Source organism: Pseudorca crassidens, chromosome 5, assembly GCF_039906515.1.
Source record: "Pseudorca crassidens isolate mPseCra1 chromosome 5, mPseCra1.hap1, whole genome shotgun sequence".
In the NCBI taxonomy this organism is placed as follows: Eukaryota; Metazoa; Chordata; class Mammalia; order Artiodactyla; family Delphinidae; genus Pseudorca; species Pseudorca crassidens.
This window is the reverse complement of record NC_090300.1, coordinates 23441641-23502588: the sequence shown is the minus strand read 5'-3', so window position 1 is coordinate 23502588 and position 60948 is coordinate 23441641. Positions and strand designations below refer to the sequence as shown.

Below are 60948 nucleotides of genomic sequence, written 5' to 3'. Positions count from 1 at the left end.
TAGGGGTTCCCCCTGAGGACAGAGGGAGGGAAAAGGGAAAGGAGTGGGGAGTGAGTAATTTAGCCATTTCTGTAATGTTTACTTCTTTACCAAGAGAGGTACCGAGAAACGATGGCAAAAGTATAAAATCTAGACAGTGAACATATCAATGTTTTCCAGATTACTTACAGTACTTTTAGTATATTCAAAATAATTTGTAATCAAAAGTTCTTATTTTAACAATTTACAACGTAGCTTCAAAAACATCTGTTTTAGAGGGGTGGGAGAGGGAGGGGGGTGGGAGGGAGACACAAGAGGGAAGAGATATGGGGATATATGTATACATATAGCTGATTCACTTTGTTATAAAGCAGAAACTAACACACCATTGTAAAGCAATTATACTCCAACAAAGATGTTAAAAAAAAAAGTTTTGCTATTAAGGACCACCCATCAGGGTTCTGTGGCCAGATACCCAAATTCATCTCGGGTTCCAAGTGCAAATTTAAACTGATTCCTTCCATCCTTCAATTCAAGCATATGGTAGAGTAGTATTTTAGAACAAAGAACTGGGTTCAAATCTCATCATACTAGCTCTGCTTCCTTGGGCAAGTTATTTGCTAAACAAGGAATTTGCCTCTCATCTCATCTGTAAAATGGGTATTCCCAACTGTAAAAGGTATATGAGTAGCATGGAATTCACCTGTCACCAAATGGGCATTTAGTATTAGTGTTGCCACCCTACTCCCCTCCCCAACTAGAAAATATGGTGGGGGGGGGCATTTTGTCCACCAGAACCCTAAGAGGAAATGAGCTGTTCCTCCAGATAAGAGCTGAGGCATAAAACTGGCAGAGGGGCTTGGGACAGACAAAGAAGAACCATGAGGTTCATCCTGCCTCTGGTTTGACCGCTATCACCCTTGCAATTGCTCCTGTCCGCTTTGACAGGTGAATCTTGCCACCCTGTGTTCCAGACTCCATGTGGGAAGAGGATTATGAAACGTTTCTTCACAGTTTACATGTTTCATCTTTTGTATTCTTAAAGGGAGAAGGTGTTACATGTGAAGCCCAGGATGAAAAACAAGCAAACATCATAAAGGACTTGGCCAAAACCAACCAGGTAAAGCAAATAGAGGGGTTTTTTAAATCTTTTCTTTCTGTTCCCTAAAACCTGCTTCTTTTGTCTTTTATTTTCAATGCCCACGGAGCTACCAAAGACAAAGATGGGGGAAGGGGGGCTTCCCTGGTGGCGCAGTGGTTGAGAGTCTGCCTGCCAATGCAGGGGAAACGGGTTCGAGCCCTGGTCTGGGAGGATCCCACATGTCGCGGAGCAACTGGGCCCGTGAGCCACAACTACTGAGCCTGCGTGTCTGGAGCCTGTGGTCCGCGACAAGAGAGGCCGCGACAATGAGAGGCCCGCGCACCGCGATGAAGAGTGGCCCCCGCTCGCTACAACTAGAGAAAGCCCGCGCACAGAAACGAAGACCCAACACAGCCATAAATAAATAAATAAATTAATTAATTAAAAAAAAAAAAGATGGGGGAAGGGACAGGAGCTACTTGGATAATTGAGCCAGTTGCCAGTACTTCCCTTTGTTTTTATTTATTTTTCCCCAAATTACCACTTCTGTTTTCCCACCCAAAAGCTTTGCAAACAACAGCTTTTTCTAGGTGAAAGTGTGAAATAGGGAGATGTTCCTGACACCTTTATCACGGCCTCTTCTTCCTCCCTGCTGATAGCGCCTTGCCTGCTCCATTCTCCTCACTCCCACACTGATCTGTACCACTGGCCTAATGTCTGTCAAAATTATGATAACATCAAGGTACTGGTTACCTGATAACAGCAATGCACTGGTTGATAATATCAAGATGTGACCCTTTCCAAGAGCAGGTCCATGGTGAAAGAAAACTCTTAAAGTTAGGTCAGTCTTTTAAAATCCAGTAGGCTAAAGTTATCATTTTCTCAGTTATTCAGCTGCTCCTATGCACAAGACACACTGTGCCAGCCACCTTACATACATCGTTTCAAATTCTCCATCAGACTTTCAATGTCAGTGTCAAAATGTAACTTGTTGAAAACAATAACTTAAGTTCAAAGACAGTAAATTAAATGACCAAGTTGACATATCAAATTTAAAGCCAGAATGGAATCTGAGATCTAGTCAGATACCCCCTTATCTCCACATCAAATCAATCAAAAGTTCTGCCTGTACTCATTCCCAAATGGTTTTCAAATCCATACTCTCCTCTTCCTTCCTCTGTCCCTGCCAAATTCACATCTGCCCTACCTTTTACAGGGACAATTTCAATAGACAATTACAATTTGTCTCGTGTTCCGGGCCCTGCCTCCCACAAAGCCAAGTCCGCACAGCAAGTTGCTCTCTCTAAAGCCGGACAACTGCATTCCTCCACTTGAAGCTTTTTAGTGAGAGGCAGCCTCGTCTGGAAAGAGCATGGTCTTCAGAGGTTCAAACCCCAGCTCTACCCTAGCTCTGTGTCCTTATACAAGTTACTTAACCTCTCTGGGACTCAAATGCCTCCTCTGTAAAGTGGGGATAACAGTCACACCTACTTTCTAACGTTGTTGTAAAGACTAAATTAGCTAATATTTGGGTAATGCTCGGAAGTGGGCCTGGCCATACTAAGCACCATAGAAGCATCTTCTGTTGGGATCAGGGTGCTGTTCCAAGCACTTCATAATCTCCAACCTCTGCACTCCACCCTCTTTCTCACCCTTCAAGCACCATAAACACCAAAAACTCGCCCACTTTGGCCCTACACACCTTTTCTCAGGAGGAATGCACTTCCCTCTTTACTTGGCTCACTGCTATTTATTCTTCAAGACCCAGCTCAGGCAGTACCTCCTGGAGGAAGTCCTTCTCTGTTCATCAACTCTCATGACCCAGTTCGGGTTGCCTGTCGTGCTCCTAGAACACTTGTGCTTGCCTCTGGCATTGGTCAGCATGTTGGAAGTGCATACACGGCTCTGTCTCCCACACTGAACTTCTTGCTTCTCTTGTATTAACCTCTACAACCCTGGCACCCAGCTCTGGGCCTGGTGCTTAGTAAATGCTCATGATGGTTCACTGAGCCCTAACTCTTGTACTACATTACCCTGTTGGAACAGAGAGATTGCTATTGTGATTAGATGGCCCTACCATTACATCACACGTTACATCTCTCATGTGTCTAATTCAGGCTGTAGCTTCCTGATCCAAATAAGCCAATAGATATTGGTTGGTTCACTGCAGCCCCCTATTGGCGCATAACTGACTGACCTAGAGGTAGACAGGAAGTCAATCACAAAACAGCCAGGTAGATTTAGACACGCCTGCAAGCTTAGCATGTTGGGTAGAAAGTGAGCACTTTCTCTACACTTCCAAGGTTGGGAAATTATACTTCGTTGGGTTTCACAACTGAGTACGATTTTGAAGAACACGAATTGGAATCTTCTTAAATTACTTTAATCTGAATGCTATCTTTATAGTCCCATTCACCAAATTTCTGAAAGTCTCAGCTAGAGGAAGATAAAGAGAAGGGAATCAGGACTTGCTAAATGCCTGCATGGCCCACATGTCACAGCTGTTTCACAATCTTCACAACACTCCCAATGGAGGACTGTTAGCCCCTTTTTTAGGCGCGAGGACTGAAACTCAAAGAGTTTTAGTAATTTGCCCAAGGACATACTGCTAGAAAAATGACATGGCTAGAGATTATGCTTTCATTGGACACAAACCTTCCAGGAATTCCAGAGTTTACTGGGACATGTGGTTCTGAGGCCTGACTCAGGAGCAGGGGCAGGGGAGGGTGATGCCATATATTAGTCCATATTCCCAATTAGAGACAGATGCTGTGGCTAAATCAATTGTGAAACAACTCCAACTGGCCCCAAGATGGTAGAAGCAAATGGATTACCCAAAAGCTGCTCATTCTTTTTGCAACTCTATATATTATGTCCTAAAAAAGTGATCAGTACAATAGTTTTTTTCCCACTCCCTAATATTCAACAATTCTTAAATACATTTGCAAAAATCTCATAGGTTTATTAAGAGTCCATACTTCAGTCACGTTGAACCTCAAATTCCTTTCATTGTGTATGACACATAGTCATTTCTTAATAAATATGTGTCGGGTGAGCAAATAAACAACTGCGACTAACACTGAACTCATCTGCACAGCTTGACTTCTGGCATCCAGACATCACCCACCATGTAGCTGCTAACATGACAGTGGATTTCCGAATTAGTGAAAAGGAATTCCAGTCCATTCAGGCTGCCTTCGATCAAAATAGAATGCACTATGAGTAAGTCCTAGGCAAATATTCAAATGTGCTAGAGACTCAAAGTCTTAGAGTCTTGAAATTGAAAGGCAAGTGTAATTTTTAAATTGGGTGCCCCAAAATGAAAGCTCTATCTATGAGATAAAATTTATAGTTACTTCCAAACAGACTAGGGAGGCCTGCTTATAAAAGTGATGAGCTCAAAGTTGGCCACTCAACTTCTATCTTATGTTTGCTATGATCTGCAAGAACAACAATTACGATATCTGCCATCTCTAAAACTCAGCCCCTGGTAAGGACACAGTGCACGTGATCAGGCATGGACGGTTTGGTCACACTCGGCACCCCTGCCGGGTAATCAACCCAGAGCTCAGCACTACTAATGACTACCAGCACCACATTCTTGTATTTGAATTCTCCTGATACATAAAAGGAGACCCTAACAATGTTCATCCTTGAGTCAGAGATGTAGGAATGTAAAATACATAATAAATAAATAATTCTTTACGCAAGAAATTCTTCCCCAGAGAAAGCAAAAACAATGCAGTAAAATAAGACAAATCTAAGAGGAGAGAATTCTCGAATGGCCAAAGATGCAGAAATGAGTCGCTGTGGTCCCACAGAGAAATAAAAGGAAATTGGAACTTAGCACTAACCATGGGTCATGCAGTCTAGGCCCTGGGGCAACAAATAAGAAGGGAGCCCAGAGATGAATATCACAAATCAATATACAGCATAGAAAACAAAATGTCTTTTTATACTTTAAAGTATTTAGCAATTTGATGTACTGAGGGATCCTGTACTCCCCCAGCCCTTGTCATTCCAGTATTCCCCTTTATTAAGAACCCCACCACTCAAAACTGCTAAACACCAGTTCTTTCTTTTTGACTTGCTATTTCATGCCTCTGCTACCTAACTTAGTGCTGTAACTCAAAAGGCCTTCTACTTCTGGCTCAGACAAAGATCCTATAATGTCATATGACAGAGCAGGATTTGATTGTATTTATTATATTGCTTCAATATTCCTAGTAAATATAAATACTACTGAAATGAAGGAAACACATACATAGACAAGTAAACAAAAAATATTCCTGTCTGTGGCTTAATGGCTTAAAGTCACAGGCTATTATGTGTGATTGTTTTTATCACTGTCTTTGTTTTTGTTGTTGTTTCAAGAGGGCTGTAAAACAAATGTAGTAGTTAATATATGGGGAGAACATATTCAAAATTAATTTATACCAGCATTTAAACCTTTTTAATTAATATACTGATATATGTTTTTCTATGATTTTATAAATTGTACCATTAAAATTAGAAGTAGACAGTTTATAAATATACCTTCAAATCACAGAAATTAGTAGTATGTTATGGACTGTATGCGTTTGCTGAGGTCGATATGACGTCTTGTTTCTTTCATCTAAAAGAAATCACCCCTCTACCCTATATACTCCCTGGTGACCGTGTCTCTTGAATCACTTCACAGCCAGACTTCTCAAATGTGTGCCTCAATTATTACAATCTTCACTTTACTTCATTAATATAAACCTGACCCAGATTCCTATGATCAACTAATTCTTACAAAGTATCTAGCCCAAGCTAAAATATATTTTAGTTGGCAAACTGTATAATTTGGTTTGAACAGCAGGGTAAAAATGAAGCAGTATGTTTCCTTAATATCCTGGTAATGTAGACAAGCAGCTAGTTGCTCAACACTGAGTGTCCACAGTGGAATAAATCACTGTCACAGAAGACACCCAGGCAGGGGGCTGCCATCTTTCCATTTTATCAAATAACTCACATCAGCCCTTTCTCCTCTTTGGTCCTCTCCTAGCCTGGAACAATTCTGACTCAAACAGAGGTCTAAATCCAGATCCTCGCGAGTACTGTGAAACGTTTTCACTTTGCCTTATGCCAAATACTTCCTTGCTGTCTACATCAAGAACCAAAGTGTTAAACTACCTATAAAAACTAGTTTTATCGGGGCTTCCCTGGTGGCGCAGTGGTTGAGAGTCTGCCTGCCGATGCAGGGGTGACAGGTTCGTGCCCGGTCCAGGAGGATCCCACGTGCCACGGAGCAGCTAGGCCCGTGAGCCATGGCAGCTGAGCCTGCGCGTCCGGAGCCTGTACTCCACAACGGGAGAGGCCACAGCAGTGAGAGGCCCACGTACCGCCAAAAAAAAAAAAAAAAAACTAGTTTTATCTAATTAGAAGATGATTTCTAGAAATTGGTCCAAATTAGCCACAGTTGTGAGAAAGCCACATAATTAGATAGTTACCTTCCTCAGAAATATAAATATGTAAAGTGATCTGTGCAGACAAGAACTATTTAAAAGCTTGTCTCCAAGTACTAATTATATAGATAATTTTATCTGCATATTAATTACATGTGTTACGTGGTGTCAGTCAGTAACAGAAGAAGGTTCTAAGAACAGAAACATCTGGTTGGACCCAGACACCAGTCAGAATAAAACCACAATAAGAGGCTGGCTTGACACAATGATTTACTAAGACACCCTTCATTAGACAGTGCATATAAACCACTACTTAGTTTAAAGCAATCTGTGTGATATTTTTTTTAATTTTCAGAAAATTAAATTACCAAGACAGATTTTATTTTAAAGCAGCATATTTGCTCCCTTTCTTTCCCTTTACATTCTTACAAAATCACAAAAGGCCAAGCCTAAAAATCAAATAATATGTATATACTAACAAACCTGAACAGACTGGTTCAATAATATCTAAAAGAATGCACATCCCTTGAACTGAGCCTTAAAGGACAGACACCATATTTAGAATCAGCAGTTGAAAACCCTAGTGTTTTTATTAATTTTTCTACATTTTAGATATTCGTATTTTAGATACATTTTAGATTATCTCTTCTTTGATCAAAAGTTAAAATTAGAAAATAAAGAGTTGTTAATGAAAGGTAATTCAGGAAACAACAACTAATATAATAGTAAAACTCAAATGATACAATTAAGTAAAATCTTATTAAGACCCACATAAGATTATGTGAGAAATGTGGAAGAGATCTATACCAAACTGATCATCAACACTTCATATTAATGTCTAATTACCTAATAATGTTCAGTCAGATAAAAATCCATATTCCAAGTATATGCATGGTTCTATCAAATAAGTATTTCAATCAAATAAATCATTCTAGTGTTTCATCCTATTCATTTTTCCTTCTGCTCCACATTTTTATATATTCCTTACCCAAGAATAAAATGGGTATTGTTAATACCTGATACAAATGTCAAAGAGATGTTGGTCATGGTGGAAAGCAGAAGAGTGTGGTAGATAAGAATGTAGATTCTGGAGTGAAGGTGTCTGAATCTAGTCCCATTTAAGCCATGCATTAGGTATTCAACATTGACAGTGCATTTAACTTCTCTCCATCTCATTTTCTTCATCTTTAAAATGATGTTTCATAGGGGTTTCATGAAGATTGGCTGGGACCATATAATGTTCTTTGGCTGGTTCCTTTACTACTTTTATTAATGCAAGTGGAGGAAAGACCACTTATACATGTGCTTACATGAGCATGTGCACACACATGCGCACACACTGTGCAACAGGGGATAACTAGAGACTATCATCAGCTGCACCTTTTCCCTCCTACTGAATAAATTAGTGTCTTAAAGTTTATTACCCAACACAGAGGTATGCCTCAAATGCTGGGGGAAATCCATGTTGATAAGTGCCAAGTATGACACAAAGTAACCCAATTAGGGAGTTACTGGAGACAAATGAGATCCTGTAGAAACCTGAAATCATGCTTTTTGAGTAGACCCTATCCTGCAGGAATGTGGGCATGGGGGAAACGCAGTCCAGACCGGCTTATAAGACACCATAACAATGACTCTGCCTCCCTGAAACATCCTTCCCCACTACAGTTACACACACACACACATACCCCGAAGCTCATGGCAGTCACATATACTGGCACACAGTTCTCCATTCCTTCCTTTTTGTTATGGAAGTACACTTGAGTACAATATTATATTTGTTTCAGGTGGATACCATAGTGATTCAGTATTTTTACAGAAGACACTCCATTAAAAGTTACTATAAAATAATGGTTATAATTCCCTGTTCTGTACAATATATTCTTGCTGCTTATCTATTCTTATGTATAGTAGTTTGCATCTCTTAATCCTATACCCCTATCTTTTCCCTCTCTACATCCCTCTCCCCACTATTTTGTTTTCTAAATCTGTGAGTCTGTTTCTGTTTTGCTATATATATATATTTGCTTGCATTATTTTTTTAGATTCCACAAATAAGTGATATCATACAGTATTTCTCTTTCTCTGTTTGACTTATTTCACTAAGCATAATATTCTCTAGGTCCATCCATGTTGTTGCAAATGGCGGAATTTCATTCTTTTTTATGGCTGAGTAATATTCCATTGTATATGTATGTGTGTGTGTGTGTGTACACACACACACACACACCACGTATTCTTTATCCATCTGTCTGTTGATGGACACCTGGGTTGCTTCCATATCTTGGCTATTGTAAATAGTGTTGCTATGAACATTCAGGTGCATGTATCTTTTCAAATTAGTGTTTTTGTTTTTTCTGGATATATACCCAGGAGTGGAATTGCTGGATCATATGGTAGTTTTATTTTCAGTTTTTTGAGGAACCTCCATACTGTTTTCCATAGTGGGGCTGCACCAATTTACATTCCCATCAACAGTGTAGGAGGGTTTCCTTTCCTCCACATTCTCGCCAACATTTGTTATTTGTAGACTTTCTGATGATGGCCATTCTGACAAGTGTGAGGTGATTTGCATTTCTCGTTGTTGTGATTTGCATTTCTCTAATAACTAGCAATGTTGAGCATCTTTTTCATGTGCCTGTTAGCCATCCATATTTCTTCTCTGAAAAAATGTCTTTTCAGGTCTTCTGTCCAATTTCTGATTGGGTTGTTTTTTTTTTTATAATTGAGTTGTATGAGCTGTTTATACATTTTGGGTATTAACCCCCTGTCGGTCATATAATTTGCAAATATTTTCTCCCATTCAGTAGGTTGTCTTTTTGTTTTCTCGATGGTTTCCTTTGCTGTGCAAAAGTTTTTAAGTTTAATTAGGTCCCATTTGTTTATTTTTGCTTCTTTTACCTAAGGAGACAGATCCAAAAAAATATTGCTACAATTTATGTCAACGACTGTTCTTCCTATGTTCTCTTGTAGGAGTTTTATGGTTTCAGGTCTTATATTTAGATCATTAATCTATTTTGAGTTTATTTTTGTATATAGAGTGAGGAAATGTTCTAATCTCACTATTTTAGATGTATCTGTCCTGTTTTCCCAGCACCACTTACTGAAGAGATGAGAATGTCTCTTCAATATATTCTTCCCTCCTTTCATATATTCTTCCCTCCTTTGTCACAGATTAATGACCATAGGTACATATATTTATTCCTGGGGTCTCTATTCTGTTCTATTGATCTATGTGTCTGTTTTTGTGCCAGTACTCTACTGTTTTGATTACTGTAGCTTTGTAGTATAGTCTGAAGTCAGAGAGAGTGATACCTCCAGCTAACTGAATCCAACAATATATATAAAGGATCATACACCATGATCAAGTGGGATTTATTCCAGAGATGCAAGGATGGTTCAATATTCACAAATCAATCAATATGATATACCACATTAACAAAAGGAAGAATAAAAAATCACATGATCATCTCAATAGATGCAGAAAAAGCATCTGACAAAATTCAACATCCATTCATGATAAAACCTCTCATCAAAGTAGGTATAAAGGGAATATATCTCAACATAAAAGCCATTTATTACAAATCCAAGCTTGGGTTCAAGCTAGGTGAAAAGCTGAAAGCCCTTCCTCTAAATTTAGGAACAAGACACAGATGTCCACTCTTGCCACTTCTATTTAACATAGTATTGGAAGTCCTAGCCACAGCAATCAGACAAGAGTAAGAAATAAAAGTCATCCAAAGTGGAAGGGAAGAGGTAAAATTATCACTATTTGCAGATGACAAGATACTTTACATAGAAAACCCTAAAGTCTCTATCCAAAAACTATTAGAACTAATAAATGAATTCAACAAAGTTGCAGGATACAAGATTAACATGTAAAAATCTGTTGCTTTTCTATACACTAATAATGAACTATCAGAAAGAGAAAGTAAAAAAAAAAATTCTGTTTAAAATCTCATCAAAAAGAATAAAATACCAGAGAATAAACTTAACCAAGGAGGTGAAAAACCTATATTATGAAAACTATAAAACACTGATGAAGGAAATTGAAGATGATACAAATCCCATGCTCTTGGATTAGAAGAATTAATATTGTTAAAATGGCCATACTACTCAAATCAACCTACATATTTAATGCAATCCCTATCAAAACACCCATGACATTTTTCACAGAACCTGAACAAATAATCCTAAAATTTATATGTACCCACAAAAGACCACATATTGCCAAAGCAATCTTGATTCCTTCTTTTTTACTCTCTAAAAGCGGCAGAAGGAGGGAGTCTTGAAATTGTCAACATAGGATTCATTTTGCCTCTTCTCTGAACTTACCAGCTCTCTGATCTTGGGACTCAGGCTTCCTGGAGAGCTGGTCAACTGGGCAAACCTTGCACAAGCCTCAGTAGACTAAGAAGACTATAGATCTGACAGCAATACCCAGGGATTTCACTCCTTGTGATGGAGGCACTGCTGTATGTGGTTTAGCTAGAGTACTGAAGTCATACATCTCTAAGCTCAAATCCCAACTTCTGTATTTTAGTTATATCCATGTTGGAAATCTACCTAACCTCTATAAAAATGGGAGTTATAATGGTACCCAATTAAGAGTGTTGATGTAAAGATTAAGTGAAAAATGTAAATAACATGCTGAACAGAGTGCCCGGTACATAAGAAAGACTCAGTAAACAGCCATTTCTATCATTAAATCCTCAGGGATAATTATTTATCCTTTCACCTATATTTAGGAACAATTTTTAACAAATTAAGCAAATCTTGGAGAGCTAAAATAATATCTGAGAGAAAGTAATTTGGTTTCATCTACTTCAACCTGGCTGCTGGTTAGTGGAAGGGCTCGTGAAAATAACATCTGGCCATAGTTCTTAATTTCCAGCCTTAGGCCTAATTTCTAGTCTTTATCAGCAACAATCTGTTACCATTCTGATGTCTTCATGCAGCTGCGTTTGTGGAAAGGTCTCACATGATTTTCTTTTGCTGCTGTTATCACAAGAGCTAAATTGATATGTGTAAGTCTAAAAATATTCTTAGATACAAGCTTCCTGTGACTAATTAATACTGCCGTATGCTACAAATCAACCTCTGAGACCATAAAATCTCTCTTTTCCCTGGTTCCTCTACTTCTATTAATGCAGGTGGAGCAAAAGCCACATACCCTCTTTAGAGCTTAAGACACTTAATTTTGTCTGTAGAGACAACCCAGAATATAACTTCCAAACTTCTCAGACTTCATGTGAGTTTTAGTGCAACATGCCCCACCTGATTCCAAATTTGTTGTCATAATTTTTTTCAAAGAAATCCCAGATTCATCCTAGGTCAAAAGCCAAGCATACAGTGAGTTAGATATAATATGCATAATAATGTGCTTGTCAGTGATGTTAATGGGAATCAATATTCATGAGCAGTACTTGGTCTCATGTGCTAAATAAACTCAAATTAAGAGTATACCTCATTTATGTTCTTCCTCTACACTCAATCAGTCAATCAGCAAGAACAGCACAACTCTAGATAAATGGGAAGATTGGAAGCCAGACACATGACAGATCTAAAAGACACGGTTAAAGAATAAAGAAGAAACAAGGTAAACTTGATCTAAGATAGAGATGAAGGAAGAGAAAATTTCTGCGAATGAAAGATAACTGTTTTTCTTTCTCCAGTAAATGTGTATTTTATCATTCCCCCTGTCAAACAGAATCTTGATTCACGATGTACAAGAAGAGGTTGAGAAACAGTTTAATGTCAAAGAAGACATCCCAGGCAGGCACAGCTATGCAAAATACAATAACTGGGACAAGGTATAGTATAAAATGCCTGCACTTCCAAAAAGAAAAACGTCACCCTCAACATTTGTTGTCTTTTAGTTTTCTTTTATTCTAATCTCTCAAAATTGTTTTTGTTCTTAAGATTGTTGCTTGGACTGAAAAAATGGTACATAAGCATCCTAAAATGGTCTCTCGTATTAAAATTGGAACCACTGTTGAAGATAATCCACTGTATGTTCTCAAGGTAAAAGTAATTTAAGAACTACAGATTCTTACTATTGTTGAAAAATATGAATGTAAGAGTTACTTTGTGACACAACTAGCTAATTTTTAGACAATAAAAAGTCTTATTTCTTTGAAGAACATATAAGCTCTAGACATCCATTCAAGATTAGAAGTGCCAGGTGGTTTTACGTAGAACAAGAAAGTTCCTGGATAAACCACCTGGCAGACACAGTGGACAAAACCAGACAAGTTTCTTATCCCATATCTTTATAACAAGAGTTTATGATGTCCCTGGTGTATAAAACAGTTTTCCATCCATTAAAATTCAGTGAAACTGTTGACTAAATGTCAGGAAGAAAATAAACTGAAGAATCATATAATCATAGGATCCCAGTACAGTAAGTGAGGCATTTCAACTCTGTGTTGATAGGGAATTCCCTTCTATGACCGAGTTGACAATTGCCATTCAGCTGCTACTGGATTTCTGTACATCCAAAGACATTGCTCCCTAAAGCATCCCCTTAATAACTGAGAAGCCCTTCCTTACCCTGATTTCCCATCCATTCATGCTCTCCAATCACTCAAAACAAATCTAAATTCTCTAAAATGACAGTTCTTCAAATATGCAGCCACTAACCCTCCTCCCCACTGCAAACACAACTACAAAATCTTTTCCACTCCAGGCTAAACATCATGTTTATGAAGTATGAAAAACAAAAGGAAATGGCAGAAACAGAAGCAACTTTAATCTTTTTCTCAGGCCAAACGATGTTAGCAATAAAATAACAATAGATTGTGATTTTTTTAAACCCTAAAAGCAACTCTGACACTAAGAAAATTTTTTGAAAAATATACTATGAAATAGATTATGAATTATGCATTTTAAGGATACATGCCATGGTCCTCCCTAAGAAAAATATGTGCATACACAGTTACTCATTCAACAGAAGACAGGTGAAAGAATCGCTCTGATACTATGAATGAGTATTTGGACAACAAGAGATCAGTGTGTAAGTTCATGTAAAATAATATATCAAATTTATTTTTTAAAAGATTGGGGAAAAGGATGAAAGAAGAAAGGCTATTTTTATGGATTGTGGCATTCATGCACAAGAATGGATCTCCCCAGCATTCTGCCAGTGGTTTGTCTATCAGGTAAATCAATTGGAACAGTCACACAATTCTCCTTTGATTGTCAAGTCTCCATCACTTCACTGAGTGGCAACACCCCTTTACAAATGAGTGCAGTTCCTCTTAACAAGAAGAGCCCACATTTGGTGCTGTCAGGAAATAAACGCTCTGGATCTTACTCATCATTGAGGTTTTTATAAAATTGACACCTTCCTTTAAACTTCTTGAACTCCAGCTGACAGTTTATAAAACTAAAAAAACAATTTTTGGCTACAATATGGTTTTTCCTATAGTTAAGTATGGGAAATCTGAAACTATCTTTATATTACAACCTACAAACTTGGCCTTTTTTCAGTGAGTTCAAAGCACAGAACGTTAGTTCCTGTTGAGATATTGAATTGGCTATGCACACATTTGGAATTTTCATGCTTAAATTTCCTTTCCAAGTGAAAAATGACTCATTTTTAAAAAAAAGTAAATCCACTTTATAAGTTTGTTGTTCTTCTCATTCTATTCCTATTGTATTCTGACTCCTACTATCTTTTAAACTTCTCTTCTCTGCCAGCTTTTGCACACATCATGCTGCTGGAATATGACATCACAACTGCTTTCAGGGCAAGGATACTTTTCACTAGGAATGAATCTGCCAGTAGAACTCATTTATCCCTGCAGTTGTTTTAGTTCTTCCAGCTGAGGGCCGAGAGCTCAGCTTCCTTAAGTAATAAGCTCGCTTACGTAAGCCATAAAGGAACACACAAGATAGGGCTACAAGAAATGTCTTGGCTCCAGTACAGATATACCTGGAAGAGATTTTCCAAGAATAATGAGAGATTTTAGGTAGCCATAGAAAGTCCAGATAATTAGAGAAATTTCCATCTGATGTGAGAAAACAAGTTGATTGGTCAATCTAAATGCTCTAATTTTTTTATTAACAAGGTGTTTTTCCTTTAATCCTACTTATAATTAATTCATGAATCCTCCCCAATATCTACATATTCTTATGCTTACAAATTCAATATATATTTACCGAAAGATGTGAGGAAAAGAATCTATTTGAAACAAGTTGCATTGCTAATTTTTCACTTGGCCTCTCTTCTTTCCATAAAACATATCTTGCATGCTACATTTGGAATGCTACAAGTCTTGATAATTAAATGATCCTTCAAAGAATATTTAGTTCAATTAATTTCACTAGTCTGAATAAGTGTCATTTTTTTCTGTCATATATATGGGTTATTTATCTTTATGCAGTTTAGGGGAAATACGTTTTAAATCATGTGACAGGCAAATGAACTTAAGGAGTGGTAGTCATTACAATTATAACCACAGCTTTCCACACGGTAGCTAAACTTTGTACCAATAGCTTAATTTTTTCCTACCCCTACAGGCAACCAAAACTTATGGTAAAAACAAAATTATGACCAAACTCCTGGACCGAATGAATTTTTATGTTCTTCCTGTGTTCAATGTTGATGGATATATTTGGTCATGGAGACAGGTACTGCTCTGTAGTCTCTTGTTTGCATTTAGGTAATATATTATTTACCGACTTTCATGCACATTGAGTGTTACGCATTAAGTTTAAGGTTTGGTTAATCAATTCCAGTTCAGAAAAGTATATTTTTAAAAACTCAGTTTCAACTAAGGAAAGCATGATTTCCTGGTTACTCAGGAGTTCTTAAAATAATATGAAATTTCCGCTGCTGAAGCTAGTAATGCAGAAAAATGAAATAAAGCACTAATTATAAAGGAAATGTATATTATACAATATGGCAAAAGTATTTCTAGCTAAGAGTAAAAGTCATTTAGAGACATTCTGAACATAATGATTTCAAAACAAAATCATTGTATTCCATCAATTTGGGACAGAATCTGCAGTGGAATAATTGTATCAAAAAATAAATAAAAGAGTGACACAGATACCTGTCTTTTAAGAGAATTCTTTATACCCTGCTGTTGCTAAATAAGATTTTGAGATTTCAGACAGATACTATCACAAAAAGTTATTTTCTGAAAATTATGCTCCAACAATCACAATTTGGCCTGTATTATATCTGAATCTATAAATGGTGAAAGATGTAACGAAGGGTAAATTCAAATTATAGGTAATTTCAGAACAAAATTGATCATTTTTTAATACTCAGAACTAATCAACAGTTTTTAAAACTAACTGAATTTTTTATCAAGGCCTTAAACTATTAATATAAAAAACATTTCTGAAAATATTACAAGTTATAAGAAAATTTTTTTTTTTCTTTATATAATGGGTCTCAGGTTAACTAGATAAATTTCAAATAAAGCTGTAGACACCTGCAGGGAGAATCTGAAATGATCAAATTGAAAAATGCTAACTGAGCTTGTGTAAACACTTTCATCATTCAATACTGCAGGACCGCATGTGGAGAAAAAATCGTTCCAAGAACCAACGTTCCAAATGCATTGGAACTGACCTCAATAGGAACTTTAATGTCTCATGGAACTGTGAGTAGCAGACAAGATCTCAAGGGAAATAGCTCTAAAGAGTGTTTAGACATCGAATTTAGTTAAACTACCTACTTATTCAGTTAAGATAGGTATTCCCTAAGTGTTAATTTTCTAATCTAAAAAATGAAAGATAATCATCACTACCATAGAAGTATTATGAATGTTTTGTTGAATGGGTGGAAGTAGGAGGTAGGGCTGTTTATCAAACAATCTCTTACTCAATATATCTAGCTTGCTAAAAATCAGGCACAATCCAGAAATTCTGATAATCTGAACAGAGATCTCAGGTCCCTCCTCTTCCTGATCTGATAAAATTTGAGAAATACCAGTGGTTAGAACCAACATATAGGTAGTTCTTCAGATGTGTAGTGAAAAGAAACATCTGGGGCAAAGAAAGTGAAAACGTTGCAGGAAAAAGCAATGATAAGCAGAGGCCTGCTACATCAGATGATGCTGCAGCTGCTACACAACTATTACTTTATCATTACATACATTCAAAGAGAAATTGCCACTATCCCAATTCATAAATTTCTTCTTCATCTAACTTTGTTGAAAATACCACCTCAGCATCTAATTCTATTCTGCCATAATGAATATGATAATAGCACGTATCCCTAAGTGAAAGCTGCCTACTGAAACAGGTTAAAGAAACTCAGGCTCAGGGAAGGTAACGTACAGCAGTCTCCAATGAGTTAGAGCTGAGGCTGAATTGGAACTGACTCCAGGCCCTGGGCTGCTTCTGATGCGTTATTCCTGTGACCCTGGGAAACGGAGGGAAAATAAACAAGGCTAAGAATAAGAATATTCAAGTGGGCTAACTCTGTTATACTCTTGAGTTATGCGTACAGAGTTAGTCTGCAGGGACACTGAGGCAGCCCTGTAAACCTGGGAGACTAAAATGTTAAAAACATTTTGTGAATCCCTGTCAAACGAAGTAAGGGCTGTACTGATGGGGAGCGGATTCTGATCTCATCCCTCCATGTCCTCTGCAGCTTTCCCTCACACCAAGGACCCATGTCGGGAGATCTATGGGGCCCTGCACCAGAGTCTGAGAAAGATACCAAAGCTGTCACTGACTTCATTCGAAGCCACCGAAAATCAATCAAGGCTTACCTTACCTTCCATTCCTACTCCCAGATGCTATTGTTTCCCTACGGATATACATCAGAACTGCCACCTAACCACGAGGAACTGGTATGTAGGAAAAGCCTGTGGTTTATGCACTGACACCACCATTGACTTTCAGTCTGTTCATCATTAACAACTTGGGTTATCTTGAAAAAATTTCACATTTGAATACCAAAGAAGAGAACTAATGAAGTCTACCTTAGAGTTAAAACCATAACCTTAGGTTAATTTTTTCATGTGATAAAAGTACATAGGTAATAGAATCTTTTGATATGATTCTAAGATAAAGCCAGTACGAAGAAAGGTCTAGGCTACCAGAGTAGAATTCCATTACTACACAGATGTTGCCTAGTTAAATATTTACCATGGGTCATAACATAAAACCATACACAGCAAAAGCCTAAGACAATAGCAAAAACATCTGCTATTCCTGTCACCGAGACACCAGATTTAAGGAGAGCAATTGTATTTTTATTCTCCTGATCAACTTAGAAATTACATTCTTTTATTAACCAAGGAAAGAAATTTTGAATGATTGTGAAGCTTCTGCACTAAAAACATACTCTCTCCAAAACTATGATCCACTAAGCATTCTTTTCCTTTCTGTGAAAACTATTTGATCATGTTAGCTTTAAAAAAAAAAAATTCTGCGTATGAGGGATAAATTTTTTAATTGCTCTAGAAAAAATAAAAGCTGTGATTCAAATACTGCCTCACAAAATTTTTTTTAATTTTTTAGAGGTTACAATTGCCTTTCTGACTTGAGTCAATTGTTTTCAGCATTCAATTCTGAGTGGGAGCAAAGATTTGAACCAGTCATTAAAACCTTCTGTTTATATACAACAAATATACAAGCAATATGTGGCCCAAAGAGCCATTTATTTAATCTATCTAGTTGAGAATCTGAACCCATGAGTTTTATTAATTTAATGCAAAGGTACAGCAATGCAATTCAATCTACCCTTAGGAAAATGGTATTATAGATTAAAAAAATACAAATATACAAAACAAAGCATTCTGAGTAAAGTTAAGTGTTCTTACACAGCAACGAAATTGATTAAGAAAAAAACTTACTTTTTGGTTATATACATTATACATGTAGACTAAACAAAATCTTCACTAGAGTACAAAAATGTTAGTGACTATATTCCATTAAAATGAATTCCAATAATCATTCCCATAGCACAAAACACTATTGTGTATTAAAGGTCATAAGCTGCCACTCAAGAAGAAAAACTCTAGTTTAAACAGAAGTACTTTAAAAAGGAGTCAAGCACCTTTCTTCCCTTGGCATACTAAAATCATATGTGGAGAAAGACATATGGTGGTACGGAACCTATGAAGACCGAGGACGGAGGAACATGGGAGAAACTGACTTTGAGAGAGACAAATATCTGAAGCCAAAAAAAAATCTGAGAGGAAAAAGAAAGAATATGTTTTTTTAGAAGGAAGGTCAGAAGTCATAAGGAAGAAAAGGAGGGAGGGAGAGAGGAAAGAAGAGTGAGTATGAAGAAAGGATAGAAACACGAGCTATGATATTACTGTACATAACTGATTTCACATTTAGAAGGCCTCACAATGACAATACGTATATCTTACTGAAAATAAATTTCTCACTCATTTATTTTATTTTGATCTTCAAATGCCAAATAACCAGTAAAATCAACTTTTTTTAATCTCCAGTGAATTAACAGCATTCACATGGTATCCAGTTATCCCACTCCTACTTCCCTTTCTCTCCAGGCCAAAGTTGCAAAGATTGGCACTGATGTCCTATCAACTCAGTATGAACCCACTCCACACCTGTGGTCCAACAGCATCGACCATTTGTACATTTTTCCTATTATTTATTGCGTCACTTCCCCTAATTCTCTTTTAAAGACATTAAAGAAAGTTATACAATTTGTAAGTTAGGATTAAAACATCTTGGAACTGCTAATTTAAACTTTGGTTTTAACAGAAGATTCTGAATTATACGTGAATCTAGGAGACAGATTCCACCCTTTTGGGGGGGATAAGATTTTTCTAGAAACAAGTTATACTGAACTTTTACAAGGCTACAAGGTCGACAGAAGTAATTACTACAACAAGACAAATTTACAGTTTAATTCCTTCATCATCCTATTCTCTACCACCACTACCACCACCATTTTATCCTCACAGGAACTAACAAGAATTAACTGGGGCAGAGTCAATTCTTTTTTTTTTAACCATTTAACTCTGACTGGACTCTTTCTTCCTTGGCCTTGTCCCTATGCAAGCACAGTCTTTTCCCTAGCTCCTAGGGGTAAAACGAGTAGGCCCACAGTTTCAGCCACTCTGCTCGCGTAAAGCCAGTCTCCTGTCCCTCTCACCAGCCCCTTCCTACTGTGTTCAACCGAAATCTACATGGTGGATTAAGAAAGGAGGTCACAAGGTCCTAGTTCTGCTGCTTTTGCTTTAGTGTCTGAGCACCACTTCTTAATCTTCACTATTTTTAAACTTTCTTTGTCTTTGCATTTTTTAATTATTGACATAGATTTCTTACAAGTCAGGCACTGTGCTCAGCCCTTGATTTTCACAATCTCAGTTACTCCTCACAATGTTCGATGAGGTGTGCGGTACTTGCAACTAGCTTAACTGGGATTCAATCCCAGGTTTTAACAAAACCGAGTCCGTGATCTTGACCACTGCACATACTGCTTTCCCATTTGGTTTTTGCAGCTTAAATAACTAGGGATTTCTGTTTTCAAGCAATAGAAATAAATTCATTTAGTTTTCACCAAAGACCATTAATTCAGACCCTGGGAAGTGAGACTATTTCTCCTCAGATCCCACTGATCTTAGTTTGGAAATTCTTTAGTAAAACTCGCCTTTTCTCCAAACTGTTTCCAAGTTTAAATTCTTAGTGCCAAACTTTACAGGAAATTCCAATGAAACTGCTCACAAAACCTTAACTTCCTAACAAAATTTAATTCCTCAAAAGCAAGGATTACACTTCGGATCTCCTCTCAGATCATACAATATCTAGTATGGGGCAGGGAACAATAACAGAATTAATTCTCATAAACTTGGCCAAAGAAAATGGTGTCCTGACTTGTCAAAAAGGTGTGAATGTGTATTGAAACCACAACAAAATTAGACTTGATTTAGCCTATATCACTCTCTAGAGCCAAGATATCCAACATTTTTAGCATGAAGACTGCTGTTTAACTTTTAAACATTTCATGGAACAACTCACCACCACCAAATACAACTGATTATTTCCACGATACTTTTAGAATGTGTGGATTGAAAAAATAAATAGGTGCATCTGTGGATTCCACTCAATAACTCTACCTGGCCATACCTCATAAACCACTTCCCTAATCCAAGCTGAAAAAATAAACTGTAACTAGAAGTCTACACCCTCAACAATTGCTATGGAATTTGAAAATGCTTTAGTCATCACAAACAACTTCTAGAGCCTATTTACTGGAGGTTCCTTTGGTGGAATTAGAAAAATGACTTAAACAGACAAGTGGGCTTCCCTGGTGGTGCAGTAGTTGGGAGTCCGCCTGCCGATGCAGGGGACACGGGTTCGTGCCCCAGTGCGGGAAGATTCCACATGCCGCGGAGCGGCTGGGCCTGTGAGCCATGGCCGCTGAGCCTGCGCACCCAGAGCCTGTGCTCCGCAATGGGAGAGGCCACAGCAGTGAGAGGCCCGCGTACCGCAAAAAAAAAAAAAAAATCCATTCGCAGAGAACATTCATCAGCAATCACATATCAACCAGTTGTGTGCTTTAAAGGGCAGAAGAGAAAGTACAGTGACACAGCCGATCACCAGCATCCAGATAGATCTGCTGCAACATAGCCAGGCCAGGGATTCATTCCACATACAAGTGGATGACAAGATTTCAAAACAGATGATATACCCAGCTACATAAGTGGACAAAAGTAAGCAAAGTAAAGGACCAAAGGACAGACTAGGACACCAGTTTAAAATGGCGGCCTACTTAGTGGATACTGAGAAATAGCAGGGCCAGATAAGCCACCCAGATATGATGTAAAAGGAATTCCTACATCATAAGGAGGAAAAACATACAGATTTTCTTGGCAGCAAAGAACAAAGGGTTCCAAACAGGAGAAAACTTTGCAAATGGCAGCTAGGGCATCAAATGATTATTACTCTCACTTTCTATATATATATATATATATATATACACACACACACACACACACACACACACACACACACGCACATGTATATATATGATGTATATTTGCATATATATGCAAATTATGAGCATATTAGAGCTATGCATTTGCACTGAATCAATCATTTAATAAGCAAGAATTTATGGAGCACCCACCTAATAGCCCAGCACTTGGAGCTTTGAGAGATAGGTGAAAAGACTGAAGACACAATGACTACTTTCAAAGAGTTACATTCTAACTGGGAGCAGGAGATCATTAAAGATAACATAGTTCCATGCTATCATGTGTCACTTTCAATATGGGAGGATAAAGAGGAATTACTATTCTATACAACTGTGTAGTAGTATTTTTAACTCTTTTATTTTATTTTATTTTGTTTTATTATAAGTTTTTTTAAGCAATTCAGATTTAGAAAGAATTGTCTCTTCCACATGGGGCTACAGCAGCTTGATAGATGTTCAAAACTTTTAGGAGTGACTGCTTTAATAAAGCACCTGATTAAATGTTAATCAAACATTCACAAGAAGCAGGCAGTAACAAAGCACTTGGTAAGAAAAGAAAATAGGAGCACCCCACAATTAAAGTTTAGTCATTCCAATATCCTAATTGTCATTTAACAAGTTCCAGGATTTGGGGGACGCATCTAACATTTACCAGTATTTTTCTCTCTTTGATTTGATGGAGACAGAAGAAAAGGACTGAGGGAGCATTTTTAAAACCCAAATTGTGGAGAGATCTCTGACCTCCAGAAAAATATGTTTGCACTTTGAACCAAATAAAAAATAAGTTAAAACCATAAAACTTGAAACCAGGAGGAAACCTAGGAAATTATCTAATTCATGGTTCTCAAGCCTGACTTCCAATTAGCATTATCTGAGGAGCTTTTAAAATATGCAGATGATCAGGTCTTATACCCAGAGATTCAGATTCCATTAGTCCCTGGTGGGGCCCAGGCACTTGAATTTTTTTAAGTGGTCAAAGTGATTCTAAGATGAAACGAGGGTTGAGAACCACTGATATAAGCTAAATCCCTCATTTACAGACTATGAAATTGAGATACAGAAAGATTTCATCACTTAGGGGCAGAATAGGGTCAAAAATCAGCATTCCAGACCAGAGCCAAATTGTATACCAACTATTTTGCCACAAAGCAGCAATATTTAGATGGCACAAAAATTGATATTGAAAGATTGTGAAATACTTATATTTGCATATTGACAGCATAGCCAATCCTTTACCATCTTAGAAATAACTGAAGATAGTTCCCAGTTAGCAAGAATAGTTCACTGAATTGATAGGAATCAAGTAGCTTGTATCATTAATATCATCCATCTATGAGTCACGGAGCTGGAGGAATTAGGCTCCCTGACTTCAGACTATACTACAAAGCTACAGTAATCAAGACAGTATAGTACTGGCACAAAAACAGAAAGATAGATCAATGGAACAGGATAGAAAGCCCAGAGATAAACCCACGTACATATGGTCACCTTATCTTTGATAAAGGAGGCAGGAATGTACAGTGGAGAAAGGACAGCCTCTTCAATAAGTGGTGCTGGGAAAACTGGACAGGTACATGTAAAAGTATGATATTAGATCACTCCCTAACACCATACACAAAAATAAGCTCAAAATGGACTAAAGACCTAAATGTAAGGCCAGAAACTATCAAACTCTTAGAGGAAAACATAGGCAGAACACTCTATGACATAAATCACAGCAAGATCCTTTTTGACCCACCTCCTAGAGAAATGGAAATAAAAACAAAAATAAACAAATGGGACCTAATGAAACTTCAAAGCTTTGCCACAGCAAAGGAAACCATAAACAAGACCAAAAGACAACCCTCAGAATGGGAGAAAATATTTGCAAATGAAGCAACTGACAAAGGATTAATCTCCGAAATTTACAAGCAGCTCATGCAGCTCAATAACAAAAAAACAAAGAACCCAATCCAAAAATGGGCAGAAGACCTAAATAGACATTTCTCCAAAGAAGATATACAGATTGCCAACAAACACATGAAAGAATGCTCAACATCATCAATCATTAGAGAAATGTAAATCAAAACTACAATGAGGTATCATCTCACACGGGTCAGAATGGCCATCATCAAAAAACCTAGAAACGATAAATGCTGGAGAGGGTGTGGAGAAAAGGGAACACTCTTGCACTGCTGGTGGGAATGTGAATTGGTACAGCCACTATGGAGAACAGTATGGAGGTTCCTTAAAAAACTACAAATAGAACTACCATATGACCCAGCAATCCCACTACTGGGCATACACCCTGAGAAAACCATAATTCAAAAAGAGTCATGTACCAAAATATTTATTGCAGCTCTATTTACAATAGCCAGGAAATGGAAACAACCTAAATGTGCATCATCGGATGAATGGATAAAAAAGATGTGGCACGTATATACAATGGAATATTACTCAGCCATAAAAAGAAATGAAATTGAACTATTTGTAATGAGGTGAATAGACCCAGAGTCTGTCATACAGAGTGAAGTAAGTCAGAAAGAGAAAGACAAATACCGTATGCTAACACATATATATGGAATTTAAGAAAAGAAAATGTCATGAAGAACTTAGGGGTAAGACAGGAATAAAGACACAGACCTACTAGAGAATGGACTTGAGGATATGGGGAGGGGGAAGGGTAAGCTGTGACAAAGTGAGAGAGTGGCATGGACATATATACACTACCAAACGTAAAACAGATAGCTAGTGGGAAGCAGCCGCATAGCACAGTGATATCAGCTCGGTGCTTTGTGACCACCTGGAGGGGTGGGATAGGGAGGGTGGGAGGGAGGGAGACGCAAGAGGGAAGAGATATGGGAACATATGTATATGTATAACTGATTCACTTTGTTATAAAGCAGAAACTAACACACCATTGTAAAGCAATTATACTCCAATAAAGCTGTAAAAAAAAAAAAGTTAATTTCAAAGTGCCTTTCTTGTTGCCTTCCCCACACATCAAAATCGCTAGAGCTGCTCTTGTTTCTCAACTCTGTACTGTTTTCTATACTCTTTACTACTCTACATTTTGAAAAGGAGAAAATCAAGACCCCGAATTTGTAGCTCAACACCCACTATCTATCCACTAAGACATTCAAGCTGAAATTATACTAAGGGCAAGAGAAGTGCAAAGTAAATATTTCAGTTCATGCCCATGCATCTCTAGCTTCAGCTCTTGCTCCAAATAGAATTTCCACTCTTATTGACATAAAAGTGCATGTTATTATGTTCAATGCCTATCAATAATATTTTTTAAAAAACATAGAAGTTAAGTCACCAGTGTCACTTTACGTGGATTTCTTTGGGATGAAACAAGAGTGTTAGCTCAGTTCGGTTTTATCTTGACCTGTTTTGACTGTATTACAGTCAGTTCCTTGCACTTAATGTACCTTGAAAGGAGTAGGAAATTTTTTTCTTATTGTCAACATTTTAAGAAAATGTTAACAACAAAAAAAATTATCTTGTAGAACTCAATTAAGACTTTTTATTGAGAGGACTATAGATTGACATATATGGTAGGTAGTACAGTACAATGGTTAGTCACGCAAACTCTGAAGACATGCAGCTTGGGTTTGATTCCTGACTCAACCACTTACTAGTTATGTATCTTTTTTTTTTAATTGATGTGTAGTTGATTTACAATATTATATTAGTTTCAAGTGTACAACATAGTGATTCGGTATTTTTGCAGATTATAGTTTATTTTAGGTTATTATAAGATAATGGCTACAATTCCCTGTGCTACACAGTATATCCTTGTCACCTATCTATTTTACACATCTAGCTATGTTGTCTTTGAGTAAATTGCTTCATCTCTCTGTGCCAAGATTTCCTCTTCTGTAAAACAGCAATCGGTACTTAAATCATAAGGTTGTGATAAGAATTAATGAAATGAGTTAGCGTACATAAAGCACTTAGAAGGGTGCCTGGTATTTAGCAAGTGATTGTTATTATATTCTATAAATATATACACATATTTTAGTGGGTATAGATGGAGATAAATAAAAGGCTAAGCAGCATGTTCAACAAATTAAGTTGTATAATAATATATTCTTACAAGTAAAAGTCTTTCAATGTTGTATTTATTTTATGTTTTAATATAGTTTTTGTTTGCAAATTTAAGGCTTCGAATATACAGAAAGTGGTATCATAAAAGAAAATGTATTATACCCAATAACATCACACAATTATGAAAAATCACAAATTACATAAATTCTCAATCACCACTATTAATCTTAATGAGAAATTTCTCATAAAGTAAATTTTTCAAAATGAAATATCAATATTCTTTAACTCTTTGAAATTACAGCAGTTTACTTAACTGCAAATGGAGGGCTGGTACAGCTAGAAACTGGCCACATTTATTGAAATGTCTAGCACACTCCAAACCATCATGCAAGACACAATTCCTATGTATCCTACCTCCATTGCTACAGACCTCTTATGTTCTTTTTTACTAATGAACTTAAACTCAACTCTTGCTAAAAATGGCAGCCTTCTTGATCACTGAAGCCAGAATATTTATCTCAGCTCACATGCTCCACAAACTCCCTGCAACATTGGCCCTTGTTGATATACCTTCTTCTTGCCATTCCCTTGGCTTCCTTGACACCAAACTCACCTGGTTTGCCTCCTCCTCCTTCTTTTCCACTTCGTCTCTGCTGACTGCCTCTAAAAGCAGATATTTTCCCAAAAATAGGTATCACGCAGATATTCCACAAGGTTGTCTCTTCAGGCCCCTCCTCTTCCTTCTGCTGCTTTCCTCATCAGGGAAGTACTCTCTATCCTCACAGGCTGGAGCCTGCATTTGCCACCTAGAGGCGCCGGGGTGGCCCAGCTAGGAAATCACCTTTCACCCATGCAGCAGTTACCTGCAGGGATCAGTGGGAGCCCAGCAGCACCACGGGAACCAACTAGACGAAAACAGCAATGCAAAGGCTCTGAAAACTACATTGACACTGGAACCAGAAGTCACTAAAGAAGACCAGGGCCTGCATGCTAAACCTGAACAGGGTGACTGCCTGCTAAAGTAGACTTCCGTTAAAATTTAAGGTTTAACATAATAGCCAAAGTGTCTAGGATATAATCAAAAATCACTTATGCCAAAAGTAAAGAAAGGCACAGCTCGAATGAGAAAAGACACTGACAGATGCCAACACTGAGATGATTTAGGTGTTGGAATTATCTGACAAGAATTCTAAAATCGTCATCATAAGAATGCTTCAACAAGCAATTACAGATAGGCTTGAAACAAATGATAATACAGAAAATCTCATCAAAGAAATGCAAGGTATCGGGCTTCCCTGGTGGCGCAGTGGTTGAGAGTCCGCCTGCCGATGCAGAGGACACAGGTTCATGCCCCGGTCCGGGAGGATCCCACATGCCGCAGAGCGGCTGGGCCCGTGAGCCATGGCTGCTGAGACTGCGCGTCCGGAGCCTGTGCTCCGCAACGGGAGAGGCCACAACAGTGAGAGGCCCGCGTACCGCCAAAAAAAAAAAAAAAAAAAAAAGAAATGCAAGGTATCAAAAGGAAGCAAATGGAAATTATAGAACTGAAAAACACAGTAACTTAAATTTTAAAAACTCACTGGAGAGGACCAATAGCAGAATGAATATGATGGAGGGAAGAATCAGTTAACTTGAAGATAGAACTTATCCAGTCTGAAGAGAGAAAACAAATTGAAAAAATATATAAACAAAGCCTAAGGGACCTGTGGCATAATAACAAATGATCAAACATTCATATCATCAAAGTCTCAGAAGGAGAGGAGAAAGAGAATAGTGCTGGAAAAAAAATTTGAAGAAATAAAGACTGAAATTTCCCAAATTTCCTAAAAACATAAACCAATATATTCAAGAAACCAAGTGAACCACAAACAGAATAAGTTCAAAGAAACTCACATCAAGCCACACCATAATTAAAGTTCTGAAAACTAAAGACAAAGTAAAAACTCTTGAAAGCAATGAGAGAGAAACAATCTAGAAGGGGCAAAACAATTCAAATGACAGCAGATTTCTCATTTGAAAACGTGGAAGGCCAAAAGGAAGGGATAACATTTTTCAAGGGCTAAAAGAACTATCAATCATTAATTCTATATTCAGCAAAAAATATCCTTCAGAAATGAAGAGGAAATAAAGATATTCTCAGACAAAGGAAAACTAAGAGAATCTGTCACCTACAGACCTACCCTTTAAAGATGGATAAGGAAAGCTCTCCAAATAAGAAAGAAATGGTAACAGAGGCTTGAAACTCTGGAAAGGAAGGAAAAACAATAGATTAGGGAATGAATGAATGAATAATGAATGGATGGGTGGATGAATGAAGGATAAATAGACTATCTTTCTCCTCATGATGATTGAATCAAAAAGTATAATTCCATCTGATGTGATGTTTAATATATGTAGAGAAGTAATCAAGACAACTGTATTTTAAAAGTGGGAAGGGGGGGCTTCCCTGGTGGCGCAGTGGTTGAGAGTCCGCCTGCCGATGCAGGGAACACGGGTTCGTGCCCAGTCCTGGAAGATCCCACATGCCGCGGAGCGGCTGGGCCCGTGAGCCATGGTCGCTGGGCCTGCGCATCCGGAGCCTGTGCTCCGCAACGGGAGCGGCCACGGCAGTGAGAGGCTCGCGTACTGCAAAAAAAAAAAAAAAAGTGGGAAGGGGAAAAAAATCTAAATGCAAGTAAGATCTCTATATCTTACTTGACATGATAAAACACTGATACCAGTAGATTGTGATAAGTCATGTATGTATATTGTAATACATAGAGCAACCACTAAGAAAACTAAACAAACTGATATACTCAAAAACATTATTATAAATAAATCAAAATGGAATCCTAAAAATGTTCATGTAACCAACAATAAGGCAATAAAAGAGAAATGGAGGAATGAAAAACAGAGGGAACAAACAAAAATCAAATAGTAAGATGGCAGATTTAAGGTATATCAATAATTTACTTAAATATATTAATTAAAAGACAGATATTGGCAGAGTGGATTAAGAAAAATATGATTCAACAATACACTGGCTACAAGAAACTCACTTCATATATAACACAGGTTGAAACTGAAAGGCTGGGAAAAAGATACACCATGCAAATATTAATCAAAGTAGGAGTGGCTATATTAAACATCAGATAAAGTAAATTTCAGAACAAAGAAACTTACCAGAAACAAACAGGAACATTAATGATAAAAGGATCAATCCACCGAGAAGACATAATAATCCTGAATGTGTGCAAGGCAGTTTCACCTATGATGCTTCTGCCAATAATTTTCAAATCCATTTTCCCAGGCTACTTCCTCCACAGCGTAGTAAATCAGAGAAAGGTGGCAGCGACCCCTGGCTTTTACCAGCCTCCCCACCTCCAAACTCACGTTTCAATGCAGTACCCAGGCTTCACATATCCTTCTGCGCCAAACACTATGTATTTGGTAGGTGCTGTGCACAGGACTGAGGGGAAAAGGCACACAGAGACCAACTATTGCCTCAAGGACCCTGCACAAGCCCCACCCATGGGGTCCCCCCGCCTTCTATCCCAGGGCTGGACATGACTCTTCCATTTTGCCAAGGCTGGACATCTGACCGTACTCATCTGACTGCTCCAGCCCAAACAGCTCTGCAATGTTCTGCCGCCAGTCCCCAGATCCCTAGCAGGAAGCACCCATCCCTTGCCTGAATGATGCTAAACATCTTTTTTCTTCCTTCCTTTACCCTTTCTTTTCCCCATCACTACTCTCTCTGAGTTCCTGTTTCTGTTAGTAACATGTGGATTTTTTCCAACTACCCAGATTGAAATCTCAATCATTTTCATCAAATTCTGTGACTCTTCCATTCCAACGTTTCTTACATAGAGTCCCACCTATTCTCTCCCCGGTGTGGTGACTCTACACTAGTTCAGGCTTTCACTTCACAATACCTCCTAACTGGTCTCTCTCCTGTGCTGCCAAACAAAACATCTTTCCTTTTTTAGTAGGTTTTCTGAGCTTTGCCCACGAACTCTTACTGCCCCATTTTCCAGTCCAACTATATCTCACTGGTCCCTAAAAATGCCTCCATGCTTTCCATGCTTGTATTTCACTGGCCAGAATGCTTTTCTTCAATCTCCATCTGGAAAAATACTAGCCTTTCTTCAAGGCTCTCCCCAAATACAACCTCCATCATGAAGGTGGTATCTGAGCAGGTATTTAGCATGAACGCCATCCTCTTCACCAAGCATAATTGCTTTCTTCCTTTAAATCTTCACAAGATACTGTACCTTTCCTATGGTACTTTTATATTCTGCCCCATCTCTGTTGATTTGCATAGTTGACTTCTCTCCCAGCTGTAAGTTCCAAAGACACCAGTAGCATCTTCTTCATCTTTGTACCCTTGCACCACCCACCCTCCACAGTGCCAAGTAAAGTGCACTGCACATATGAAAGGTTTTAATAAATATTTGTTGAATAATTTGAAAGCCAACCCTGTCTCTCTCTACCAAAATATTCCTTCTCTCTTTCTTCATCACAGCTTTGAATTTTTATCTTTCAAATCTAAAATGTTTGTATCAAACTCATTACTTTTCCTAAAACATAAGTAATTTTATGTACAAAAAAATTAGTTTTTCAATTATGTAGATCAAAATATACATAAATGCTTTTACAGTATTTACATACACTGTATGTAAGGCATGTTGTATAAACCTTATATGTATATAACCTCTAGATGTTTATATTCTCAGTCTTTTTAACAAATAACATTCTTAGTAAAATTTCACAAAAGTTGACATGGAAAAGTTGGATTAGGGGATTAAATATATCCTTAAAATAATTGATTTAAACTTTCTTGGTCTTTTAACTATAAAATAGTTTATCCTAGCAACATGAATAGAAAGAGACCTGAACTACTAGAAAGAATGTAACTTTGCATAGCTTGTTTGTGTAGTTTTCCTTGGTGGGTTTTCAGTGGCCAGTGACCCCTTCTCAGGTGGTCTCCTCAACTGCTTGCATTTGCTCAGACCACCTCCATCTACAACAATGTGCACCCAGAAGACAAACTCAACTTAGACTCAAAATGATCCAAGCAAAATGTAATTTTGAAAATGCAGCACATATTTAAAACGTGTGATGGATTCCAAAGCCATGATTATTTTTTACTTGACACTATACTATGCAGACCACTACTCCCATTCATTACTGCAATTAACTGTACATGAAATTATTTTTATTGCTAATTTTACCCCAGTGAATTTCCATTTCAAGAAAAACATTAACATTTGTTTCTAATTAAATATTTATTGCTTATGTTTTACAGACCCGACATCAGGTTCTTCTTTAGACTGGGCTTACAACCTGGGCATCAAACACACATTTGCCTTTGAGCTCCGAGACAAAGGCAAATTTAGTTTTCTCCTTCCAGAATCTCAGATAAAGTCAACTTGTAAAGAGACCATGCTAGCTGTCGAATTTATTGTCAAGTATATCCTCAAGCATACTTCCTAAAGAACTGCCTTCTGTTTGGAATAAGCCAGTTAATTCTTCCCGTGCCTTTCACTAGAAAGTCAATCTTTGCTTATCCCTAAATGTGGTTCCCACATCACCTGAATAGGTCCTCTCTTGTTCACTTAAGTCCTATGTTATTTCTTTTTGCTTTTATTTACTCTCAACAGTATCTTAACAAATAGCCTTAGGTGAAAGTTTAACCAAGTTAAGTTAGAACCCAGCACAAAGTATTATTTTGAGTATTTTGAAAGGTGATATACAGTGGGTCACGGGAAGGAAATGAGAACCTTCACTTTCTCCAGAACCAGACTTTCACCATGTGGCTTCATCATTTCATGTGCCAATATAATAAAAATAAAACATATTCCAAAGTGCACCTTCTGTTTTTTATAAATTATGTTCTCTACATTCCTCTATTAGCATTAATAATCATGCATTAATGCTTCTTATGCATTCTGTTAATAAGAAAGAACACCTTCAATTTTTCAAAACATATTTTGCCTACATATTTTTTTTAATACAAGTTGATAATGTTTATATCTTCACACTAGCAAAAGGATGTTCTAGCAGGAAATAAAGTGGTTTATTTAGAGATGAATCTCAGTGCCTTAAACAACCAATCCAGTTCTCATCAACATAATGTACATAAAATTCAAAATAGTTTAAACTGCCATAATCGGAGGAAATTACCTGCCAAAACACATCTGGTCAGCTGTGAGCCCTGCCTAATAATGGATAGACAAAAAGCCTGGAAATAAAGTTGAAAAGGAAAAGAGAAAGTCATGTCGACCAAGGGCAATTGGAGTAACTTATTACCTTTATACTGTCTATAATAGTATCGCTTAAGATAGTGTTATAAAATACCTTTTCCCTAACTTTATTCTTCAATATTGCATCATGTGACAACAGTGGCATCTACACTGTAAAAATCCAGAACACAGATGCCTGACCAGAATTTGAGGGACAAGTAGAGAGTTCCTTGACTTCCTATAAACTTACTTCTCGGAACAATCTGGATAAAATTTTTGAGGATCTTAGAAGATCCTGAGAAACCAGGTTAACAAATAATCTGAGACATTCCTCACGACTCCTTTAAGGGCCCATAAAAGAAAGAGTGCCATCAAATCTACGAGGTGATGGTATTTCTGATAGTTACAAGGCAGGTAAAAGTTCCCCGTGCAGAGCTGTCTAGGGCAAACCAATATAAACTAACAAAAGTGCTTTACAGGTGGAGGAGGGAAAGGCGACAATGGCAAGAAAGTAAAACATAAAACTCTGATTATGAGGTGAAACTGTCCCTTATAAAAAATATAATATCTATACCTAAATATTTAGCATTTAAAATTGGCTCCGAACCCAGGAACGCAAATGTGTTCCATTAAACGTGCCATATGGGAATTATACACTCATTCACACTTACTCAACTGATAAAGGACTGAAAGAAACTGTAATCTTAACATTTACATAAATATTTCTAATTCCATTAGGGCTTTAGGTGGCAGAGGTAAAAGAGATAATCCCAATTATTGAATATCATCCAGTGCTCACCTAGTTTATAAAAGACACAGAAGTTCTACTCACCATTTTATTTGAGCCTTTATGTACCTTAATATTTCTTTTATTAAGAGAGAGAAAGCAGTTGAGTGACTAAAAATCAAAAATCCTAACAAGATCATTCCTTATCTTAACTGAATACCTTTTGCATGACATCTCAGGGTATTTCGCTTGACTTCATATGAATTGTGAAAATAAACATGTGAAGAAAAATATCTATCACTATATTAAAATTTAAAAACTATAAAGCTTCATTTTATTTATGGAAAAGTTTAAGTAGTCAGTGCTTGATTCTTCCCTTGTCATATTTCTCATTTATCAGTAAAATGACTTGGTGCCCAAGTTACAAGTAGTGCTGTCTCTTAAAATATTCTTGACAATGTCTCACAAAAAAAATCTTCTAAGTCATCATTCCTCTTCTAGTTTTCATACCACCAAATTCACTCAAGAAACATTGCTGCATATTTTGAAAATTTTTATGGCCATGACCTAGTAGCTGAGACACAGACCTCCATTATATGAGAAAATGAAACATCTTACTGATTATTTTTAGCAATGCAAATAAATTTGAGTTTCCAATGGGTATTATGACTCCAAACTGATTTTAAAATGTCACATCAGAAGTACCCTCCCCATACCCTACACATTGGATACGTTCTATAACTACATAAGTGCTCACTGCCTAAGTAAACATTAGGCTTATTGACAAGAGTTTCCCTTTCTCATTTGAAACAAACATTTATGCCTCATTTTCTTTAGATGAAAAAACAAACAAGTAATTCCCAGAGAAACGTGCAAGAAATCACTGAAAATACTCAAGTTCTCTCTATTCTCAGGTTCTACCAACTTGTTCTCACAAAGTGTTTAAGTTATTTTGGTCATTTCAAATGTTGGGCTTTTGTGGACATGGGAAAAGATCAAAGACAGAGAACTTCTAACCTTTTACCTTTAACATACAAAATGTAAATGGGAGTTTTTCTAAAAGAGAACGTGCATTGGTTCCAAAATCTACAATGAAATATGGTAGTATTAAACTGATGTTGATTTCCCAGGATACAAATTATAAGAAGCAGTAGCAGAAAGCAATCTGAGTTGAACACTCATTTATATGAAGCAATGGCACCTAGAAACTGTGCCCAAGCTTATAAACTGCTAGTTGTCCCCTAAAATTTATTCTCCCCTCTTCCCTAGTAATAGGCCTCCCAATTTTGAAATGAGCACATGGCTACTCAAAGGCTCAATTTCCAAACTTCCCTTTCAAACAGAGTGGCTCTTGGACTGCTCTGGCCAGTGAGTTGCAAGAGGAAACACCATGTGGCAAAGTCTAGAAAGCTAACTTCATAGACCTCTGGCATATACACTTTGGTCCTTCCTTTCTGTTCTTTTCTCTTTCTTTTGGCTGGAATACAACTGTGATGACTGAGGCTGAGCAATGAGCTTGGACCATAAAATGTTCTTGAGAACTGAAGCTAAAAATACGATAGTAGGAGCTATCATAACAGTTCCAGATGTGATCTGGATGAAAATCCCCAGAGCGCGTTATACAAAATCACAGGACTAGAAATCAGGAGGTTGGCTTAGACTCCTGAATCCACTGAATGATATTCAGCAAGACACAATCACCCTTTGCCTGCCCTCCTTATCTCCTAGATTTTTGTTGGGATTTGAGATAATAGATGCTCAACAAGGTAAGCTACTTATTTCCATTTTGTTTATATTTGAGACAAGGAACACTCATCCTCAAGAGAGTTGGCTCAGGTGGCTCCTAATTGAGGTAGGTGTCAGGTGGTACAGAAACATGGCACCATGGCTGCCCTCAGGTGTGGTTTTCCCCCCAGGGCTCTGCTATAATGAGGTACAAAGGGATGTGTGCATATGACATTTCCCTGCATGCAAAGTTTTCATCAGATTATTACAATCTAAGGGTTATTGACGCTCAAAAGTTTACAAGCACAACTGAAAACAAAATCCAACATAATTTGAAAAATATCTGCACACATAAAAATGAACTCTAACCCTGGGAACTCAGAGTTTGTAGAGAAGTTTGTTTCTTTTTTGTTGTTGTTTATTAATACTGATTTTTTTCTTTGTTTTTTTAACAATATTCAGAAGAAATACATAATAAAGTGTCTACTAGATAGCTGGAAAATATAAAACATTTCCGATTATCAAAAACAAGTAAATTAGACGTCTTAAAATTTATAAAATAATTAAAGCATGACAATGTATTTGTTACAGTATGTGGCCTGAATGTTTCCCTGCTCTATAGTGCCACCTGCAGTCTCCCCAGTCATTCTGACCCTGAGCTGGTGCTTGTCCAAATATAGTATATGGAGAGTGACATCACCAAGATGGCCAAATAAGATGTCCCTCACTAATATCCCCCCTCAACAACAACAATTTGGCATCCATCCATGGACAAAGGTGCCTCTGTGGGAGCAACAGAATCCAGCCCCATATGCCAAGGGTAATAAACATACAGACCTCAACCCTGGCTATGGACCCTGAAGTGGCCCATGAACTGGCTCTAGCCCCTCTTGGCCACAGTCTGGGAGCCCCTGGAGAATAATGACTTTAACAATCAGCCTTGGACTTCCCTGGTGGCACAGTGGTTAAGAATCTACCTGCCAAGGCAGGGGAGACGGGTTTGAGCCCTGGTCTGGGAAGATCCTACATGCCACAGAGCAACTAAGCCCATGTGCCACAACTACTGAGCCTATGCTCTAGAGCCCGCAAGCCACAACTACTGAGCCCATGTGCCACTACTACTGAAGCCTGTGCACCTAGAGCCCATGCTCTGCAACAAGAGAAGCCACCACAATGAGAAGCCTGCGCACCACAAGGAAGAGTAGCTCCTGCTTGCCGTGACTAGAGAAAGCCTGACAGCAGCAATGAACACCCAATGCAGCCAAAAATAAATAAATAAATAAACTTATTTTAAAAAAAAATCAGCCTCTTACCTTGTGAAAATCCAGGAGTTCAATGGAGAAGTTCTAGCCATTGAACAACTGGAGCAAAAAAACCCAAGACTGGACACATTGGAGAGGGTAAGAGGAATAGTTTGACTTTACTCTCATCACCTCTCCCCCAAGGTGGCACAACTCAGCCTAAGAGAGCCCTTCTTGGCCTGCAATTTCTCCCACAGAGGAAAAGGAGAGCATGTGAGTGAGCACCTGGCCTCCCCAGCTATGTGGGACACTAGCAAAGAGGCCCATTTCTCTCTCATCTCATCCAGAGTACTGAGTCATGAGCTGCATGACTGCGAGCAGTGAGCAGCTGGGAGAACAGGAGCCAGGGCTTGGAACATATCAAAGGGACATGAATGATACTAACCATATCACAGATTCCATCATAGAGACCTGCCTAAGAGTCACTGGGATGCCCTGCCTGCAGATTCCCCCCAACCAGCCCAGTCACTCCGAGCTCTTCACAAACACACACACACACACATACCCACACCCCATGGCCGGCTCCCTGTGTGTGCTTCCAATAGTTGTGAGAGCAACCTTTGGCAGACAGATAGTGAGCACATGCTCAAAGCAGGCCTGAATCTGTGGGCCAATGAGAAACCACAAACTTGAACTTTTAGCACTTCCCCTGGGAAAGTAAAAAAGGAGGCTGTCAGCACCCAGCCTGGTATATTGCAGGCTCAAGAGAAGGCATACAAGCTTAAGAATTCTGCCATCTTGCCGGCATATCTACAGAAAGTCTGAGAAAGTCTCAGAATTTCTAGAACGGCTGAAGGAAGGTTATTTCTCTCCTACTGTCAGTCAGTAAGGACTGGAGGAAGTGACTGCTACTTCAAATGTGAAGACAGCAACACAAAACTACAAGGAACATGGAAAATCAAGGAAACATGACACCACCAAAGAAAAACAATAATATTCCAGTAACTCACCCAAAGACATAGAGATCTGGAATTTACCTGATAAAGAATTCAAAACAGCTGTTTAAAGGAAGCTCAATAAGCTACAAGAAAACACAGAAAAAATAATGCAATGAAATTAGGAAAACAATATACACAAAAAATGAGAAGTTTAATAGAGACAGAAATTGTTAAAAAAAAAGAACCCAACAGAAATTCTGGAGCTGAAGAATACAATGAATGAAATGAAAAAAATGCATTAGACAGCATCAACATCAGAATGGATCAAGGAGAAGAAAGAATCTGTGAAGCAGAAGATGACAACTTTGAAATTCTCCAGCCAGAGAAGAATTAAGAAGAAAAAATGAATGCCTACATGAATTATGAAATACCATCAGGAGGAGCAATCTGCAAATTACAGAGTCACAGAAGGAGAAGAGAGGGAGAAAGAGCCAGAAAGTTATTTAAAGAAATAATGGCTGAAAACTTCGAAATCTGGGGAGAGATTTGCTCACCCAACTTCATGAAGCTCACGGGTCCCCCAAAAACTTCAACTGAAAAAGATCTTCTCCAAGACACAATATATTAATAATAAAACTGTCAAATATCAAAGACAAACATAGAATCTTAAAAGCAGCAACAGGAAAGAAGCTTGTAATTTACAAGGGAATCCCCATAAGTCTATTAGTGAATTTCTTCCCAGAAAACTTACAGTCTGGGAGAGATCAGAATGATATAATCAATGTGCTGAAAGAAAAAAACTGCCAAGCACACATACTTTGTCCAGAGAAGTTTTCCTTCAGAAATGAAGGAGAGATAAAGACTTCCCCAGACAAACAAAAGCTGAGGGAGTTCATCACCACTGGACTTGACTTACAAGAAATGGTGAAATGAATTCTTCAAGTTAAAATAAAAGGAAACTATTAGTGACATGAAAACATATGAAAATATACAACACACTGGCAAAGGTAAGTATATAGTCAAATTCATAATACTCTCTGATATGGTGGCATATTAACCTACTTAACTCTAGTAAAAAAAGATTAAAGGACAAAAGTATTAAAAATAACTACAGCTACAATAATTTGTTAATAAATACACAATATAAAAGAGGTAAATTTTGACATCAAAAACATAAAATGTAGGGAATAAAAGGGTAGAGTTTTTGTATGCAACTGAAGTTGTCATCAATGTAAAACAGACTGTAAGGTAGTTTATGTAAGCCTCATGGTAACCACAAAGCAAAAACCTACAGTAGATACACAAAGGATAAAGAAAAGGGAATTAAACCATACCACTATGGAAAATCACCAGTTCACAAAGGAAGACAGAGAGTAAAAAGGAACAAGGGAAGTACAACACAGCCAGAAAACCATAATTTGGCATTGTAAGCACTTATCTATTAATAATTACTCTAAATGTAAATGAATTAAATTCTACAATCAAAAGACAGAATGGATAATAAACCAAGACCCAACTACATGCTGCCTATAAGAGATTCATTTCAGCTGTAAGATCATCCACAGGTTCAAAGTGAAGGAAGGGAAAAAGATATTCCACTCAGATGGAAACCATTTAACTCAAAATGGATTAAAGATTGAAACATAAGATGTAAAACCATAAAACTCCTAGAAGAAAACTTAGAGAAAAGCCTTCTTGACATTGGTCTTGGCAATGATTTTTGGGATATGACACCAAAAACACAAACAATAAAAGCAAAACTAAATAAGTGGGACTACATCAAATTAAAAAGCTTCTGCATTTCACTTAGCATAGCAAAAGAAACAATCAACAAAATGAAAAGGCAACCTGTGGAAATGGAGAAAATATCTGCAAACCATCTATATGATAATGGGTTAATATCCAAAATATATAAGGAATTACACAACTCAATAGCAAGAAAAACAAAAACAAAAAAAAACTCAAAAAATCGAATTAAAAAATGGGCAGAGGACCTGAATAGACATTGCCAAAGAACACATACAAATGGCCAACAGGTACATGAAAAAATGCCTAGCATCATTAATCATCAAGGGAAATGCAAATCAAAACCACAATGAGATATCACCTCACACCTGTTACAATGGCCACTACAAAAAAGACAAGAGATAACAAGTGTTGGCGAGGATGTCAATAAAAGGGAACCCTTGGGCACTGTTGATAGGAATGTAATCAGTACAGCGACTATGGAAAGCAGTATGGAGGCTCCTCACTGTCTTAAAAATAGAACTACCATATGATCCCCCTTCTCTGTACATATCCAAAGAAAAAGAAATCAGGATCTCAAAGAGATATCTGCACTCCCATATTCATTGCAGCATTATTCACAGTAGCCAAGAAATGGAAACAACCTAAGTGTCCAGCTATAGATGAATGGATAGAGAAGAATATTATTCATCCATGAGAAAGAAGAAAATCCTGCCATTTGTAACAACATGGATGGTCCTTGAGGGCATTATGTTAAGTGAAATGAAGTCAGATAGAGAAAGACAAATACTGTATATCACTTATATGGAAAATATAAAAAGCCAAACTCATAGAAACAGAGTAGAATAGTGAGAGGCTGCCGGCCACTGGGAGTTGGGGGAATGGGAAAATACTGATCAAAGAGTACAAACTTCCAGCTATAATATGAATAATTTCTAGGGATCTAATGTACAGCATGGTGATTACAGTTAACAATATTATATCACATACTTGAAAGTTGCTAAGAAAGTAAATCTTAAATGTTCTCATCACAAAAAAAAAACACGTAATTATGTGAGGTGATGAAGGTGTTAACTAACCTATTGTGGTAGTCATCTCACAATATATACACATATCAAATCAGCAGGTTGTACACCTTAAACATACACAGTGTTATGTCAATTATATCTCAATAAAACTAGGGGGAGAAAAAGAAAAAATATTTGGCCCTTATAGATGCTGTAATATTTTTAACTGCACATGTTACAATATTATGAGACAACTTTACAAACTTACCCTCAAAAAAAAGATAACCCACTGAAATGGGAAAAGAAGCAGTATTCTACCACTCAGGGAAGAGAGAACTATACAGAATTATAGGAAGTTCAGATTACCTCTGGTGACAGAGGACACCTCCTTTTCATTCAACTAGTGACAAAGAGAAAATTATTTGTGAAACTCAAATTAGGAGTAACAAATATATTAGACCTTCTAAATTAGAAGGTTTTATTATGTAAAATCACAGCAAAAACAACAAAATTTACTAAATAGTGCAACTAATGAATACATGGCAATTTTTCAGACTATGCTTTATACTTCTTTCTCCTTTCAACACAATGGTATTTCACGATTAAAATACCAAGCCATCTTTCTATAATGAGTAGAAATGAGTCATAATAGCATCTTGAAAATTTCGGCAGCATATAGGCTACTGTCAGAAATTCCTTAGGCAAAGCTTTTGGGACACTCTCTTGCATTTCATTGTCACAAAATCCATTATACCAGGAGAGATCTCAGCCTGCCTGAGTAGCATCTATCTGAGGGTTATAATTTTGTCATAAAAATTTACTCGCACATGAACTTAGCATAAAAGGTCTCCGTCCAGAAAATAGGAATTGAAATGGATGTATTATCACTTGAACTGCTTTTTTGCTCACTTATCCTTCAATTACAAGCCTTAAGTTCACTGGTGTCAAGAGAGGTTAAACCAGCAAAATGTAAAACAATTTTTGAAATATGTGAGGGAAATTTGACACTTAATGTTCCAAATGCATTATTATTGCCATGGTATCACTGAAATGTGCTATTGATTCATTTTACATCATGGATTAGAGACTTAAAAGACTATTCATGAAACAAAGAAAAAATCCATATATGTATCATTTCATATATAAAAGAAATTGCAAGAACATTGGTTTCTCTTCTTATTTAAAAAGTCTCCAATTTCTTTTTTTTAATCTCTGCTTTGCAAAACAAATTTCAAGAGGAAATCAAATTTAATGGGACAAAGAGAGGGGAGGTGAGAAGGAAAAATTGGGGGAATTGTAATCATACTGGCAGTAATGATCATATGAAAAGTAACATTTGCATAGCACTGGATAATTTAAAAATTACCCTCACTTGTATGTCTGCATTTGATCACGACAACTCTGAGACTGAGTTGGGGGGAGGCTAGTATTATCTCCACTTTATGTATTAGAAACCATGGCTCTTAAATGACTTGCATATATAAAGTTGCAACTTGAAACTAGACCTTCACAATTAAAAATTCAAATTCTTTTCCTTACACCACACTGTCCAATGGTCATCACTTCCTAGAAGGAGAGAGCCAAAGAGGTTATATAATTTGTGAGTCATCAATTTAGGTTCTAATTCTCCAACCCTGCCAAAGGTATCAATGTATCTTCTTAACAACCTATCAGACACTCTTCTAAATGGTTTAGACTTGAACATGTATTGGAATCACCTGGGAAGCTTACTACAGTACAGATTGCTGGGCCCCTTCCCCAGAGTGTCTGAAACATTAGATTTGGGGTGGAGCACAATAATTTTCACTTTTAACAAGTTTTCAGATAATGCTGATGCTGCTGGTCCAGGAATCACACTTTGAGAAACACTGATATAGAATAATTCTAAATGTTCTAAAATAAAAATAACTATCTTTCAATGATTGTTTTTCTCAATAATTATGGTGATCTTTATTGAAGTATGCAGTTTATTTGCAAAAGTAATTTACTCATAGGTTTTATCTTCAATTAAAACTGTAGACATATCAAATAGATGAAATGGGGATAATATTTCCATTTCAATTTCTATCTTTCCATAAAAATGTTTGTAAATAAGTATTTGAACAAAGATTTATACATTTCAAATCCATTACATATTAAAACAGTTTAAAATATACATAAATAAATAAGAAAGGGTCCCTCCTTTGAAATTCTGTTGATTCTACAGATTTTAACTGGCATTAATTTATTTTTTACTATTTATATTTATAACGTATTTTTATTTATCAGTTCATTGAATTTTTAAATGTTTAAAGTTTTTAAGTTAAAGTCATATCCAAATCCATTTTTAGAACATAAAAATAACACTTCTGGGCTTCCCTGGTGGCGCAGTGGTTGAGAGTCCGCCTGCTGATGCAGGGAACACGGGTTCGTGCCCCGGTCCGGGAGGATCCCACATGCCGTGGAGCGGCTGGGCCCGTGAGCCATGGCCGCTAAGCCTGTGCGTCCGGAGCCTGTGCTCCGCAACGGGAGAGGCCACAACAGTGAGAGGCCCGCGTACCGCAAAAAATAAATAAATAAATAACACTTCTGCCAAGGCCCAGGTTCACTATGGCTATATCCAAATGAGGAAACTCTGGTTTGTTTTGGCCTAAAAAATCCTTCAGCAATGAGCAGTAGCTTTCTTAATAGTAAAACTGAGCAAATTTTATGAGAAGTATCTGCAGAAGTCTTTCTGGAGTTAACAGCATTTGTTTCAGTGAAGACTTAAGGGGAGGATTCCAGCTGATATGGTTCTTTGGCTGTCACATAAAAAGCTCAGACAGGGTGATGGGATAATCTGAGGACTTTCTTATGTTCTGGCAACCCTTGATGTTGCCACTGGACAAAGCTCAATTGAATCTGCTGCAATTAATCTTTTTCAAAGACAGAGAAATGAAGAAAGGTAAAGAACACATGTCTAGTCGTTTTTGCAGAAGACTAGGAAAAAAGGGTCAGGAAGAAAAAAGTAATAAAATCAGATTCTTCCCTAGCCACTTCCCTGAACACCCACCTTCTCCCAGAATTATTTAAATATTCTGCCTCTAAGCGTCATCCTAACCCAACTGTCCATTTCATTTGGTCTACAAAAAGCAAGGCTTTGAGATGAGTCAACTTTCCTCACACTGTGGATCAGGGTAGCCTCATGATTCTGGTGTGTCTAGTATATTCCTATTTACTGCTTATTGATTTTTTTATTAAAATAACATTGTGGAAGTTAAAGATTTTTTATTCCCTTATCTTATTCTAAACCAAATATGCTTCTGATATACATTTTGAAAGACTAATAATACAGGAACAACATTTGAATGTACAGCAAATGTAAAGGAACACACAAGGACTCTGAAGTCACTCAAACACAGGTCTGAAGAGAGGCTTCACCACTTACTAGCTATGGTCCATCTGTGAAATTCAGGTAATGCTACCTATGTCACGAGGTTACTGTGAAAATTTTAAAATAACTATATAAAACATAAGGGTGACTAATTGTTCTAGTTTGCTCAGAAGTGAAAGGTTTCCCAGGATATGAGCCTTTCAGTGCTAAAACCAAGACAGTCCTGGGAAAACTGGGACAGTTGGTCACTGACTTCTACTGAAATGCTTCTCAAGCAAAAATAAACATTAGGACGCCTCCCCTTCCAATTCTTGAGAGACTACTTCACCAGATAAAATATATATCAATATTTATTAGTAGTTATCATTGTTATTAGATGTTAAATACTTTACATTAATTATACCAGTTATTCTTTAAATTACCCTTAGAGCTAAATGCCATTTTAATCACTCCCGTTTTGACAGATGCCAAAATGGAGGCACGAAGCAGCGGAATGCCCTACTCAGGGTCACAGAGCTAATAAGTGGAACAACAGGCATTCAACTTCTAGCAGTTAAAATTTTAAATGTGCACACTGAACTCCTTCTACTCAGCATCACCTGGGAGCCTGATAGAAATGCAGACTCTCAGCACCACACCTACCCTAAACTAACTGACCCACAATCTGTACTAAAACACTATGCTACAGTGCCTGAGATGTTTATAGCTGGAAAGAATTTTAAATCGTGAGCTTTAGATAACATGAGCAAATTCTCAGACCATGCCCCTAATTTGAGAGGTCACAAATCTGAAGTCTAGAATTTCTAAAAGCCCCACAGAGACTTAGTGAAGGAAACTAAAGTTGAGCTAAAGTAGAACTTGCATCTCTGGAAGTAGACAAAAATACTAAGCACTCTTGAAACTGAAATAAACCCAAGCAGTGCTTTCTTAAAGCACAGGTTTGAGGGGGTTTCCCTGAAAATACATCTACTTTGAACATGACCAAAACTATACCTTTCTTATAATACAAATGCATCAGGAAGTGCGGACAGTAGAGACCAAAACATCAAAGCATTTTGAAAAGAAACTTTCAGCTGAGCTACTTTTTGTGCTGTGCAAGTTCTTGGCTTTCACATAAAACTGAAAATAGGAAGGAAATTCATAATTAGGAGACTTGTTTATGTTTAGCATGGATTTAGAGTTTTGAATATACATATAAATTAAGTATTGATAGCCTCATCCACCAGAGGGCAGACAGCAGAAGCAAGAAGAACTACAATCCTGTAGCTGTGGAATAAAAAACACATTCACAGAAAGACAGACAGGATGAAAAGGCAGAGGGCTATGTACCAGATGAAGGAACAAGATAAAACCCCAGAAAAACAACTAAATGAAGTGGAGATAGGCAACCTTCCAGAAAAAGAATTCAGAATAATGATAGTGAAGATGGTCCAGGACCTCGGAAAAAGAATGGAGGCAAAGATCGAGAAGATGCAAGAAATGTTTAACAAAGACCTAGAAGAATTAAAGAACAAACAAACAGATGAACAATACAATAATTGAAATGAAAACTACACTAGAAGGAATCAATAGCAGAATAACTGAGGCAGAAGAACAGATAAGTGACCTGGAAGACAGAATGGTGGAATTCACTGCCATGGAACAGAATAAAGATAAAAGAATGAAAAGAAATGAAGACAGCCTAAGAGACCTCTGGGACAATATTAAACGCAACAACATTCGCATTATAGGGGTCCCAGAAGGAGATGAGAGAGAGAAAGGACCCGAGAAAATACCTGAAGAGATCATAGTCGAAAACTTCCCTACCATGGGAAAGGAAATAGCCACCCAAGTCCAGGAGTGCAGAGTCCCATATAGGATAAACCCAAGGAGAAACATGCCGAGACACACAGTAATCAAACTGGCAAAAATTAAAGATAAAGAAAAATTATTGAAAGCAGCAGAGAAAAAATGACAAATAACATACAAGGGAACTCCAAGGAGGCTAACAGCTGACTTCTCAGCAGAAACTGTACAAGCCAGAAGGGAGGGGCATGATATACTTAAAGTGATGAAAGGGAAGAACCTACAACCAAGATTACTCTACCCAGCAAGGATCCCATCCAGATTCGATGGAAAATCAAAAGGTTTACAGACAAGCAAAAGCTAAGAGAATTCAGCACCACCAAACCAGCTCTACAACAAATGCTAAAGGAACTTCTCTAAGTGGGAAACACAAGAGAAGAAAAGGACCTACAAAAACAAACCCAAAACAATTAAGAAAATGATCATAGGAACACACATATCGATAATTAGCTTAAACGTGAATGGATTAAATGCTCCAACCAAAAGACACAGGCTCACTGAATGGATACAAAAACAAGACCCATATTTATGCTGTCTACAACAGACCCACTTCATACCTAGGGACACGTAGGACAGACTGAAAGTGAGGGGTTGGAAAAAGGTATGCCATGCAAATGGAAATCAAAAGAGGGCTGGAGTAGCAATACTCATGTCAGATAAAATAGACTTGAAAATAAAGAATGTTATAAGAGACAAGGAAGGACACTACATAATGATCAAGGGATCAATCCAAGAATAAGATATAACAATTATAAATATATATGCACGCAACATAGGAGCACTTCAATACATAAGGCAACTGCTAAGAGCTATAAAAGAGGAAATCAACAGTAACACAATAATAGTGGGGGAATTTAACATCTCACTTACAAAAATGGACAGATCATCCAAACAGAAAATTAATAAGGGAACACAACCTTTAAATGACACAACAGACCAGACACATTTAATTGATATTTACAGGACATTCCACCCAAAAACAGCAGATTACACTTTCTTCTCAAGTGCGCACAGGACGTTCTCCAGGATAGATCACATCTTAGGTCACAAATCAAGCCTCAGTAAACTGAAGAATATTGAAATCATATCAAGCATCTTTTCTGACCACAACACTATGAGATTAGAAAACAATTACAGGGGAAAAAAACGTAAAAAACACTAACACATGGAGGCTAAACAATACGTTACTAAATAACCAAGAGATCACTGAAGAAATCAAAGAGGAAACCAAAAAATACCTAGACACAAAGGACAATGAAAACATGACAAACTACAACCTATGGGATGCAGCAAAAGCAGTTCTAAGAGGGAAGTTTATAGCTATACAAGCCTACCTCAAAAAAACAACAAAAATCTGATAAACAATCTAACCTTACACCTAAAGGAACTAGAGAAAGAACAAACAAAACCCAAAGTTAGCAGAAGGAAAGAAATCATAAAGATCAGAGCAGAAATAAATGAAATAGAAACAAAGAAAACAATAGCAAAGATCAATAAAAATAAAAGATAGTTCTTTGAGAAGATAAACAAAACTGGTAAACCATTAGCCAGACTCATCAAGAAAAAGACAGAGAGGACTCAAATCAATAAAACTAGAAATGAAAAAGGAGAGGTTACAACAGACACCACAGAAATACAAAGCATCCTAAGAGACTACTACAAGCAATTCTATGTCAATAAAATGGACAACCTGGAAGAAATGGACAAATGCTTAGAAAGGTATAACCTTCCAAGACTGAACCAGGAAGAAATAGAAAATATGAACAGACGAATCACAAGTAATGAAATTGAAACTGTGATAAAACATCTTCCAACAAATGAAAGTCCAGGACCAGATGGCTTCACAGGTGAATTCTATCAAACATTTAGAGAAGAGCTAACACCCGTGCTTCTCACACTTCCAAAAAATTGCAGAGGAAGGAACACTCCCAAACTCATTCTATGAGGCCACCATCACCCTGACACCAAAACCACACAAAGATACTACAAAAAAAGAAAATTACAGACCAGTATCACTGATGAATATAGATGCAAAAATCCTCAACAAAATACTAGCCAACAGAATCCAACAACACATTAAAAGGATCATACACTATGAACAACTGGTATTTATCCCAGGGATGCAAGGATTCTTTAATATAAGCAAATCAATGTGATACACCATATTAACAGACTGAAGAATAAAAACCATATGATCAACTCAATAGATGCAGAAAAAGCTTTTGTCAAAATTCAACATCCATCTATGATAAAAGCTCTCCAGAAAGTGGGTACAGAGGGAACCTACCTCAACATAATAAAGACCATATATGACAAACCCACAGCAAACATTGTTCTCAATGGTGAAAAACTGAAGGCATTTCCTCTAAGATCAGGAACAAGACAAGGATGTTCACTCACACCACTATTATTCAACATAGTTTTGGAAGTCCTAGCCACAGCAAACAGAGAAGAAAAAGAAATAAAAGGAATACAAATTGAAAAAGAAGAAGTAAAACTGTCACTGTTTGCAGATAACATGATACTATACATAGAAAATCCTACAGATGCCACCAGAAAACTACTAGAGCTAATCAATGCATTTGGTAAAACTGCAGGATACAAAATTAATGCACAGAAATCTCTTGCATTCCTATACACTAACAATGAAAGATCAGAAGGAGAAATTAAGGAAACAATCCCATCCACCACTGCAACAAAAAGAATAAAATACCGGGCTTCCCTGGTGGCGCAGTGGTTGAGAGTCCGCCTGCCAATGCAGGGGACACAGGTTTGTGCCCTGGTCCAGGAAGATCCCACATGCCGCAGAGTGAGCCATGGCCACTGAGCCTGCGCGTCCGGAGCCTGTACTCCACAACGGGAGAGGCCATAACAGTGAGAGGCCCGTGTACCGCAAGGAAAAAAAAAAAAAAGAATAAAATACCTAAGAATAAACCTACCTAGGGAGACAAAAGACCTCTATGCAGAAAACTGTAAGACACTGATGAAAGAAATTAAAGATGATACCAACAACAGATGGAGAGATATACCATGTTCTTGGATTGAAACAATCAATACTGTGAAAATGACTATACTACTCAAAGCAATCTACAGATTCAATGCAATCCCTATCAAATTACCAGTGGCATTTTTTTACAGAACTAGAACAAAAAATCTTAAAATTTGTATGGAGACACAAAAGACACCAAATAGCCAAAGCAGTCTTGAGGGAAAAAAACGGAGCTGGAGGAATCAGACTCCCTGACTTCAGAGTATACTACGAAACTACAGTAATCAAGACAATATGGTACTGGCACAAAAACAGAAATATAGATCAATGGAACAGGATCGAAAGCCCAGAGATAAACCAACGCACCTATGGTCAATTAATCTATGACAAAGGAGGCAAGGATATACAATGGAGAAAAGACAGTCTCTTCAATAAGTGGTGCTGGGAAAACTGGACAGCTACATGGAAAAGAATGAAATTAGAACACTCCCTAACACCACACACAAAAATAAACTAAAAATGGATTAGAGACCTAAATGTAAGACCGAACACTATAAAACTCTTAGAGGAAAACACAGGCAGAACACTCTTTGACATAAATCACAGCAAGATCTTTTTTGATCCACCTCCTAGAGTAATGGAAATAAAAACAAAAATAAACAGATGGGACCTAATGAAACTTGAAAACTTTTGCAAAGCAAAGGAAACTACAAACAAGACAAAAAGGGACAACTCTCAGAATGGGAGAAAATATTTGCAAACAAATCAATGGACAAAGAATTAATCTCCAAAATATATAAACAGTTCATGCAGCTCAATATTAAAACAACAAACAACCCAATCCACAAATGGGCAGAAGACGTAAATAGACATTTCTCCAAAGAAGACATACAGGTGGCCAAGAAGCACATGAAAAGCTGCTCAACATCACTAAATATTAGAGAAATGCAAATCAAAACTACAACGAGGTATCACCTCACACCAATTAGAATGGGCATCATCAGAAAGTCTACAAACAACAAATGCTGGAGAGGGTGTGGAGAAAAGGGAACCTTCTTGCACTGCTGGTGGGAATGTAAATTGATACAGCCACTACGGAGAACAGTATGGCGGTTCCTCAAAAAACTAAAAGTAGAACTACCATACAACCCAGCAACCCCACTACTGGGCATATACCCAGAGAAAACCATAATTCAAAAAGACACATGCACCGCAATCCATGTTCACTGCAGCACTATTTACAATAGCCAGGTCATGGAAGCAACCTAAATGCCCATCGACAGATGAATGAATAAAGAAGATGTGGCACATATATACAATGGAATATTACTCAGCCATAAAAAGGAATGAAATTGGGTCATTTGTAGAGATATGGATGAATCCAGAGACTGTCATACAGACTGAAGTAAGTCAGAAAGAGAAAAACAAACATCATATTAATGCATATATGTGGAACCTAGAAAAATGGTACAGATGAACCAGTTTGCAGGGCAGAAATTGAGACACAGATGTAGAGAACAAACGTATGGACACCAACGGGGGAAAGTGGCGTGGGGGTGTTGGTGTGATGAATTGGGAGATTGGGATTGACATGTATACACTGATGTGTGTAAAATGGATGACTAATAAGAACCTGCTGTATAAACAAATAAATAAAATAAAATTCAAAATATAAATAAATAAAAATTAAAAAATAAAATAAGCTACGAGGATATATTGTAGAAGACAGGGAACATAGCCAATATTTTATAATAACTATAAATGGAGTCTAATCAAAAAATTGTGAATTACTATATTATATACCTGTAACTTACATCATATTGTATATCAACTGTACATCAATAAAAAATAAATTAAAATTTTAAAAAAGATAAAAAGTATTTAATGTTCTTTTCAAAAACAGGAACTTAGCAGAGATGGTGTATCAAGCAATCTTACCAAAAGCTGAAAGCACAGCAATAAAATCTCATTCCAGGCTGAAACCAGACACACGAAGTCAGAAGTAATGAAGTCATTATCGTTTGCTAGATTAAAAACACTCAGTCCCAATAACAACTCAGACCCAGTTCAGAGTAACAGCTGAAATCTATCAGAGCAAATATTTTATGTGCCAAAATATGTTGGGTACACAGTCTGTACCAAATTATGTGTTTAATTAGCTGCACTTCATCAGATGCCCATACACCAAGGCTATCTCTTCTATATGACATATTTTTTCCATATAAAGTGAATAAAACAGTCACTGAAAACAACTGCACTTAGGAAATAAGACTATAATTCCACCTTCAAAATTCCTCAGCTTAAATCTAAAGATTTTCCTCACAGTGTATCTTTTTAAAATAATGCATAAATATCTTATTTTTTCATTAAATTTAAATTGGACTTTTAAGGCTTTAGCGTCAGGTATCACAACTGACATATTAGGCTGTAGTAGAAGGGAGCTGACACTTCTGGAGCTCCATGCCAGGTACTTACAGCATTTTATTTAATCTCCCAACAATGCTATGAGCTAGGTATAATTAACCACCATATAAAGGAAGAAACCAAGACTCAAAGAATCTAAGAGAATCACCCGTGGTTTTCACTGGAGGGGCAGCATCAAGGTTTGAACCCACGTCTGAGCCCCAAACACAATGCCTTCCAAAAGTGACCATAAGTTCTTGTGGTACTTCATTCAAGTCCTCTGGAACTGAAAGCGAACCGTTTCCTAACAAGTGAGACTTTACAGACACCATAGGCTCACAAGGAATGAGTAAACAAAAGGAAGGTTTAATGTTCCTCCCAGCCACCTTAGACCCCTGACTCCATCCTACCATAGCCTATGGAAAAGCAATGGTTACAGCTCTTCCGTAGTGATGAAAAAGAGGGGAGCATGGCTCCAGAAGGTGCAGGTCCACCCAGGAGCTGGTCAGTGTCACCCACCAGGCCAGGGACAGCAATTCCCCCAGCAATCCGGCCCAGGTGACACGACGGCTTGGACCCAAGTGTGTGGACCGTAGTACATCTGGCTGTCTCAAAGAGCAAGCTACCAGGTTCTCCCCTTTATGGGTCCCACTGCATCTATGGCTCTTATCCAGAGCTTTCAGGCATTCAGAAACTGAACTTCCCATACACAAGTAAGCCACCAAGCCTCTCCAAGGACATTGCTAAATGTCAGTCACCCACCTCCTCCGCAAACATAGCATTTGGACCTACATTAAAACCTCAATCCCACAATCAAGTTGCCTGCTCTTAGTGTCTACAGACTTCAGCTAATTTACTAGACAATTTGGTAACCAGAGAGGAATAAGATCGAGTTTTAACATGGCATTTGCTCTGGAGGACCAGAATCTAAAAAGAACGTGTCCTAGGAGTCTTTATCAACATCACTCCCCCAATTCAAATTCACTGCTCAGACCAGCCCCTTCATGGGGCCCTTCCAAAAGGTTCCAGTCTATGGGAGCCTCCTCCCTTGCATTTGTTCCCAGAGTTTGAGTCACTGACTTTGATAAACTACCCCCTGTGTAGGGTTACTCCTGAGCATGCATCTATACTCCTGGAAATCAGCTACTACTGCATAAACTTCTTTTTTATTCCCCATAGCACCTACCACATCTATGGCATGGTAAAAGATAAGACCAACGCTGGCAGGCTGCTTCAGCAGGGCCTCCTAGGATGGCAATGCCTAGGTGGAGGGACCACAGTTCAGAATCTGACGTGCAGAAGTGTGATGAGGAGTGAACAGCCTCTGCTAAATGAACGCATGTCAACCAGACTCACTAGGATTGACTTCTACAATGAGACTGCCAAATTATTAACTTACGATGGGCTGACACGGGTTTGGAGTGAACCAGAGAACGCGGAGTAGACACACTTGGGATAGACAAGCAGCACCCATCCCCAGCAGTTGTTAAAGAAGCAGAAATGCAAACAGGCTGGGAGAATAAATGTCATAAGATCATGCTAAGTCTCAAGTTTATGCACTTCGGCCTAGCAAGTATCATGGAAAAAACAAAACTGGCTTAGCACCTCCCAGTAGCCATCACTCTGTCTTTATCATCATTCTTTCCCTTTATTGAAAACAATAAGGGTGTTTCTGCTTTCTACCGTAGAGAAGCCTGGAAATTGGGGGGTAAGGGACAGTAAATGCCCCCAGGGGTGACATTAATGCCCCTAGGAGGCCACCTGCCTCCAGAGATCACTTTCTAAATATGTTCTCTATGTACCCACATCCTTGTCTCAGGCTCTGCTTTTAGGGGAACCCAAACTAAAAGGGAAATGAAGGCAGGAGAAATGGCCAAATCATCCAGAAGAGATGAAAGAGAGGCTTATGTGAATAATTCACGTACCACCCAGGATTATCCTTAAGGCCCCACGTATCAATTTGTCAGAAACTCTTGGCTGACTGTGAACAGAAGTTACTTAATTTCCAGCAACATGTGATTCAGTTGAGGAAATTAATAAAACTATTTGTTTATCAGTCAAATAAAAAATGCTAAAGAAGCTCTAGTGATGATATCATCACTGATAAAGGTGCTAAAGAGATCGAGATCATGACACAGGTTATAAAAAGCAGCCGAAACCTGCAAAGCTATGCATAATTGCCAGTAACTGTTGTTGTTATATTTACTTTTCAATAGACTTTATTTACTCTTTACAGCTGTTTTAGGTGCACAGCAAAACTGAGCAGAAAGCACAGAGGGTTCCCATGTAACTCCAGCCTCCACGTGTGCAAAGCCTTCCTCAGTGACATCTTCCACCACGGTGTACATTTATTACAATCAGTGAACCAACACTGACACATCGCTGTCACTCAGTCCTGATTTACGGTAAGGTCCACTCTTGCTGTTGTACATTCCATGGGTTTTATATTTAATTTTAAACTGCAAAATGATACACAAAAATGAGATCTTCCCCCAAAATGTTATAGTATGTGCTCAAAAAACATAGATGGGTTGCCACTGAGCTAACTCAAAGTCCTCAGAATAGATATCCAGGAACCCTACACAACCCACCAGTTAGGTTAGCTCTTGATACATTGCAGAAATGTGTATTAAGATGGGTAAAGAATAAGCCCCTTGAGAAGTGCAGAATCTCATGGTCATTCCCGGTGGCCTAACTGAACCATTGCAAATCCTCACATATTGAACCCACAGACCATTTGAGTACTCCTTGAGAATGGAATATGAGTTGACATAAAATCAAGATAACTCCAACCAAACTGGCAGAACAGCTGTTCGCAGCTTGTAAGAAAAAAGACAGGAGATAATGACGGAACACTCTAAAGAAATGATCTGTTACCAATGCTCCTGATGCCTCCTGTTGAGTGGAAAAACACACACACTGAGGCCTCTAAGTGGAGAAAAATTATTCACAGGAGCAAAATTCTGGATATGAGGTTATTTCAGGAATAACAGCAAATTTACTGTGCTCATATTTGCATTTTTATGTATGTACAATTGTGATATATTTTTTATCACACATATTTTTGAGATCTGTCTAAGTAAGCCTAAAAGAGCCCTTTTTAAAAGTATGGAATAAAAATCCTAGGGATTAAAATTTTTTAATCTACTTGGTAGCTCTATTTTCTGTCATAGTGACACAACTGATGGGATCTTAACTTCAATAAAATATTATAAGTACTTACAAAGTCATGGAAAGGTCTGAGGGAGCAAAAGTCAGGGAAAGCATCACTGGCTTTCAGAGGTGAGAAGGCTTAAGAATCATGGAAAACCTCTGCTAACGATCCTTCTCAGCTGCCCCCAGTACCAAAGCAAGTGATTCAAAAACATGTCCAGAACTCAAAGTAAACTTCATGACTGCCATTTGCCCTTCACCTGCCCACCTGCTGGCAGAAAATAATGCCTTCTCCTAATTTTCCATTTTTCATATGTCAAGTAAATGTTTCTCATCAACAGAATCTGAGCCGGAACTCTGCTGGCTAGGGGTTCTGGGAAATGTTGCTCTTAGGTACTATGGACTGAATTGTGTTCATCCCCCAATTCACATGTTGACAGCCTAACCCCCAATGTGATGGTATTTAGAGACAGTGCCTTTAGGATATAATGAGGTTTAAGTGAGGTCATTAGGGTGGGCCCCCCATGATGGAATTGGTGCTCCTATAAAGAGACACCAGAGAGCTTGTTCCCTCTCGCTACCCACCGCGTAAGGGCACTGTGAGAAGGCAGCAAGCCAGGCAGAGAGCTCTCACCAGAACCCAACCGTGCTGGCACCCTCATCTCAGGTGCCCAGCCTCCAGAACTGTGAGGAATAAATGTCTGCTGTTTACGCCACCCAGCCTATGGTATTTTGTTATGGCAACCCAAGCTGACTAATACACTAGGCATCCCCCATGAAATGCAGTGCAATCAGCACCTTTAACATAATATAAGGGATGGGGAAGATGGTGAGTTAACAACAGATCATCGACACTGTTGCTTTGAGGATTATGATATATAGGATTATTATTCTCACTTCCTCACTCACTCCCTAATAAAGTTACACATCCACAGTCTTTGCCATGTGACTTTTCAGTGTCTCCCAGTGGGGGCAGAGTATATACCCCAGCCTACTGCAGTTGGTCTTGGCCACGTGACTTGCGTGGGATGATGGAATTTTAGCAGATGTGATGCAAGCAGAAGTTTTAAATATGGTTGTGTGATTTGGCCCGCCGACTTACATTTCTGTGGTCTGCAATAAGAAGAGCATGCCCCAGAGAGCTGCTGGCACTGGTGAAGCAGACAGGAATCCAACCCACAGCCTGGAGCCAAGGATGGCCAATCCTGGAGCCCAGCTGAGCCACAGACAACCCACAGACCTGTGAAGGAGAAAATGAATATGTATTATTGTAAATCCCCAAGATTTTGACATTGTTATGCAGCAAAAATTAAAGAGAGGATTAAACATATAGTATCTAAAACAGTGTTTAGCACATATTGACCATAATTATTTCAGGAATCTTATAAATTATACTGAAAATAAAAATGTAAGCAATATATTCTGAGTCTTCGTGAAAGATAACAGCAGGTATGAATAGCAGACCTTCAATATGTACACAATGTTACCTTTTTGCAATTTTTCTAGATCAAATTAAATCTAGTTTGAATACCAGGCATTAGGGTTGGCAAGAAGCGTAACAGCTGTTCTTTTCAATCCCCATCCCCTTCTTACATAACAAAACCCCAGGACTAACATGGCTCCAAACAGAAGGGGAGGGTCACACTTTCAGACAACTTCCGGAGGTAACACTGATTTCAAAAAATATTTTGTACCTTTCTGGGACACTAAGACCTCAAACTATATAAATAATACATACTCTTTATACCGGTAGAATCTGAGGGAGTAAATGTCACCCATTGTCTCAATTTATATTTATATTCCTAATTACTTAAATTAGAATTAGAATTAAGAGAATTTTACAGGGCTATTTGGAAGTAATAGTGGTTTTAAAAAAGGGAAGATGGTTCATCGCCATTTAAATTTAATGTATCCTTAAAAAATGTAATCAGAGTAGTGTAAAAAGACAGAAGAGGAATTGTCTTAAGTGATATACAAGTTTGTGCATATGCAATTAAGTATACATCAAAATAAGTGTATGGAAAACCATTCAAAGAATAACATAATTCTTTGAAGGGCAATTTGGCAATACTTATCAAGAGCCATAAAGTTTTTACATCCATGGACCCTGTAACCTCATTCTTGAAATAAATCTAAACCAATAAATCAAAAGAAAAAGATATATTTTTAAAGATGTTATAATCATCTCTAGTAGTGAGAAGTAAAAATAACCCAAACATAAGAGAGCTTTAATAAATTTTAGTATGTAATTTTTTAGAATATTAGGCAATGTATTAAGAATAAACACTGGAACCATTAAAATAAACAAAAAGAACAAACCAAAAGAAGTACACTCAAAATAATAAGGTGAAAAAAACTTGCAGCATAAAAAAATGTGATTGTGTATGGCTAAAGATTAGAAATGGAACACAAAGAGCTTCAGGATAGTATTTTATATTCTACATTTATATTTCCATGCTAAACACTCTTTGTAAAAATAAAACCATGAGACAAAACTATATGTTAATTTGTGCTGAAAAAAAAAATGCTAGTCCCTAAAAACAGTAGCAAAGGGTGGTGGATCCATTTCCAGATCCTACTAGAAAGGTGAACAGGCACTATTATTGGCTCTCACACCCAAGATCAACCAAAGACACCAAGAAAGATATGAGAAATCCTTGAAATAAAGACAGAAGGTTGTTCTGAATTACTATAATAGAGAAAAAGTGGCTTCAACCTGCACAAGAGGCAGCCCAGTATAAAGTGGAAAAGGTACTGTTGGACTTAGCAAATGAACTTATGGTTACCAGGGGGAAGGATAGGGGAATGGGATGGTTAGGGAGTTTGGGATTGACATGTACACACTGCTGTATTTAAAATGGATAACCAACAAGGACCTACTGTATAGCACAGGAAACTCTGCTCAATGTTATGTGGCAGCCTAGATGGGAGGGGAGTTTGGGGGAGAAAGGATACACATATATGTATGGCTGAGTCCCTTTGTTGTGCACCTGAAACTATCACAACATTGTTAATCGGCTATACTCCAATATAAAATAAAAAGTTTAAAAAAAAAATAAAGCACTTAATGCAATGCTTGGCACATAGTCAAAACAAAACAAAACCAAAAAAAAAAAAAAAGAAAAGGTACTGTTGGGACAAAGAATACCCCACACCTACAGCAACTCAGACTTGGTATAAGTGATCTCAAAAAAAAAAGAAAATCAATGGCAGAAGCCACTGTGTTATGGTGTAGAAAAACAAGGTAATGACTTTCGCAAGTTGTTATGTTTAAGGAAGATCTCTAAAGCTAAGGGGCAAGCAAAGCCCTGCTTTCTTTTTTTAGAGTGAGGAGTGACTGGACCTCACTGCCTGGACCTCTCCACACTAGGACTCGTGCATACACGCCACTGTCACCCCTTGAGCTGGTTGTAATGACAAAGACAGGGGTCTGGCTTTCCCATATATGTATGGCTTGACAGAGTCAAACATACCTCCAGGAAAAACAAGCCCACAAACCAAGAGGATAAGATATTTGAGGAGTACAACTATCTGTATTTTAGATTCCATCAGAAGCAAAATATTTAAACTAATAATTTTAAATCACCTTAATGAAATATATTTTTAAAAAGGGAAGAATGTATCAATATGATAAAAGAAAAAATACATTATAAAGAGTCAAGCAGATACTTTAAAGATTATAATAGTTGAAACAAAGAACAGAAAGGTAAGATGCATTTTAAAAAGGACAATTTTCTGAGAAAATAAAGAAAAGGCAAAGAAATGAGAAATATAAAAGAAAAGTCAATAGGTATAAAGAATAGAAACAGAAGTGCTAAAATCCAAATAATATAAATCACAGAAGGAAAAGAAAATTTTAAAAGAGGAGTAAATATTTGAAGAAATAATGTAGATACACATCCCAGATTTTTAAAAAGATAACAGGACTAAGACTGAAAACACCTATAGAGTACCAAAGAGAAGAAAGAAAAATCTACACATTATACTAAAATTTAAGAACAAGAAAGATAAAGAGAAAATTCTAAAAGCTAACAAAAAGAAAAAGCATATCCACATCAATCAAAGGAATAAGAAAAGCAACACTGGGCTTCCCTGGTGGCGCAGTGGTTGAGAGTCCGCCTGCCGATGCAGGGGACACGGGTTCGTGCCCCGGTCCGGGAAGATCCCACATGCCACAGAAAGGCTGGGTCCATGAGCCATGGCCACTGAGCCTGCGCGTCCAGAGCCTGTGCTCCGCAACGGGAGAGGCCACAGCAGTGAGAGGCCCGCGTACCGAAAAAAACAAAAAAAAGCAACACTGATTGCAAGAAGACTATGGGAATAGAATTTCCAAAATATTGAAGGAAAAGAACTTAGAAATTAGAATTTTATATCCAGCCCAATATCAGTCAAATGTAAAGGCTTGATAAACATACTGTCAGGCATATAAGGCCTCAGAAGGTTTGCCATGCAAAGATCCATGTTGAAAATAGGGTGGGGATATTCTTAAATAAGAGAACAAACAAATACAAGAGATGCTGTGATATATGAATAAAAGAGACCCAATATATTGGTTGTTATCTTAAAGTTGGTTGCTATTTTAAAGAGAGGGCAAGAAAGAACTCTATTATCAAAGTAAAAAAAGAAACATATTCATAACAACCCTTATTTAAAAGCTGAGATATTATCAGTATGTTGAACGTTGGGATCTCACAAGGGATGTGAAAACACGCTAAATAGTATTTCTCAAAGTGTAGTCCACCAAGCTGGTCTGTGAACAATTTATCAGTTCTTGACAAGAGAAGGATTTTGCACCAGAGTGTACATCAACCACATCACCACCCACACTGCTGATATGATCTTTACATACTTTCTCAATGAAGGGAGCAGTGCTTTAAGTTCTGGCATGAGGTCCTTACCTCATTGGGATCAGTAACAAACAACTCCCAGATCAGTATTTTGAGTAGATACAGCTGCTATCAATTTAAAGGAGGGAAGGAAATGAAATGGGGGAAAGAAATAGAAATGGGAGAAAAAAACAGAAATAATAAGTTAAGATATTTAAAACTGGTCCAAGTATATTAGCAATTAGCATAAATAAATATGAACTAAAACTTTAAAAGATGAAAGTCACAGTTTGCATTTTATAAAATCTAAAATATGCTGTTTATAAAAGATATACCTAAAGCATAAGAAAACACAAAGGTTAAAAGTAAAAGGATAGAAAATGAAATATGAAGTAAATAGAACTAAAAGAAAGTTGCTGTAGCTATACTAATAATAGATAAAATAAATATTAAAGTAAAATGTATTATTAGGGAGAGATAATTCAATTTACTACTTAATTCAATTCTCCAAAAAGAGGAAGTAATTTTAAATACACAGTTACTAATAAAATTGCCTTAAAGCATATGAAGTTAATTGTATTGGAACTGCAGGGACACAGTAATAAATCCACCATCATAGTGAGAGATTTCAGCACACCTGTCTCAATTCTTGAGAAGTCAAATAGACAAAAAAAATCAGTAGGGACTTCCCTGGTGGTGCAGTGGTTAAGAATCCGCCTGCCAATGCAGGGGACACAGGTTCAATCCCTGGTCCGGGAAGATCCCACATGTCACGGAGCAACTAAGCCCATGCACTACAACTACTGAGCCTGTGCTCTGGAGCCTGCAAGCCACAACCACTGAGCCGACATGCCACAACTACTGAAGCCTGCACGCCTAGAGCCCGTGCTCCGCAACAAGAGAAGCCACCACAATGAAAAGCCTGCGCACCACAACAAAGAGTAGCCCCTGCTTGCCGCAACTAGAGAAAGCCCGCATGCAGCAATGAAGACCCAACACAGCCAAAAAATAAAAATAAATTTAAAAAAATAAAAATTAATCTTAAAAAATCAGCCAAGATATACAAGATCTGAAGGACAGAACTAAGAAACTTAAGTTAATGAACATACATTGAATTCTGCACCCACCAATTATAATCAAAATATTGTTCTCAAGTATATATGACTACTAATGAAATTTACCATGAATTAGGTCATAAAGAAAGCCTCAATAATTTTATAAAAATAAGTATGCAACTAAGTTAGACATTAATAAAACAAATATAAATTCTTGATCCCCACTTATTTGAAATTCTATTTTAAACCCTGATAAATAACTCATGAGTTACAATGAGGTCATAATGAAATTTTAAAATATCTAGAACTGATTTAAAGGGTTTTAAACTATATATCAAAATTCATGTGACATAACAAGAGTAGTGATCTGAGGGAAATTTATAGCCTTAAACATGAATATTAAGGAAAAAAATGAAAGCCCCCAAATTAACAAATTAATTGCCAAAATTAAGAGCTTAGAAAAATAATAGGATAAAAACTAAAGAAAATACAAGATAAGGGATAAAAGAAAACATCAAATAGAGAAGACAAACAAAGAAAAAAATTGCTATTTGGAAAAACTAACAAAATAAAACTTTAGCAAAATTAATCAAGTAGAGAGATGACACAAATGATTTTATAAGTAAAAACTGAGACAATTACTACAGAAAAAGTAGGGGCTAAAATGGTTTTAAAAGACATCTACTTCCAAACAAGATGGAGAATCTGGGACCAGATTGACTCAACTGCCAAAAACAACCAAAAAAGAAAAAAATCCAAAAATATAGGACAGTTAGAACAGTAACTTTTACATATTGGTCATTAGGCAACAACAGACAGTGAGTGATGCCTGAGAGGGGAAAATTTGAGGGGAGACCCATAATTACCCCAGCTTACTGCCTGGGGCAAGTTTTCAGACTGCTGCTCAGTAAGGATCTGTAGTATCTCTAACACATTACTTGTAGTAACATAAATTAGTGCAACCACTTTAAAAAATAATTTAGCATTACCTTCTATAGTTTAAGATTTACATAATCTGTAGCCTAGCAATCCAGTCCTATGTATATTTTAAGAGAAACTCTAGCACATGTAAGACACGATGCATGTAAAAGACTGTTCACACCAGCTTATTCACATTAGTAAAAACCTGGAAACATCACAAATATCCATCCACAGGTGACTGGATGAATAAACCACAGTATATATACACATAAAGTTAAAAATAAGTAAAATAAAATCTAAATAAGTAGAGATAAAAATAATCTATATAAAAAGAAAAGCAGCTTTCACTTCCAGGAAGATAGATGTATTTTTACCAACCCTTCCCTCTAAGTATAACTACAAACACAGGATTTATCAATATAAGACTAACATCATGCTGTATATTACATCTCCGTGTCATTTATTTTGTCACTAGAAGTTTGTACCTTTTGACCCCCTCACCCATTTCACCCACTCCCCCCTGCTGACATATTCAGTGTATTGGTGACCACTGCCAGTATGGCAGCACCCAATGGTGTCCACCTGCTTATCCCACAGAGACTGGCATAGAATCTTCTCTTCACTGCTCAATCGTATCTACTTACACAAGCAGTCAGGCAGTCAATAATGGGGATGCTGGGCAAGGTCGCCTTTCCTTCTCCTCTGCTGGCTGCCGGGTACCCGGTGGGTATCCAGCTGCCAGATGGGGCCCACGGAGGGGGCTGCAGCCCGGCGCAGGGTGGTGGTGCCTGTAGGGAGGGGCGGGGCCCATGGCCGGGCCACCACTCACCCTAGTCCTTGAAGTACGCTGACGCAGAGAAGCCCACAAGGAGGGGTAGGGTCGCGAAGAGGCAAGGCCCCGCGGCAGTCCCATCTCCAGTTTGGCCACACACGCCCGCCTGTGGCCAAGGATCCAACAGTTTCAGTCTAACAGGGCCTCTCTGAGTGCAGCCCAGGGGCCAAGCACGCTGCGTCTGCAGCCAGGAAGGGATTCACGTCCTCAACGCCAATGACTCCAAACTCAATGACGGACAAGGTTACCTGTGCCGGGCACGGCCTCCTCGGCTGCAGTGGCTAAGCTCTCCAGGAGGGTCCGGGCAGGGCCAAGCCACTGCCGGTCTCTGGCTGGCGCCAGGCTCCAGAGCGGCTGCGGCCGGGTCAGCCAGGGCTGGGGGCCCCTGGGGCAGGGACACATCTGGGCGCGTCCAGCTGCTGGAACTGACAGGAACAAAGACGCAAGGCCGTCGTAGCTTTCCCAGGCCCACTCAGACCGCCGCTCGCGCTTCCTCGCTCTGTGCACTGTGCGCATG

The 60948-nt window shown here is 37.8% G+C and overlaps 1 protein-coding gene across 1 annotated transcript; it reads left to right on the top strand.

Moving 5' to 3' along the window:
- The first annotated feature begins 860 nt into the window (after positions 1–860).
- On the top strand, positions 861–30922 carry CPA3 (carboxypeptidase A3). The gene is given in 15 exon segments (XM_067737202.1): positions 861–876; positions 879–927; positions 1025–1047; positions 1050–1099; positions 4158–4282; positions 12200–12302; positions 12412–12513; positions 13548–13649; positions 15013–15123; positions 16016–16106; positions 17102–17137; positions 17140–17303; positions 18981–19034; positions 19036–19066; positions 30735–30922. Coding segments are annotated over 15 exon segments (1245 nt in total).
- Positions 30923–60948: the final 30026 nt, after the last annotated feature.